Consider the following 60,948-nt stretch of genomic DNA (forward strand, 5'->3'; position numbering starts at 1 on the left):
AGATGTCTTTCCAACAACTACCAAAAACAAAAACTAAAACACCTCTGGACTCAGATAATTTCAGTGGCAAGTTCACTTAGGAACTGGAAGAGAACATTTCTCATTTTAAGAGACAATTAAGCTTGGTATGGTGGCTCACACCTGTAACCCTAGCTACTCAAGAGGCTGAGGTCTGAGGAACATGGTTCAAAGCCAGCCCAGGCACTAAAAAGTCTGTGAGACTCCTTATCTCCAATTAACCACCATAAAATCAGAAGTGGTGTTGTGGCTCCAGTGGTAGGGCAGTAGGCTTGAGCTCAAGAGCTCAGTGACAGTGCCCATACCCAGAGTTTAAGCCCTGGGACTGATGAGAGAGAGAGAGAGAGAGAGAGAGAGAGAGAGAGAGAGAGAGAGAGAGAGAGAGAGAGAGAGAGAGAGAGAGAGAGAGGGAGGGAGGCACAACAGAGACAGAGAGACACACAGAGTGAATTATTGCTGGATGCCAGTGACTCATGCCTGTAATCCTAGCTACTAAGGAGGCTGATATCTGAGGACTAGGGTTCGAAGCCAGCCTGGGCAGTAAAGTCCATGAGACTCTTCTTTCCAATTAAATACCAAAAAATTCAAAAGTGAAGCTGTGGCTCAAGAGCTAGAATGCTAGCCTTTTGGAAAATAAAGCTCAGGGACAGCACCCAAGCCCCAGGACCAACACACACACACACACACACACACACACACACAAAGATATACTTGTATTCTTCGTGAATATAGATTCAGAAGTGTTCAACAGAATAGCAGCTATCCTAACATAGCTAATAGAAAAAGGATGCTAAGTTACCTAAAAAGTGCTTATTGTTGGAAGGTAGGGGTGATTCAACATTTAAAAATCAGGGCTATAATCCAAGCTACTAAGGAGGATGAGATTTGGAGGATCAAGGTTGGAAGCCAGTAGGAACAAAAAATGTACAAAAGACTGCAAAAAGCTGGACTGGAGAAGTGGCTCAAGTGGTAGAGAGCCAACCATAAACAATTAGGCTGAGTGAGTGTGTGAACTGAGTTTGAACTCTTGAGTTCAATTCCTGATACACACACACATACCCCACACCTCACACATACATTAATTTTTGGGGGGTCAGTTGGGGGACTTGAACTCTGGGCCTGGGTGCTATCTCTAAGCTCTTCAGCCCAAGGCTACCACCCTACCCCTGGAGCCACAGCCCTACTTCTGTGTTTCTGGTGGTTAACTAGAGATAAGAGTCTCCCAGACTTTAGCGCCTGGGCTGACTTTGAACTGCGATCCTCAGATCTCAGCCTCCTGAGTAGCTAGGATTACAGGCGTGAGCCACCACACCATTTTTTTTTGCCAGTCCTGAGGTTTAAATTCAGGGCCTGGGTACTGCCCTTGGGCTTTCTCAAGTCTACCACTTGAGTCACAGCACCACTCTGGCTTTTTCTGTGTATGTGGTCCTGAAGAACGGAACCCAGGATTTTGTGCATGCTAGGCAAGCACTCTACTACCAGGCTACACTCCTGAGCAAAACACACAATCATCAAAATAAGTCATTATGCTAACAGAGAAGAAAATAAAAGCCACGCCCATTATAATTGATGCAGGAAGAGCATTTGATGAAAATAGTAAGAAAAATTCTCAACAAACCAAGGGTAGAAGTGAAACTGCTCAACCTGAAAAAGGTCCTTACAATAGAAAATCTGCAGCTTAGTGGTGAGGAATGAGTGCTTCAGCCCTAAAGACTGGGAACAGAACAAGTGTTTTTCCCACCCCTATTCAGAATCACCTTACAAAGTCTAACCAGGGCAGTCCAGTAAGCAGAGCAGGTTACACAGTGTACAGAGGGAAATCAGGGGCTTTTGCACTTCTTCTGGGCTTGAGCTCTGGGCCTGGGCACTCTCCCTGAGCTCTACAGCTCAAGGCTACTGCTCTACCCTTGAGCCACAGCACCACTTTCAGTTTTCTGGTGGATCACTGGAGATAAGAGTCTCACAGAATTTGGTGCCTGGGCTGGCTTTGAACCGTGAACCTCAGATCTCAGCCTCCTGAGTAGCTAGGATTACAGGTGTGAGCCACTGAGGCCCAGCTTGGTCTAGGGATTTTATTTTTTAGGTTAAAACTCATGAATTGTTCAAAGATGGTGAAATACTAAATTCACAGTTTTATTTTGTGTTGGGTGCTGGTGGCTCACACCTGTAGTCCTAGCTACTCAGGAGGCTCAGAGGATCACAGTTTGAAGCCAGCCTAGGGTGGAAAGCCTGTAAGACTCTGATCTCCAATTATGCACAGAAAAGCCAGAAATGGAGCTGTGGCTAAGTGGTAGAGCACTCGCTCTGATCAATACAGCTCAGGGACAGCACCGAGGCCTTGAGTTCAAGCCTCAGGACTCACATAAACAAATAAAAAAAGTGTGTGTGTGTGTGTGTGTGTGTGTGTGTGTGTGTGTGTGTGTGATACACATACCATATTGGGGATTGAATTTGGCTTGAGCTCCTTTAGTTTTTTGCTCAAAGCTTTTGCTCTATTACCTGAGCCACAGCTCCACTTCTGGCTTTTGGGTAGTTAAATGGAGATAAGACTCCCATGGACTTTCCTGTCCAAGCTGACTTCAAATCTCAATCCTCAGATATTAGTCTGGACCTGAGTAGTTACGATTACTGGCATGAGCCATCAGCGCTTGGCTTGGACGTAAAGGTCTCATATGCAATTGTCTGCACGTTCTTTTTAGAAGGTTATACTTAAGTAATTATATCAAATGCTATTTGACTGTCAAAATGCCATTTTTTTCTTTTAGATTATCTCAATAGTCTGCTAAAAATAAATTCATGACTTTTAGGCACTTCATTTTTATTTTTTGTCAGTCATGGAACTTGAACTCTGGGCCTGGGTGCTGTCCCCTCAGCTCTACAGATCAAGGGTACTGTTCTACCCCATCAGCCACAGCACCACTTCTGGTTTTCTAGTGGTTAACTGGAGATAAGAATCCCATGGACTTGGCTGGGAGTTTGCTCTTGTGGTAGAGTTCTTGGTTAGCATGCAGGAAGACCAGGTTCAATTCCTCTGTACCACATACATAGAAAAATGCCGGAAGTGGTGCTGAGGCTCAAGTGATAGAACTCTAGCCTTGAGAAAATCCAAGGACAGTGCGATCTTCAGATCTCAGCCTTCTGAGTAGTTAGATTACAGGTGTGAGCCACTGGTGCCCAGTTTAGGCACTTTATTATTTATTTAGTTGATGGGGGGCTTGAATTCAAGGGCTGGGCATTGTTCCTGAGCCCTTTTGCTCAAGGCTAGTGTTCTACCACTTTGAGCCACAGCACCACTTTCAATTTCCTGGTAGTTAACTGAAAATACCTCTCATGTATTTCCTGGGCTGGCTTTCAACTGTGAACCTCAGATCTCAGCTTCCTGAGGAGCTAGACTTGCAGGTGTGAGCCACTTAGTGCCTACCTAGGCACTTAATTAAACAGCTTGCTGCTTTTATGAAAGCCATCTTCTGTCTTCTTTCTAAACCATGTTGAAAATTCCCTTTCTCATTTACCAGATTCTGAAGCTTGTTGAGAGAGCCTAGAAAACCACATTTTAGCTGGTGTGCAAGGTCTGTGGCTGAACACTAGGTGGCTGCAGAGAGTTATGGTGTTAGAGTCAAGCAAATGAGTTGGGAGTTGAGCGTGTTCACACTGGACAATGGAAACTCTGTCCCCTAGGATGGTTCTGCTGTAAAAAGGTTGAATTTCTTATGGAAATAGCCCTGATGTCCCCAAATAGATGAGTGGATCCCCCAAAATATGTCATTTTCAGGGAATGAATGGACCTAGAACAAATCATGTTAAGCCAAGCTCAGAGACACAAATGACACTTTTTCTCTCCCATGGCGACACTAGATCTAAAGTACACCAGGACATGATAAATTATATACAATGAGATCAAAGAGTATACTCACAGGGGAGGAGCACAAAGGCACAATTAATTGTGTCTCTGATCACATCAAATAATACTAATGAAAATGAACTCTAGGAAATGGAAACAGGAAGTTTCTTTGTTGTTTTTCTTTTCTTTTTATTTTTTTTTCTGTCTTTGGGAGGATAAGGGGAGGCACAGAAATGGAGGGACAAAGGGCAAAGAAAAGCAGCAATGGTATCCCCCAGACACTAGGTAGAAAATGAACAATACAACTTGGGGATGGGAGGGAAAAACTGAGTGAGAGCAAGGGAAAGGGTGATATTATCCAAAAAGAAATGTACCCATTACCTAACTTATATAACTCCTCTGTATATCAACTTTATACTACTACTACTAATAATTTAAAAAAAGGTTGTTTGGTGCCAGTGGCTCACGCCTGTAATTCTAGCTACTCAGGAGGTTGAGATCCAAGGATCATGGTTCAAAGCCAGCCCAGGCATGGAAGTCTGAGACTCTGATCTCCAATTAACCACTAGAAAACAGGAAATGGTGCTGTGGCTCAAGGAATAGGGTGGTAGCTTTGAGCTGAAGACCTTAGGGACAACGCCCAAGCCCAGAGTTCAAGCCCTATGACTGACCCCCCTCCCCCCCCAAAAAAGTTGAATTTAGAGCATTGGAGCATTGACTTTCTTTAGCTTTCAGGAGGATTGAGAGCGGCTCTACATGAGATATGTGGCACAGTGGGGCTGGTACTGTGTTCTGTCCTTGTTCTGGGACTAGTGGCATGTATAGTGATGGATGAGAAAGACCATGGGTCTTACCAACAATTCCATGAGACTGAAAGATGGCTAGTTTGCTATTTGTGTCTAGAGTCTTCTAAGAGCTTCATAGTAGACTAGAAAAACCTTACACCATAAAATAACAGTGGTTCTGCTGCTTCCTAGCTTTAGCTCTTAACACTAGTGCTCTAGCACTGAAGCTACACTTCTGGTCTTTTGATGGTTGATGAGGGATGAGTCTCATAGATGTCGCTGCTCCATCTGGCTATGAACTGAAATGTTTAGATTTCAATCTTTTGAGGAGGTAAGATTACAGGCGTGAGCCACCAACAGGTGGATAGGAAAATCAAGAATTCAAGAGCAGCCCAGATTTCCCTTTTTTTTTTTTTTGCCAGTCCTGAGGCTTGAACTCAGGGCCTGGGCACTGTCCTTGGGCTTTCTCAAGGCTAGCACTCTACCACTTGACCCACAGCACCATTTCTGGCTTTTTCTGTGTATGGGATACTGAGGAATCAGACCCTGGGTTTCATGCATGCTAGGCAAGCACTGTGTCACTAGGCCATGCTCCCAGCCCTTGAAACCCTATCATAAACAAAAAAATAAACCCGCCAGGTGCAGGTAGCTCACTTTTGTGAAACTAGCTATTTAAAAGCCTGAGATCTGAGGATCAGAGGCTTGAAACTAGCCGGGGCAGTAAAGTCTGTGAGGCTCTTACCCCTAATAAATGACACAGGAAAAGCCAGAAGTGGTGTGATGTGGCTATGTGGTAGAGTACTACCTCTAAGCAAAAAAGTTCAAGGATAGCACCTAGGCCCTAAGTTCAAGCCAAGGGAATCTCCCCAACACAAAATCACAGTTTTTACCAGAATATGGAGATAGTTCTGTCTGATTTTCAGGTTGGTTAATTGCTCAAGTATCTTCTTTCTTAAACCTAATCTTCCTCATTTTCTGGCCAGTCTGAGGTTGTGCAAAATTAAAGTGAAAGCCTCTGTCATGGCAGCACAGATGACTGTTCTTCGTATGCTATACAAACTAATTAAGATAACAGCTTTGGCCGAGAGTTTGGCCTAGTGGTTAAAGTGCTTGCCTAGCATGCATGAAGACCCGGGTTCGATTCCTCGGTACCAGATACATAGAAAAAAGCCGGAAGTGGTGCTGAAGCTCAAGTGGTAGAGCTCTAGCCTTGAGAAAGTCCAAGGACAGTGCTGTACTAGAAAATATTTGTGTGTGTGTGTGTGTGTGTGTGTGTGTGTGTGTGTGTGTGTGTGTATGCGCGCGTGTGCCATTTCTGGGGCTTCTGAGTTTCATGAACTTTTCTGCTTGGGCCAGCCTCAAGCTCAGCCTCCTGAGTACAAAGCTAGATGTTAAGTTTTAAAAGTATTCTCATTATTTAATAGAAAATTTTCATGTGTTCCATATAAATCTGGAGGTTTTATAATCACAAATAAGACTTTATACACCAGGCACATGGCTCACACCTGTCATTCTAGCTACCTGGAAGGCTAAGATCTGCAGATCAAGGTTAGAAGCCAAGCAGGAAAGTCTGAGAAACTCTTATCTCTGATTAACCACCAAAAAGCCATACATGGAGCTGTGGCTCATGCGGTAAAGCACTAGCCTTGAGTGAAAAAGTTAAGGAACAGGGGCTGGGAGTTTGGCCTAATGGTAGAGTACCTGCCTAGCATTCACAAACACCCTGGTTCGATTCCTCAGTACCACATACACAGAAAAAAGCAGGAAGCAGTGCTGAGGCTCAAGTGGTAGAGCTCTAGCCTTGAGAAAGTCCAAGGACAGTGCTCAGGCCCTGAGCTCAAGCCCCAGGACTGACACACACACACACACACACACACACACACACACACACACACACACACACGAGTATATATGAACATGCTAAGTTATACAATTTTTTTGTTTTTGGCTGTTGAGCTTTAACTCAGGGCCTGATCACCATCCCTGAGTTCTTTTGCTCAAAGCTAACATTCTATCACTTGGAGCTCTGGCTGCAAGTGGAAATAAGAATCTCATACTTTGCTGTCTAGGCTGGCTTTGAACATCGATCCTCAGATCTCAGCCTTCTGAGTAGATTACAGATGTGAGCCATCAGTGCCTGGCTTATCCACTATTCTGAGTTAGGATGCAGGACAATTCTTAGTGGAACTGGTCCTGATAAGTTTACTTAGCTTTTTGGTACTTCATCTGTAGATGTTTAAGTAACTTGTCCACAGAGGGATAGGTTGACTTTAGCCTTATTAGTTTAAGAACAAGAACCATCGCTACAATTTGAGAGCTGACTGGATATAGAATCCTGTGCTGAGGGCCGGGAGTTTGGCCTAGTGGTAGAGTGCTTGCCTAGCATGCACAAAGAACTGGGTTTGATTAGTTGGTACCACATACTTAGATAAAGCCGGAAGTGGCGCTGAGGCTCAAGTGGTAGATTTCTAGCCTGGAGAAAAATTCAAGGAGAGTGCTCAGGCCCAGGACTGCCCCCCCCAAAAAAAAAGAATCCTGTGCTGGCTTATATAGGCTTCTCCCAAACTCCATGACTATGGATGAGGGGCGCTTTGATTCTTCACATTCTGGAAAGCTCTACAAAGCACTCCATTTCTGACCTGACAATTACTGGGTACACTGGTAGTTCTGGCAGGAACTTGGGCAACCTGAGTTAGCAAGGGGATGTCAAAATGAAAGCCACAAACCACACTTCCTCCGGGCAGATTTTCCAGAAATGTCCCTTCCTCCCCCCACTCCCATTACATTATGTGTCTTCTTACAAGTTTTCCTAACAAGCTGTAATATTTTTATGGCACTCAGTATTTTACAATTATTTATTGCATCATTACCAGTTGGGTCTGTTCCCACTCTGCAGTAAGCTCTATGAAGGCAAGATAGTGTATTTATTTGGCTGTGTGTGCATTTGTGTGTGTGCATGCATGTGTGTGTGTGCAAGTCCTGGGACTTGAACTCAGGGCCTGAGCTCTATTTTTTAATTTTCTTTCTTTCTTTTTCTTTTTTTTTTTTTTTTTTGCCAGTCCTGGGGTTTGAACTTAGGGCCTAGACACTGTCCTTAAGCTTTCTCAAGGTTAGTGCTCTACTACAGTACCACTCCTGGCCATTTTTTTCCCCCCAGTCTCAGGGCTTGAAACTCAGGCACTATCCTTGGGCTTTCTCAAGGCCTAGTGTGCTACCATTTGAGCCAGAGCACCACTTCCAGCTTTTTCTATGTATGTGGTACCAAGGAATCGAACCCAGGTCTTCATTCATGCTAGGCAAGCACTCTACCACTAGGCAAACTCTCAGCCTACTTCTGGCCTTTTCTGTGTATGTGGTATGGAGGAATCGAATCCAGGGCAGGCACTCTACCACTAGGCGATGCTCCCAGCCCCTATGAGCAATTTTAGACTATTACTTCTTCAGGCAGATAATGATGGCTGAGAGGGATAGCACTTTTACTGTCATCTACAGCTCCGATTCTTTCTGCCTATAAAATCTCTTTATATTAGCTTCACCTGAAAAGAGAACATGAAAAGAGTTTAGCTGGGAGCTGGTGGCTTATGCCTGTAACCCTAGCTACTCAAGAGGCTGAGACCAGGAGACTCAAAGCTAGCCCAATAAGAAATGTCTGTGAGACTCTTACCTCCAATTAATCACCAAAATCCAGAAGTGGAGCTGTGGCTCAAGTGGCAGAGCCTTAGCTTTGAGTGTGAAAGCTAAGGGGCAGTGCCTAGGCTCTGAGTTTAAAACCCAGTACTGCACCACACTCTCACAACAGCAAAATACAATGTCTTGGTTTAGGTTACTGTTCAATGGGACACACCCCACCAGTAACCATGTAATACATAATTACAAAATACTAAGAGATCTCAGGTTGTCCAGGCCCTGACTTCAAGCCCCCAGCATCCCCATTCACCCACACTCAAATGTTGCAGTTTATAAACTGTTAAAAAAAACTGTCCAGCCAGAATTTCTAGCCTAGGCACACAGAGAGAGCTGATACTCAGGTTAGTTACCTGAATCTAAGAAGCAAAGCTCAGCACAGTGTAATTTGTAAGTTGTGATCAAATTTCAAAACTACTTTAAAAAAGACCACTGGCTTGTTTGGCTTTTGTGTTAGGTATCTCTTGCACCATTATGGGTACCTGAGGTTTGTAAGGCCCCACATGCTAGCAGCTGGATGAAGGGGCAGTCCCAGAGTTGTTTGAGCTTCTGCTTGGTATATTTACACTTGCTCTTTTCCTTCCTCCTCATTTGTAACTCAGGAGGTTGAGGAGACAGCAAGGCTTCTTCATGGATAGAAGAATGGCATGCTGGGACCCCAGGCTCTATGACAAGGTTGGTTATGGAATTTGTAGGCAAATCATCTCATGATGTTGTGCTTTGGTTTCTTCCTGTGCTTGCTAAGTGTAAATAAGATGCATGCCAGTATTTTGCTATTCTTTTTTTGGCCATTCTTAGGCTTCAGCTCAGGGCATGAGCACTGTCCTTGGGCTTTCAAGGCTACCACCCTAGCCCTGGAGTCACAGCACTACTTCCTGTTAATTGGAGATAAGAGTCTCACATTCTTTCGTGCCTGGGCTGGCTTTGAACTGTGATCCTCAGATCTCAGCCTCCTGAGTAGCTAGAATTACAGGCGTGAACCACCACACCTGGGTTTTGATTTTTTTGTCTGTTATGGGACTTGAACTTCAGGCCGGGGCACTGTCCTTGAGACTCTGTGCTCAAGGCTAACACTCTACCACTTGAGCCACAGCGCCACTTCTGGTTTTGGAGTGTTTTATTGGAGGTTAAAGTCTCATTGGGGACTTTTCTGCTGGGGCTGGCTTTCAATTGCCATCCTCAAATCTCAGCCTCCTAAGTGGCTAGGATTACAGGTGTGAGTCGTGGTGCCTAGGTAGGCTGCACACATTTAAAGCAAAATACATTAGTTTCAAGCCAGGCACTGGTGGCTTACACCTGTAACCCTAGCTACTCGGGAGGCTGAGGTCTGAAGATCATGGTTTAAAGCCAGCCTGAGCAGAAAAGTTCCTGTGAGATTGCTATTTTCAGTTCCCTACTCAAAAACCTGAAGAGCTATGGCTTGAAGAGCACTTGCTTTGAGGAAAAAGAGCTCAGGGACAGCACCCATGCCCTTAGTTTATGTCCCAGGACAGACCAAAACCAAAAAACTGATCGCCTACCAGCCAGCCAATCCCAAGTCCTTGGGCTCAACAACAGCCATCAACTACGCTTCTTATTTGTATGACACCAGGAAGCCTTAGAGCTGCAGTTAGGGAGGCTTGCTGCATAGTTGGGGCACACCTTTTTTCTTTTCTTTTACACCTTTAAAAGCAACATTCAGATGATTTATTTTTATGGAAGATTTTATTAACACTGATTTTTACAACATATTTCAACTGTCATGCTTAACAAACAAGTATTCAAGAAGGGAATCTCTACATACAATCACTGGCACATAGATTTTAGAACATTATTAAAATTAAGCTGAGGGCTTGTATGTCATAGATATATATCAATCTATACAACATTATGTCTTTATAGTATATATCCCATCATAGATTTTTATGTCTATGTAGTTATGTTTATATCTCCAAGACCATGTCCATAACTTTGGGTACCTAAACAGGTTATTAATTATAAGTGGGTTATTATGTTGTATGCTTATTGTAAGTGCTATTATTTTAATTGAAGGCTATGAATATGACACATTTTTTTTGCCAGTCCTGGGTTTGAGCTCAGGGCCTGAGCACTGTCCTTGGACGTTCTCAAGGCTAGAGCTCTACCACTTGAGCCTCAGCATCACTTCTGTTTTTTTCTATGTATGTGGTACAGAGGACTCGAACCTGGGTCTTTATGCATGTTAGGCAAGCATTCTACCACTAGGCCAAACTCCCGGCCCCGAGTTTTTATTTTTTTTAAGAAAGATCTTATAAACACTGATTTTTACATATATTTCAAATGTCATGTTTAACAAGTATTCAAGAAGAGAATCTCTATGTGCAAGCACTAGCACATAAATTTTAGAACATAACTAAAACTGAGAGTTTGTATGTCATAGATACATATGGATCCATATAACATTGTCTATAGAGTATATATCCCATCATAGTGGGGCACACCTTTTGGTTAGAAATGGGATTAGTCATTTTTTGCACGTTACTGGCAACATTTGCCGGTACCTTAGACACATGAAAAGGGAATAGAGAAAATTTATCTGAGTCATGTATCAGAGCAGGAAGTGGTGACACTGTAGACAAACTGAGTTATTTGAATTTGCTACTAAACTTCCTTTAAATGTTTTGGGTTAGATTTAGTAAGGCATAAGCTTGGGCATAGGTAAGTAGTAATCTAAACACACTTGTAAAGAGAGAATAAGTGCCCTGCCTTTCTTCCTTTTTCTGCCACATCTGACCTGACATTAGGTATCAAAATACCCAGTAGAAGCCAGGCACTGGAGCTCACTCCTGTAATCCCAGCTGTTCAGGAAGCTGAGATCTGAGGACTATGGTTCAAAGTAAGTCTGTGCAGTAAAGTCTGAGACTTTTATCTCCACTAAACTACCAAAATCTCGGGAAGTAGAGCTATGGTTCAAATGGCAGAGTGCTAGCCTTGAGCAATAAAGGTCAGGGACAGTGCCCAGTTTGAGTTCAAGCCCCACAACTGGCACAAAAAATAGACCCCCCCTCCAAAAACAAACAAACAAACACCCATTAGAGCCAGCTCACACTTGGGATATCAGGGAGAGAAAAAAAAAAACCCAGAAATGGAGCTGTGGCTCAAGTGGTCTAGTGGTGATTTTGAGAAACAATGCTAAGGGTCAAGCTCCAGTACCAGCACACACTCAAAAATATCTATTAGGGCTGGGCGCCGTGGCTCACGCCCGTAATCCTAGCTACTCAGGACGCTGAGATTTGAGGATCATAGTTCAAAGCCAGCCACTGCACAAAAGGACCTGAGACTCTTATCTCCAACTAACTTCTAGAAAACGGGAAGTGGGGCTTGGCTCAAGGGTACGGTGGTGGCCTTGAGCTGAAGAGCTCAGGGACAGCGCCCAGGCAGAGTTCAAGCCCTATGACCCCCCCATCTTCCCCCCCCAAAAAAGTATCTATTAGGAAAAGGTGCTGAGAATCTTAGCATCTAATGAAAACACTGTTTCGGAAATGAAAATCTCTTAAAATACAACATGAAGTTAAAAGATTATTTTATTTGAACAGAACTACATAGTTTCTGGTGCAGTCAAATAGAGAGCCATTCTCCAAACAAACCTAGGTGGGTGTTATTAGGGGATCTAAGAAATATGCTCCTCTTTAGAGGTAGATCACCTGGTAGTCAACAGGAAGAAGTCCAGGCTCCAGGATACAATAGTAACCTTTCAGTAGTGAAATGTGGCTTAGGACTCCTCTTGCTATCTACGGCCAAAGAAACTTCCGGGTAAATCTCTCAGGACTGAGTTCACTGTAAGAGTGCTGCATTAGTGGCTCCCCCACCTTCTCGGCGGTGCAGCCTCTGCCCGGTCCGCCCCACCTACGATCCAGGTATCCGGCCCCCTCAGGACACTGGCTGCGCAGGCGCACCTCTCCCGGCGCCGGGGTCCGTCCTCATGACCCGGTCACAGTTCCGCCAAGGGAACGGGCGCGGGTACCACTTGGGGGGGAGGACGGCAGCGCATTCCGAAGTTACCTCTCGGTCTCGGACATCCCAATCTCCCTCCACACCCCCGAACCATAGCGTAGCGCGACGAGCCACTCCGGATTTGGGGACTCGCGTCGCAACGGACGGGCTCTCCCCTTGGCCCCGCCCCTTCCCGGGCCGGCTAGCCCGCTGATTGGGCAGAGGGAAAGGCGCCGGAAAAGCACGCGCCTCCGTCGTCCCTAGAACGGGCTCCGGGTGGAAAACAACTCCGGTGTTTCCACCGTTCCGCGGGCGGAAGCGAAGGGGACCGTAGAAGGCCGCGCGCCGGCCGCTCTCCCTTCCCCCACCCCCTCCCCGCCTCGGCCCCGAAGCAGCCGGATGGGCGAGTCGGGCACCATGGCTCGAGCCGCGACGGCGGCGGCGGCGGCGGCCGGAGGCGGCGGCGCCTCCTCCTCCTCCTCCTCGCCCCGGCGGTGATCGGAACGAGCGGCCCCGCGGTCCGCCCCCGATGAGACTGCTGGCGTCCTGGCTGTTCCTGAGCCTGGCGTCGTTGTGGCTGGCGCGGAGGATGTGGACGCTGCGGAGCCCGCTCAGCCGCTCCCTCTACGTGAACATGACGAGCGGCCCCGGCGGGCCGGCGGCGGCGGGCGGCCGGAAGGAGACGCACCAGGTACGGCGGGGCGCGCGGGGCCCGCGGGGCGGGGCGGCGGCGGCGGCCTTCCCGCGCGCTCGGCGCGGCCCGGCCATTGTGCGGCGCGGCCGGGTCCCTCCGGCCCCCTCCGGCCGGGCCCCGCTGAAAGTTTGCCCGGCGATCTGGAGCCCGGGGCCGCGGGCGCCACGGTGCCTTTTGTTTGGCGGTGCAGGCGAAGGACGGCTTTCCTCCCCGAGCCCGGGCGCCCCGGACACCCCCCTCCCCTCCTTCCACCACCCCGCATTGTTCCCCGCTCCCGGTCGCCCGACCGCCACCGCTCGGATCCCCTCGGCCGTCGGCTGGTCGGCCGGCGGGCTGGAACAAGTTGAGATTCGGAGCCCATCCATCTGCCACTCTGGAAAAGAGATCGAGCTTCACCACCCCCCCCAACCCCCCACTCCGGACTGCCTCCCCGAGAACCGCGGTGGAAAAGCCTGTCCCTCTTTTTGTCTAGCTGAGTGTCGGAGCGTACAAAGGGTCGTAAAGACATTTCCACGGCGCCCGGTGAAGCGTTCCCCGTTGACATTTACACCTCCTCCCCTCTCCACTTCCCCCAAGCCCTTGGGGGGAAAAAAAAAGTCTTTTTGACAGCTGAGTGCGGGGTGCAGCTCACGCTTGTAATCCCAGCTGCTGCGATCGGAGGACCGCGGTTCAAAGCCCGCTGGGGCAGAAAGTCTGTGAGACTTCTTTTATGTCTCACGAACCACCCAGAAGCCGGAAGCGGAGCTGTGGCTCCGGAGTGGTCGAGTTGCTAGCCTTGAGCAGAAAAGCTTAGGATCAGCCACCTGGCCTGCAGACCGTCCCCTCTCCTTGCCCGGGAGACGTGTCCTTTTTCCACTTGTGATGAGTTAGCTGACCTGTGGGATCGGAAGGAGGAAGACGATGCGAGCTGTTAAACGGGAAGAGATTTAAAATAATTGAGCAGGAGAGACTTCTTTCAGGACTCGTTGTCGTGTGTTCCCAGTCTTGTGAGGATCACCAGCTATGTGGTCTTTTTCTCTTTCTTTTTTTTGCCAGCCCTGCGGCTTGAACTGAGGGCCTGAGCACTGTCCCTTGAGCTGCTTGTTTTGCTCAAGGCTTACAGTCTACCACTCGGAGCCACAGGGCCACTTCTGGATTTTTTTTCTGTGGTACTGAGGAATCGAATCCCAGGGCTTCATGCATGCTAGGCAAGCACTGTACCCCAACCTACATTCCCAGCCCCTATTGTGGTCTTTTCATTAACTCGATGGGGTGGGCAAGAACATAGACTATGTGTAGCTCCACTGTAGAATTCTTTGACTGCAATGGTATGTTTTCCCCGGGGTCCTTGGCAAATACTAGGGCTTGAACTCTGGGCCTGGGCGCTGTACCTTAGCTTTCCTACATTTATTTCCAAGAGTGTTGGTTTGCGTGTGTGTGTATGTGTATACACATACATGTACGTGTACCAGGGGCTTGAACTCAAGGCCTCACACTCTGACCTCACTTTTTTTGCTTAAAGCTGGCACTCACCTGCTTAAGCTACAATTCCACTTCTGTCTTTGTGGTGGTTAATTAGTGATTACAGTCTCTTGTATTAGTCTGCTTTAGCTAGGATTACTGGCCTGAGCCTTTAATGGGGTACCTGACATCACTTTTGGTCTTTATCTGGTTAATTGTAGATAAGAGTCTTAGAGATTTGTCTGTCTGCTTGAGCTGACTTTGAATCTAGATCCTCAGATCTCAGCCTCGGAAGTAGCTAGGATTGCAAGCATGAGCTATAGTTGCCTGGCGGTTTGGCTTACAGTCAGCATTTGTTGTACATTTTGTCTTTCCAAAGAGCAGTAATAGATTACTCTCATATTATCTTGTGTCCCTTAATTCTCACTTGCCTGTATTTTCCTTACATGTGTGTTCAGAAAACTTGGATCCAGGTTGATTTCATGTTTTTTTTTTGGGAGGGGGGAGTCAGTTGTGGGGCTTGAACTCTGGGCCTGGGTGCTATCCCTGAGTTCTTCAGCTCAAGCCTACTGCTCTACCACTTTGAGTCACAGTACCACTTCCAGTTTTCTGGTGGTTAATTGGAGATAAGAGTCTCATGGACTTCAGTGCCCTGGCTGGCTTTGAACTTCGATCCTCAGATCGCAGCCTTCTGAGTAGCTAGGATTACAGGTGTAAGCCACCAGTACCCAGCATGATTCCATGTTTTAATGAAGATCAAGAATTCTCTGAGGAAGAGATAAAGCGAGCCACTTATAAAAGTAACATTTAGTTTTCTTTTTTCTTTCTTCTTTTTTTTTTTTTTTGCGGGATCTGAGATCAGAGCTTTTGCCCATTGGCTGATATTGTGTTAACTGAGCTATGCCTCTAACCCCTAACATTTAGTTTTTATGAAGTAACTACTGGTACTAGTTTGTTTATGAAAATATTTGTTTTTGTGTTACAAATGACAGAGCTTAGGTTCTTTATTCACCACTTAACTGTATTGCCATTTTTATTTTTAAGTTTTGCTGGTCCTAGGACTTGAACTCAGGGCCTCTGTGTTGTTCCTGATCTTTTGCTCAAGGCTGGCACTTGACTGAGCCACAGCTCTCACTCTGGCTTTTTTGGTAGTTTACTGGACATAAGAAGAGTATCATGGACTTTCCTCCATCCTCAGATCTCAGCCTCCTGAGTAGCTAGAATTACAGGTGTGAGCCATAGGCACATGGCCTCATTTTTATTTTTAATGGAATCCCAAAATTCTATGTATTGTTAGGAATGTATATAAACTTAGTATGCAGTCAGCCTTGCAAAGCTGCATGTATTGCCGTGGCTTATTATTTTTTGCCAGTCGTGGAGCTTGAACTCAGGGCCTGGGCACTGTCCTTGGACACTTTTTTTTTAAATCAAGGGTAGTGCTCTGTTGCCTGAGCTACAGTGCCACTTCCAGTTTTTTCTGTGTGTGTGATACCGAGGAACTGAACCCAGGGCTTCCTGTATGCTAGGCGAGCATTCTACCACTAGGCTATGCTCCTGGCCAATGGCTTAATTATTTAGCATTGTATTTGAAATGTTATTCGATATTTGATGTAGAAATAATCCTGAAGCACTGTCAGCACTGTCTCCTGTGAAACATGAGTAGTGTTGGGGGAAAATACATTGGAAATGTCATTTTTACCAAGCAGGTGATAGAAAGAAAGTCCTGGAATGGAAATAGAAAAAAAAAAAAAGGAAGCTTTTTTCCTTTGACATGGGATAGGAAGAGTACATTTCTTTTTGGACAGGGTCACCCATTCCCTTGCTCTCTTCCAGTTTTCTATTCCCATCCTCACCCACAAGTTGTATAGTTTATTTTCAATGTACTGTCCAGTGAGTACCACTGCTGCATTTCATTTATTCATTCTTTGTCCCTCCATTTCTTTGCATCCCCTCATACTATTAAAATATACTGAAATATGTATATATATATATGTATATATATATATATATTTTTTTTTTTTTTTTTTGCCAGTTCTGGGGCTTGAACTCAGGGCATGAGCACTGTCCTTGGGCTTTCTCAAGGCTAGCACTCTACCATTTGAGCTACAGTACCACTTCTGGCTTTCTGTGTATGTGGTACTGAGGAATTGAACCCATGATTTTTGTGCATGGTAGGCAAACACTCTTACCACTAGGCACACTCCCAGCCCCTGAATTTTTTTTTTTTTTTTTTTTTTTGCCAGTCCTGGGCTTGAGCTCAGGGCCTGAGCACTGTCCTTGGACTTTCTCAAGGCTAGAGCTCTACCACTTGAGCCTCAGCACCACTTCCGGCTTTTTTGTATGTATGTGGTACCAAGGAATCGAACCCAGGTCTTCCTGCATGCTAGTCAAGCACTTTTAACCACTAGGCCAAACTCCCAGCCGCCCCTCAATTTTTAAAGCTGAGTTAAAAGCTAGATATTTCAGGCTCTAATGAAAGCTAGCTAATACTGACTTCAGCGTCTCCATTTAGTATGTCATGCTTTTGGGTGTGTGTATGTATGTGTCTGTTAGTTAACTAGCTGTATTGGCAAGTTAGTAGATAATTACTCCAGGAAGAAGATTATTCTGGTGCTTTGTGAGTATTAAAGAGGATCATCTCTTAGAATCAGACCTGATTTATTGTTGTCTTTTTTTTTTTTTTGGTGGGTCATGGGGTTTGAACTCAGCCTGGGCACTTCAGCTCAAGACTAGGGCCCTACCCCTGGGCCTGGGCACTGTCCCTGAGCTCTTCAGCTCAAGGCTACCACCGTACCCCTGAGCCAAGCCCCACTTCCCATTTTCTAGAGGTTAATTGGAGATAGAGAGTCTCAGGTCCTTTTGTGCTCAGGCTGGCTTTGAACCTTGATCCTTAGAGGTCAGCCTCCTGGGTAGCTAGGATTACAGGTGTGAGCCACTGCCTCCCCTCCCCTTCTCCCCCCCCCCCCCCCCCCCCCCCCGTCCTGTTTTGAGATAGGGTTTCACTGTGTGGTCCAAGATGGGCCTCAAAACTCTGGGACCTTCCTGCCTCATCCTCAGAGTTAGGGTTACAGAAGGGCACCACCATACCCAGTCAGATGCTCTTTTGAGATGAGTACATTTACAGTATGGAAGTAATTGTTCAGAAATAATGATTACAGTGAATAAAGGCAGTGTGCACAGACCTGGCAGCTGAAAGAAAGCAGGCGTCTATCCTTTCTGCATTGTTGCTGAATTGATGATGTGTTATTTCTATTATATTTCAGGATCCCAGACCACAGAACTTGGTTACTTGTGAAGTAACTTTAATTTTTTTTTTCCTCCCCTTCAAATTAATCGTTTCATACAAAGCCTCTGGTGTTCATTTGGGCGTGTGGGTTCCCTAGCCAGCCACATCTGGTTCTTTTGGAGTTGCATGAAACTAGGGTTAGGGCTTTGATTGAACTGTACTTAGCACAAGTTTTCCTTCTGGTTGTGTTATTAAGGAATTGTAAGGAAGATTCTTGGGTAATTTTTATTCATTAGAAATCGCCATTTGTTAGAATAGCCTGGAGATACAAAGCACTCTCATTGAGCTTAGTCATAGCACCATTTTACTAACTTGGGGGAAGCAAGAAGCTTTCTGCTGGTGCCTGTGACCGATGCTTAAAATCCTAGCTGCAGCCAGGCTCTGGTGGCGCGTGCCTATAATTCTAGGTATTCATGAGGCTAAGATCTAAGGATTGCAGTTTGAAGCCAGCCTGGAAGAAAAGTCCATTCAACTTTTATTTTCCATAAAGTACCCCTCCCCCCCCAAAAAAATGCTGTAAGTGGAAGTATAGCTCAAGTGGTAGGGCACTATCTTTGAGCAAAAGCCAAGAGACAGCACCCAGGCCCTGAGTTTAGGCCCCAAGACTAACGCGCGCACCCCCCCCCCCCCCCCAGTAATAACAACACAATCCTACCAGCTTGGGTAGCTGAGATCTTAAGGTTCCCAGTCTTGGCAGACAAATCCAAGAGATTGTTTATCCATAATTAATCATCAAAAAGCCAGAAGTGGAGGTACGGCTCAAGTGATAGAGTGCCAACCTTGAGCAAACAAGCTAGGTGAGAGCTTGGGGCCTTGCATCCAAGCCCCAGTACCACACACACACACACACACACACACACACACACACGGAGTAAGAGAGTCTCTTCAGAAGGGATATAGCTCACACACTAGATTGGACTCATTGACATTTTGTTTCCCTTTTCTTATTTCTTGTATGGGGAAAGAGTTTGCAGTTTTATTTTTTAACATTTTTAAAAATGAGCATATAGTAGTCATGGCGTGAGAGGGAGGTTTATTGTGATATTATCATGCATGCAACATCCCCTGATCAAATCCACCTCCAGGTTTTATTGTTCTGTTTTCCTCCATTTACATAGAAAGTACTTAAACCATATTCACCCTCTCCCACCTTCTGTTTGCCCTCTCTGACCCTGTTGGTACCCGTGGAACAGAACTGTTTTGTGTTCTTGTCATTCTTCTTAGCACATACTAATTGTACACAGGACTACAGTGTGCTACTTCTCACCCACATACATTATATTTTAATCAAATGATTCTCCTGTCTACAGTGTGCTATTTCCCACCCACAGACATTATATTTTAATCAAATGATTCCCCTGTCATTCCCCCCTCTATTGTTTCATAGCTTTCAATGACTTCCCTCAGGCCTTCACAATTCTGTGTGTTCCACTTTGTTTGCCTCCCATCACTGCCCCTTCCCTCTTCACGCCCCTTGTGTTTATAGTAATCTTAGTGGCTTACATAGCCTGTGAAGTAAGGATCCATATACCTTAGTAAAGGATTAACAAGGAAAATATACTATTAATAAAAAAATGTTGTTTTGTAATGTGAAAATTCCATATCAAAATTAACTTTCAATGTATACAAATTAAGGGTGTGTGTGTGTGTGTGTGTGTGTGTGTGTGTGTGTGTGTGTGTGTGTATGTACATGTGTACATACCTCTTCTGGATCTTGAGCTTCAGCACTGTTCCTTAGGGTTTTTTGTTGTTGTTTGTTTTTGTTTTGTTTTGTTTTTGCCAGCTCCGGAGCTTGAACTCAGGGCCTGGGCACTGTCCTTGGGCTTTCCACCAACCCCCATGGCTAAAACTCTATCACTTGAGCCACAGAACCACTTCCTGCTTTTTCTGTGTGTGTGGTACTGAGGAATTGAACCTAGGGCTTCATGCATGCTTGGCAAGCACTGTACCCCTAGGCTATAATCCCTGCCTGCTCTTTAGCTTATTATTATTATTATTTTATTTTTAAAGTTCAAGGCTATATCATTGGAGCCACAGCTCCATGCTTCAGCTCCACATTTGGCCTTTTGCTGGTTAATTGTACTCTCATGAACTTCTTGCTTGGGCTGGCTTCCAGCTACACATAGAGTTTTGTTGAAACAGTCACTACATTCTTTCACTTGTACTCAGTGGGTGTTTCTGGCTAGAGCAGTAGAGTACCTGTCACACTGTGGTCCACAAACCTATAGGGTTCACTTTTACCAGTGTAAAGTTTCTTAAAGAAAAGTTTTTTTCTAGTAGTCCACAGTGCAGCAAGCAAATGCAGCTGCCAGTTCCCAGATGCAAGAGGCAGAGTGGTTAGATGAACTGGCCGGGGAGAAATAGAGCCCAGCAAGAGAAACTAGTAGCCTTCACATTATTTTTTTTGGCACACTCGGAACATAAAAGGAAAGCAGCAGACTTAAGTGTGGTCTTTTTGATCAGACCTAGCACTTGAGTTAAAGCAAGTGCTCTGGAGCTCTTGAAACCTGAAAGGACCCTTAATTCCTGCTAACTAGGTTCTTGACAATAACAGCCCCTGATAGCCTCTCAATTGCTGGAGTAGAGAAATCGTTATAAAATTTGTTGGAACCAAACCATGGCAGTTTCCTCAAATGACTGATTCCAAGGGTTTTAAACTTTTCTCTCTTTATTAAAAAAAAACAAAACAAAACGTTGCCACTGGAGCTTGAACTCAGGGCCCGGGCACTGTCCCTTAGCTTTTAAACTGTCATGGCTGGCACTCTATCACTTGAGCCACACCTCCACTTCTGGCTTTTTGGTAGTTAACTGGAGATTTCAAGCTATGATTTTCAGATCTCAGCCTGCTGAGTAGCTAGGATTATAGGTGTGAGCCACCAGTGCCTGACCTATTTTATCTTTTAAAGTGCCTATAATATCAACTTATTCATTCGATTGTTTCAATAGCTGTAATTTAAAATTACAAGCTATGTGTATTTATGGCGTAGATCTTTACCTTTTTCATTTTTTTATTATAAAGGTGATGTACAAAGGAGTTGGTTATGTAAGTCAGTGCACTTCTTTCCTTCTCCCAGTATTTCCATCTCATCTTGCCTACAAGTTGTATAATATAGTTTCTAGTGAGTGCCACTACTGCATTTGTTCATCCTTTGTTCCTCCCCCCCACCTTTTTTTTTGCCAGTCCTGGGGCTTGAACTCAGGGCCTGGGTGTTGTCCCTAACCTTCTTTTGCTACTTGAGCCACAGTAGCACATCTGGCCTTTTCTGTATAGGTGGTACAGAGGAGTGGAACCCAGGGCTTCATGCATGCTAGGCAGGCACTCTCCCATCAAGCCACATTCTCAGTCACCAAAGTTAAGAGTTTTTTTTTTTTCCTTTTTATATAATAAGTTCAGAACTGTGCTATGGCACACTAGAAAAGAGAGTCTCAAAATTGAAAGTTTTTTTTTTTTTTTTCCCCAAATGAGCAACTACTTGGCTGTCACAGGTGGAGTCAAATGGTGTGTAGCAGGACAGCTTGGATTCCTGTCCTTTACCTCTTGTTTGTGGAAGCTGCAGAGTCAGGCATGATTTATCCAGGCTCAAGGGCGTTGGCCAGCTGGCCAGACACCTGCTAGACTGTGTCCTGTTTGCTGCTGGGAAGCCTTTGCTGCTCAGTATTGAAGTCTTTTTTTTTTTTTTTTTTTTTTTTTTTTTTGCCAGTCCTGGGCCATGAACTCAGGGCCTGAGCACTGTCCTTGGACTTTCTCGAGGCTAGAGTTCTACCACTTGAGCCACAGCACCACTTCTGGCTTTTTTTCTATGTATGTGGTACCAAGGAATTGAACCTGAGTCCTCATGCATGCTAGGCAAGCACTCTACCACTAGGCTAAACTCCAGGCCAGTATTGAAGTCTTTGAAAGGGCTTCTTCCTTTCCTCTCTCATTCTCTTTCCAATTTCACAAAAACACAAGGCTGTCTTTCTACTGTAATATAACCAGGGATTTATGCTCCCTTTGAAGGTACCCTTGCAGACCCCAAGAACTCTGTTGTTTTGATCCCCTGATGCTTTGTTAAAGTCTTAGGACTGTAAAGCAGGATGCCAGTGGCTCATGCCTATAATCCTAGCTACCTCAGAAGGGTGAAGATTGTGGTTTGAAGCCAGCATAGGTTCGTGAGACTTCTATCTCAAATTAACCTACCAAAATGCTGGAAATGGAGCCATGGGTAAAATGGTAGAGTGGTAGCCTTAAGCAAAAAGCTAAGGGAGCCCTGATACCAACACACACACACACACACACACACACACACACACACACACACACACACACACACACACCCCCCTTTGGACTATGAAATACTGAGTATTTGAAATGAGTGTTTATAATTTATGAAATCAAAGCACTTGATCTAATCTGTGTAACTTGCTTTCCCCCCATGGGAAAGCCTCTCTATATACTGAAATATCCCAGAAAGAGGCTGTTGGGTTGAGTGCGTGAACCGTTTGAATCCCTACTGCTGTGGTGTGCTTCCATGCAAGAAGGTGTCAGTGGTGAGTCTTAGCTGCAGAATCTTAGGATCCTTGGCTGGGAAGATCAGAATCCATGGGCTTGTTCTGACTGCTCTTTTAGTGGACATCATTCTGTGTTTCTGGGTTCAAGCATTGAACCTTTGTGCTGTATTTTATTTTTATTTTTATTTTTTTTGCCAGTTGTGGGGTTTGAACTCAGGGCCCGGGCACTGTCCTTGGAACTTTTTTTCCTCAAAGCTAGAGCTCTACTACTTGAGCCTCAGCACCACTTCCTGCTTTCTTCTGTGTATGTGGTACTAAGGAATCGAACCCAAATCTTTGTGCATGCTAGGCAAGCACTCTACCACTAGGCCAAACTCCCGGCCCTGTGCTGTATTTTTGTTGGCACTCAGCGCTTTAAGTCTTTGGCAGTCTTGGGGCTTGAGCTCAAGGCCTGAGCACTGTCCTTGGGCTTTTTCCCCAAGGCTAGCACTCTTCTACTTGAGCCACAGCACCACTTCCAGCTTTTCTATGTATGTGGTACTTCTATGTATGTGGTACTGAGGAATTGAACTTGGTTCTTCATGCATGCTAGGCAAGCACTCTACCACTACGCCAAACTCCAGGCCCCACCTTAGGTCTTTTTTTGAGAATGACTAGGTGCCTAGGTCTTCTGCAGGATTTTCTGGCATTTCCTTCCCCTCCCTCCCCTCCGTTCCTCTCCCCTCTCCTCCCCCATTCCTTCCCCCTCCCCTGTGAGGCTTCAACTCAGAGCCTGTAAAAATTGTTGATTTAATTAATTTATTGTTATTATAGAGGGATTACAATGATATGAGTCAGGCAATAAGTGCCTTTTCTTTCGTGTCTTCTGTTTCCTCTGTCTCCCAGTCCCTCCCATCTCCACTCATGTCCAGTGAGCCCCACTGCTGCACCTTTTCACTTAAGTTCTGTACCCTCCATCCCCACCTTTCCAAAGATGGACACTTGAATATACCATACATAAGGTAAAGAAGTAGGGCTGGAAATGTGGCTTAGTGGTAGAGTGCTTGCCTAGAATGCATGAAACCCTGGGTTTGATTCCTTAGTACCATTTAGACAGAAAAAGCCAGAAGTGGTACTGTGGCTCTAGTAGTAGACTGCTAGCCTTGAACAAAAACCAGCTCAGGGACAGTGTCCAGGCTTTGAGTTCAGGCTCCAGGACTGGCAAAAAGGGGGGAGGGGAAGGTAAAGACAGAATTATTAAAAGCCAAAATAAAAATAAAAGCCTCTTGTTTTCTTATCTTGGAATTGGATTCAGTATAATTTTACATAATTAATGAGGAGGCACTTAGGCATTGTGTCTTTGTGTTTCTCTACTAAGAGCATCCTCTTTTGGTCTCACTGTGTATATATAGAATCCTGTGTAATTTGTCATATCCAGATCTAACTTCTGCATATCAGAGAGAACATGTGTCATTTGTCTCTCTGAGATAGGCTTTACCTCACTTAACACGATTTGTTGTAGTTCTATCCACTTCTCTGCAAATGACAATTTGATTCCTTCTAATGGGTGTGTAAAATAGATGCCACATTTTCTTGGATCCACTCATTTATTATGGGGCATCTGGACTGTGTTCCTGTCTTGGCTTTGTGAATAATGCAGCAGTGAATATGGCTGTGCAGGTGTCCTTATCATATCCGGGTTGGTGAAGGTCAGGATAGATGCCTAGGAGTGGTATGGCTGGGTTGTAGGGATGGTCTATGTTTAGTTTTTTGAGGAACCTCAAGAACGCTTTCCAGAGTGGTTGTACTAGCTTAAATTTCCACCAACAAGTGCAGTAGGGTTGTTTGAATTGGCCAGTTTAACTGGGGTGAGATGGAGTCATAGAGTTGTTTTGATCCTTTATGACCAGGAATAATGAGCATTTCCTCGTGTTTCTTTGCCATTCTTTCCTCTTCTGAGAAATCTCCTTAATTGTCTTGCCCATTTAGTGATCTTTTATTAGATTCAGGAGGGGTTAGTTTCTTGAGCTCCGTGTAGATATATCAGCCTTCGTCTGATACATTCCTATAAAAAGCTTTCCTCAGTTTGCTGTCTTTCTAGGTTAGTAACTGTGTCCTTAGCTGTGCAGAAACTTGTTCTTTTAATGTAGAACCACTTGTCAAGTATCTCTTCTATCTGTTGTGCCCCTGGGACTCTTCAAGAAGTTTCTGCCTATGCCTATAAGTTCTCCTACTCTCTCGCACAAGTTTCAGAGTTTTGGGTCTGATATTGAAAGTCTTGGATCCATTTTTTTTTTTTTGCCAGTCCTGGGACTTGAACTCAGGGCTTGGGCACTGTCCTTGAGTTTTCTCAAGGCTAGAGCTCTACCACTTGAACCACAGCGCCACTTCTGGCTTTTTCTGTGTACGTGGTACCGAGGAATTGAACCCATGGCTTCGTGTATGCTAGGCAAGCACTCTACCACTAGGCTAAACTCCCGGCCCCCTTGGACCACTTAGAATTGATATTACTGCATGATGACATACAGGGATCCAATTTTAATTTTCAGCATATGGATGCTCAGTTTTTCCAACACCAATTAATGAAGAGGCTCCCTTCCCCACCTCCCATCCATTATATATATATATATTTGGCTCCTTTATTAATATCAGATAACTGTTATTGCATGGTTTTATTTCTTGGTCTTTTAATCTATTCCAATTATCTTTGCTTTTTGTTTGTGTGTATGTGTTCTACCACATACCAGCTCCACTTCTGGTTTTCTGGTTTATTGGAGATAAGAGTCTCACAATTTTCCTGTCCTGGCTGGCTTTGAACCACAATCCTCAGATCTCAGCCTCCTGAGTAGCTAGGATTACAGGCATGAGCTACCCATGACAACTCTGATACTGAGTCTTTTGTCACATGAATGACTAGCTGAGACGCCTAAAAAATAATTTCTTAAAAACTTTTAGCGGGCCGGGAGTTTGGCCTAGTGGTTAAAGTGTTTGCCTAGCATGCATGAAGACCTGGGATTTGATTCCTTGGTACCACATACATAGAAAAAAGCCGGAAGTGGTGCTGAGGCTCAAGTGGTAGAGCTCTAGCCTTGAGAAAGTCCAAGGACAGTGCTCAGGCCCTGAGCTCAAGCCCAGGACTGGCAAAAAAACAAAAAAAACTTCTAGCTATAGCCTACAGTCTGATAAGCAACAATAGTTTTTTTGTTTGTTTGTTTTTTGGTTGTGGGACTTGAACTCTGGGTCTGGGCATTATCCCTGAGCTCTTCAGCTCAAGGCTGCCGCCCTACTTCTTGAGTTACAGGGCCACTTCCGGTTTTCTGGTGCTTAATTGGAGATGAGTCTCACAGACTTTATAGTTCCTTGGCTGGCTTTGAACCACGATCCTCAGATCTCAGCTAGGATTACAGGCATGAGCCACCTAGCCTGGAAGTATTTTATTTATTTATTCTTTTGCCAGTCTTGGGACTTGAACTCAGGGCTTAAGCACTGTCCTTAGGGTTTCTCAAGACTGGAGCTCTACCACTTTGAGGCACAGCACCACTTCCTGCATTTTCTGTGTATGTGGTTCCTAGGAATCAGACGCTGGTCTTGGTGCATGCTAGGCAGGCACTCTACCAGTAGGCCAAAATCCTGGTCAATAGAGTCCAGTATTAATATTAAAAATCACCTTCCTTGGAAGGAGTAATTAAAAAAAAAAGCTGTATACCAGTTAATTTGTAGTTACAGCTGGGGCATTTTGGCTGACCTGTGGTTTTCAGGATTTAGGAGGCTGAGTCAGAACGATCAAGTTTCCAACCAGCTTGAGCTACATTGTGTCAACTCTGCCCCTCCAGGCAGGCCTCCAGGCAGCCCTCAAGTCAGTGTTAGGAGCTCAGGTTTGTATTTCTTCTGAGCTTGACTATCAGTGAGAGGGAACTACAGAGGGACGATCAGCTGAGCTCCAAGGTTCTGTCCTGCTTTTCTTGCTGGCCCAGCTTAGGCTTGTTTTGGGTTGGTAGTCAGTGACTCACACCTGTTGATCCTAGGTATTCACTAGGCAGAGATCTGAGGATTGCAGTTCCAAGCCAGCCCAGAGAGAACAGTCTTGAGTCTCTCATTTCCATTTAACCAGCAAAAAGCCTGGAGTGGAGCCATGGTTCAAGTGGTGGAGTAGCAACCAGCCTTCTTAGTTTAAGAACCAGTACATAGAGAGAAGGGGTGGGGAGAAGGAGGGAGAGAGAACTTGGTTGAACTTTCTGTCTGGTACTCTAGAGGAATACTTGCAGTAAATGGTGCTGGTTCTTGCTTAATTCTTGAAGCCAGGCTTGGTTGTCCTTGTAGCTGGGTTTCAGTCGGATGACTTCCAGTGCACAGGATTAGAATGGACCAGACTACCATCCAGGCGATGGTTTTTGTCTTGAGTAGGCAAGGAGAACTGAGCTAACTAGCTGATTGGGAGGGAGTAGGGAGTAGGGGGTAGAGAAATAGGGACAAAAACATGAGAGGGGAGGGTATCAGTGTGTGAGAAGTAATGCATCTACTACCTGAGGAATGTAACTAACCCCTCTATATATTATCCCGACAATAAAAAAAGAAAAAAAGAGTTAATGAGGCTGGGTGCTTAGCTACTGAAGAGGCTGAGATCTGAGGAGCATAGTTTGAAGCCAGCCCTCAGGAAAATTCTGTGAGACTCTTCTGCAATAAAATGACTCAGAAAAAGCTTGAAGCAGTGCAGTGGCTCAAGTGGTGGAGCGCTAGCCTTGAGAAAAAGAATCTCAGGGACAACATTCAAGCCCTGAGTTCAAACCCCAGCACTAGCAAAAAAAAAAAAAAAGTGAATGAAAGCCAGAGGGTCCTCCACCACAAAGAATTCTGAGTTGCCCCGGGAGGTTCTAAGTATAATAAACGGATGGGTTTGTGCCCTGTACTGGAGTAGCACTACCACACAAGATGTCTTAAGACTTACGAAATGACTGAGTCTTTGCATGAGGAAAAGAATGTAGTAGCACTGGATATAAGAAGCTTCGTAGCTTGTCCTGTCTGGGAAAATGAAGAGATGTATGCAAAGGCCAAGAAGTTTTAGTAGTAACAGTTGTTAAAGAAGTCAACTCCCGGAAAGGTTTGCCTTACCTAGTTTAGCAGTGTCGTACAGCGTTTGTACATGATAAACCTTTGAGATTTATATTTGGCCCTTGTTGTTGTTTTATAACTGGTCTCTCTCTCCCTTTGTTTTGATGCCAGTCCTGGGGATTGAACTCGAGGCCTGGATGCTGTCACTTAACCTTTTTATGCTCAGGGCTTGCACTTTCCCATTTGAGCCACAGCCCCACTTCAGGCTTTTGCTGGCTACTTGCAGATCGGTGTCTCTTGGATTTATCTGCCCGGGCTGCCTGTGAACCACGATCCTCAGATCTCAGCCTGTTGGATAGCTAGATTCCAGGTGTAAACAACAACCAGTTCCTTTTAATGTGTCAGAAATGTTACCCAAGATTTTGTTTAGTATTTAGCAAGCCAGGGTGGCTGTTAAATTGGTTCACTGGTTGTGTAAGAAGTTATGGGACTCCTGCTGCTGACACATGGCCTTATTTGTCAGAGGGAGGCTCATTATGTTGTGGGAACAATTGGGTGATTGCTCGCAGCTCTTACTGTGAGCTGTGCTGTGGTCTGTCAGCGACGTTAGAGCAACTTCATTGTCACAGAATCCTCACTGCATGTTCTGTGCGGTTTTGTTTAATCCTTCCATTACCCCCGGCACGATAGACAGATGCCTCTCTCATCTGCACATGAGTGGAGAGGCTCAGATTAGAGGACTTGGTGAGCTCAGGATTCTTACAGAGCTGATGTTACTACATACAGTGTGTGGTTGGCTTTCCCAATTCACTGTTGTGCTTCACCAACTTAGGGAAACTGAAAACATTTATCATGGAAGGTAAACCTTTTGCCAGTCCTGGGGCTTGAACTCAGGGCCTGAGCACTTCCCTTGGGCTTTTTCCTCAAGGTTAGCACTCTGCCACGTGAGCCACAGCACCATTTCTGGCCTTTTCTATGTATGTGGTACCTGGGAATCGAACCTGGGTCTTTGTGCATGCTAGGCAAGCACTCTACCACTAGGCCAAACTCTCAGCCCAGAGGGTAAACTTTCGTTTGCAGTTTAAGCTTTCCAATTTTGTTCTAAAAAGTCTGTTTCTGGCCAGGTGCTGGGACTCTTGCCTCTGTTCCTACCTACTCAAGAGGCTGAGGTCAAGAGGATCCTAGTTTGAAGCTAGCTAGCCCAGAAAAGTTTGTGAGACTCTTCCTCCAACTAAGCAACTAACTTCTGGCAAAAACCAGAAGTGGCGCTGTGGCACAAGTAGTAGAGTGCCCACTGTGAGTAAAAAAACAAAACAAAACAAAAAGAAAGTGGGCTGTGAGTAGCCTAGTGGTAGAATGTTTGCCTAGCATGCAAGAAACCCTGAGTTTGATTCCTTGGCACCCCATATTCAGAAAAAGCTGGAAGTGGTGCTGTGGCTCAGGGAGGCAGAGCACTAGCCTTGAGTAAAAAGTGTCCAAGGCCCTGAGTTCAAGCCCCAAGACTGGCAATAAATAAATAAATGAAACAATCTCCCTAAAAACAAAAACAAGGTCTCTTCCCCCTCTTTTTCTCCTGCCACTTGCCTGGAGGGTTGTCACTGGAATCAAGTGATAAGTCATACCTGAAGAAATGTTTGCCCCTTTCTTTTTTTTTTTTTTTTTTTTGCCAGTCCTGGGCTTGGGCTCAGGGCTTGAGCACTGTCCTTGGACTTTTCTCAAGGCTAGAGCTCTACCACTTGAGCCTCAGCACCACTTCCAGCTTTTTGCTATGTATGTGGGGTACCGAGGAATTGAACCCGGGTCTTCGTGCATGCTAGGCAAGCACTCTACCACTAGGCCAAACTCCCGGCCCATGTTTGCCCCTTTCAAGGACAATGAAGGGGCGGCTTAAAGGATAACAGTTGCCAGGCACTGGTGTCTCATGCCTGTAATCCTAGGTACTCGGGAGGCTGATGCGATCTGAGGATCACCGTTCAACGCCAGCCTGGGCACAAAAGTCCGTGAGACAGAAAATCAGAAGTGGCGCTGTGTCTCAAAGTAGTAGAGCATTAGCCTTGAGCTTATATGCTCAGGGACAGCACCCAGGCCCAGAGTTCAAGCCCCACAACTTAGAAAAATAAATAAAATAGGTGACAGATAACATCTATGGTATGATCTCCAAGTCCATGATATTGTATTATTTGAAAAATCACAGGTTTGATTTAAGGCATCTTGTTTTGTTTTGAATTTCTTGGGTGACATTTCAGTTGTGTGTTTTAATTTTTTTTTTTTTATAGTGGTATGTGTGCAACAGAGAGAAGTTATGTGAATCACTTCAGGCCGTCTTTGTTCAGAGTTACCTCGATCAAGGGACACAAATCTTCCTAAACAACAGCATTGAGAAGTCGGGCTGGCTGTTCATCCAGTTATATCACTCTTTTGTGTCGTCTGTTTTTAGCCTGTTTATGTCTAGAACGTCTATCAATGGGTAAGTGAATGCTGGACCTTGTCTTTTTCTTTAGACTAAGATTCAAAAAAGGAAAGTTAGCCTGAACATTAGGTATTGACCACTTCAGCTAAAATACTTTTATTATTATTATTATTATTTTTTTTTTTTGCTAGTCGTGGGGCTTGAATTCAAGGCCTGAGCACTGTCCTTGGGCTTTCTCAAGGCTAGCACTACCACTTGAGCCATAGTACCACTTTCTGCTTTTTCTGTGTATGTCAAACTGAGGAATCGAACCCAGGGCTTTGTGCATGCTAGGTGAGCACTTTACCACTAGGCCACATTTCTACCCCCTAAAATGCTTTTTGTTTTACTTGTCAAAATCTTTGACTGTCTACTGTTGTAGCTTTCTCTTCTTAGGTTTAAATGCATTCTAACTTGTCAGGGATTCTTGTTAGTCTACATTTCCAGAGTGGAGAGTGAGTTAGGTTAATTCTTTCTTAACTTGAAAAATTTTTTTTACAATACCAGTGCAGGGGCTTGAACTTAAGAATGGGTGCTGTCCCTTAGCTTTTTCATTCAAGGTTAGCGCTCTTTCACTTTGAGCCACAGCACCACTGGTTTTATGAATGGTTAATTGGAGATAAGAATCTTGCTTGGATTGACTTCAAGCTGCCATCTTCAGATCTGAACCTCCTGAGTAGCTAGGATTGCAGGTGTGAGCCACCAGTACTCTGTTGCTGGTTCCCTTTTTCCTCTTCTCTTCTCCCTCCTTTCTCCTTCCTCTTTCCTCCTCCTTCTTCCTTCTTCCCCCCTCCCTTCTCCTCTTCCTCTTCCTGCTACCAGTCCTGGATCTTGAACTTAGGGCCTAGATACTGTCCCTGACCTTTTGCTCAAGGCTAGCATTCTACCACATGAGCCACAGTGCTGCTGCCAGTCTTTTTTTATGTGGTACTGAGGAATCGAACTGAGGGCTTCATGCATACTAGGTAAGCACTCTACCACTAAGTCACATTCCCAGTCCCCCCCCCCCACTATCCTCTTCCTCCTCCTTCATATGGAGGCAAATTAGAAAGTACTTGTAATTTCATCAAACTTGATCATAGTGAGAAGGAAAAGAGGAAGTCAGGAGAGACTTGATAGCTGTTTTCAGACTTTATTGTATAAGAAGAGGTATACTTTTACTATGGGATCTAAATCTAGAGAAAGCTTGAGTTTGCCAGAGAACCTGTTGTGCTATAAGGATCCAAGCTAAAAGATCAGTTAGACACAACTCTCCACGGTGTGTACTTACCAGAAACCTTGCCCCAGTCACTGTTGCTATTAAAGTAGAGTGGGTTTTGATTGTGTTAGACTTTCTCACACAGCCCCAGAAGTTTGACTTTCCTGATCTTGCCCACTGGGTTCAACCTACACACTGCCCCCTAGAGGACAAAGTCTGTCTGGTTGAGCCACACACACACTAAGGTCATGCATTTGAATTATTACTATTTTAAGATATTCTGGCACTTGAACTCAGGGGTTCCACTTGAGCTATGCCCCAGTAGTCTTTTTGGTCTTTTGTGGTTTTGCCTGGGATTGGCCTTGGACTGTGACTCATCTATGGCTGGGATTATAGTTGTACATCCACACACCTAGTTTTAATTGTTGCCATGGGGCTTTCTACTCTCTTGCCCGGGCTGGCCCAGGCCTGTGATCCTCTCCATGTCTTATCTCCCAAGTAGCTGTGCCCCTTAAAGGAAGTTTCAGAATCCTGCCCCACACAAAGCAGGGTTTGAGACTAGCCTGGTGCTAGATAGAAAGCGCGTTACTTCCGGTCAGGTTTCCCAGACACTTGAGCTGTAGCTGCTTCTCTGAGGGGGTCTCTTCCATCTCCATTTAGCCTTTCTCAATCTCTTCTCAAAGGTGTGACAGTGGTTTGGGAAGTTGCTTAGGGCTGGGTACCAGTGGTTCACACCTGGAATCCTAGCTACTCAGGAGGCTGAGGTCTGAGGATCAACGTTTGAAGCCAGTCTGAGCAAGAAAGTCCATGAGACTTTTTATCTCCAGTTAACCAGCAAAAAGTAAAAGTAGAGTGGTGGCACAAGTGGTAGAACACCAGCCTTGAGTGAAAAAGTTAAGGGACAGAGCCCAGGCCCTGAGGACCTAGTCCCTGGGATGGCACTCAAAAAAAAAAAAAAGTTGCTTAGGATCTTTTAGAAATAATAAAACACAGCTAAATGTGAAACATAAACAGATAAGTTTGAGTCTACTGGCACCCTAAGGACCACTTATTTCTTTGCTTTTTCTTCATAGTGAAGTTTAAACTTAGAGCTTTCTGCTTTCTATGCAGGGGCTACATCTAGCCCCTTTTTTCTTTTTTCTTTTTTGTCAGTCGTGGGGCTTAAGCTCAGGGCCTGGGCAATGTCCTTGGACTTTTCTCAAGGCTAGAGCTCTACCGCTTGAGCCACAGCACCACTTCTAGCTTTTTGCTATGTATGTGGTATCCAGATGTGGTACTGGGTCTTCATGCATGCTAGGCAAGCACTCTACCAGTAGCCCAAACTCCTGGCCCTTTTCTCTTTCTTTCTTTCTTTCTTTCTTTCTTTCTTTCTTTCTTTCTTTCTTTTTTTTGCCAGTCCTGGGCTTGAGCTCAGGGCCTGAGCACTGTCCTTGGATTTTCTCAAGGCTAGAGCTCTACCACTTGAGCCTCAGCACCACTTCTGGCCTTTTTCTATATATGTGGTACTGAGGAATCGAACCCGGGCCTTCGTGCATACTAGGCAAGCACTTTAACCACTAGGCCAAACTCCCAGCCCTTTTTTTATTTTTTTATTTTTCCAGTTATTTTTCAAATAGAGTCTCAATAGTCACACCTTCCTGGAACCACCATCCTCCTGTTTATGCCTCTCCCTTTGCATGTGAAGACCCCACACCTAGCTTCATTGAGATGTGAGTGCTTGCTTACTTTTTGCCAGGACTTGCCTGAACTGGCCTGAGCCATAAACCTCCTGACGTTCACTTTCTCTTGTAACCTGGATTGCAGGAGAAGCCAACTCACATAGTCTTTTCCTTTCCTTTCCTTTTTTTTTTTTTCCCCTAGTTGATCATGGGGCTTGAACTTGGGGCCTGGGTGCTGTCTCTGAGCTCTTCCAACTCAAGGCTAGCAGTCTACCACATTGAACCATAGCACAGCTTCTGGTTTTCTGGTGGTTAATTAGAGATAAGAGTCTCACGGACTTTCATGCCCTGGCTGGCTTTGAACCCCAGTCCTCAGATTTCAGCCTCCTGAGTAGCTAGGATTGCAGGCTACGAGCCACCAGTGCCCAGCCTTTTCTTTTTTTTTTTCCTTTAACCGTCTTTAAAGGCCTAGTATATGGGATAGGAATGTGGCTTAGTGGTAAAGTACTTGCCTACCATACATGAAGACCTGAGTTCAATCCCTCAGTACCAGACATAGAAAAAGCCAGAAGTAGTGCTGTGGCTCAAGTGGTAGAGCGCTAGCCTTGAGCAAAAGAAGCCCAGGGATTGTGCCCAGGCCTTGAATTCAAGCCCCAGGACTGATAAAAACAAACCAAAATTAGTCAACTAGTCTGTTATACAGAACCTTTTTTTTGTTCTCATCTGTTGTGTAATTCTATCTTCCAAATGCTATGATTGATCTATCTAGGGAGGTACCTGATTCATTTAGCCTGACATCTTATTAACTGGCCCACGTATTTGCTGTCAAGCTCTTACTGAAGTTGCCTACATTTTTCTTTTCTTCTTGACCTACTTCTTCATCTTCTCATCTCCCCCAACTCCTGGGGCTTTCAACTTTGCAACCCCCAAGACAAATCATATGGAGATAATTTTCTTTCTTTTTTTTTTTTTTTTTTCTTTTTGGCTCTGTCCTAGTGCTTGAACTCTAGGCCTGGACACTGCTCCTGAGCTCAAGGTTAGCACTCTACTACTTTGAGCCACAGCACTGATTCTGGCTTTTTGTCAATTCATTGGAGTTGAGTCTCCTGACTTTCCTTCCCAGGCTGGCTTTGAGCCATGATCCTCAGATCTCAGCCTCCTGAGTAGCTAGGATTACAGGCATGAGCCACAGATGTCCAGCCTTTCTTTCTTTCTTTCTTTTCTTTCTTTCTTTTTTTTTTTGCCACTCTACCACTAGGCCAAACTCCTGTTCCCTAACTTTCCTTGTTAAAAATCATAGTAGTCGGGCTGGGAGTTTGGCTTAGTGGTAGAGTGCTTGCCTAGCATGCACAAAGACCTGGGTTCGATTCCTTGGTACCGTATACTTAGAAAAAGCCAGAAGTGGTGCTGAGGCTCAAGTGGTAGAGTTCTATCCTTGAGAAAGTCCAAGGACAGTCCTCAGGCCCTGAGCTTAAGCCCAGGACTGGCAAAAAAAAAAAAAAAAAAAAAAAAAAAAAAAATCATAGTAGTCAAGTAAAAGATTTCAGTTGAAAAGGTTGTTGGTGCTAATTCATTGCCTTTCCCTGTATGCGGGCCTACATTTGCATAGATTTCCATTTTTGTCCCCCCTCTTATTTTTCCAGGTTGCTAGGAAGAGGTTCAATGTTTGTGTTTTCACCAGATCAGTTCCAGAGACTACTTAAAATTAATCCAGATTGGAAAACCCACAGACTGCTTGACTTAGGTGCTGGCGATGGAGAAGTCACAAAAATCATGAGTCCTCATTTTGAAGAAATCTATGCCACTGAGCTTTCAGAAACCATGATCTGGCAGCTGCAGAAGAAGAAATACAGGTACTCCCTCGAGGTGGGGCGTGGGTGCTTTGCTTGGTTTTGATAGATTTCTTCTTGAAAGTCTATTTTTCAAAAGCTTAGAGCCAGAAACAGTTTTCTGTGGTTAGGAATTAAAACACAAGTATGTGGAAATTTAGGAATAATCCTTCCATGGGGCAGGTGTGTGTGTGTGTGTGTGTAGTGAAAATTGCTGGAAAAGGCCAGTCATTTCTTGGAATTTGTTCCCCAGATAGAATTGGGCATTCTCAAATATTTTCTCACGTGACTTTTTCTGCTCAAGTCTGATGCCACTTGAGCCACACCGCACCTTCCTCAGATGTTTCCTCTTTGCCTTTTTTTTTTTTGGGGGGGGGGGGTTGGTTGTGGGGCTTGAATTTAGTCCTCTGCCACTTGAGCCACAATGCCACTTCCAGTTTTATGGTGGTTAATTGGAGATAAGAGTCTCATGGACTTTAGTGTCTGGGCTGGCTTTGATCCTCAGACCTCAGCCTCCTGAATAGCTAGGATTACAGGGGTGAGTCACCAGCGCCTGGCCGAAATGGGGACTTAGGGCCTACCATTTGAGTTTCTCTTCCACACTGGCATTTTTGCTGGTTAATTGGAGATTGAGTCTTGTGGGTGTATCTGCTGAAGCCCGCCTCAAACTGATCTTCTAGATCTTAGCCTCCTCAGTAGCCAGATTACAGGCATGAGACTGGCATTTCTGAGAATTTTTGCTCCAGGCTAGCACTCTACCACTTTGAGCCACAGTGCCACTTCCAGTTTTCTGGTTGTTCATTGGAGGAGATAAGACTCTCACAGGGACTTTCCTGCCTGGATTGGCTTCAAATCGTGATCTTCAGATCTCAGCCTCTTGAGTAGCTAAAGGTGTGAGCCACCAGCACCTGGCTTTTTTTTTTTTTTAAACCAGTGCTGGGGCTTGAACTCAGGGCCTAGATGCAGTTCCTGAGCTTCTTTTGCTCAAGGCTAGTGTTCAACCACGTGAGCTATTTGGAGGTAAGAATCTCACATACTTTCCTGCCCAGGCTGACTTTGAACCATGATCCTCAGACCTCAGCCTCCTGAGATCGCTAGGATTATAGGCATGAGCCACGGGTTCCCAGCAGTCCTTTCTTTTTATTTTTTGCTTCAGTATTTGAAATGGGAGCTATTGAAAGTTCTGTCCTTGAAAGTAGGGACTCCCTGGTAGTTGTTATGGAATGTCTTCATGAGCTAGTTCCCATTCTAAAATCACTTGCAGTTAGTTGGTCTCTAACAACATAGTGATTTTGAAGTCTTATTGCCCCATTTGTTTTGGAGTGCAGTTTATGCACTTGTACAACTGAAGGATCTGACTTGGAGGAGAATCTGCTTGGGGGAGACCTGAGTTTTCTGAGTATAGGTGGAGAAGGTGGCACACCTGAGTGGTTTGGGTTCCTTTTATTCTTCTTCTTAGAAGGGCCATCAAATAGTGTTCTGCTAATGTGTTCTTCAAAACAGTTCTCATTCTAAAAGTATGATTTTAAGTTGGGTGAGGTGGCTCACGCCTGTAATACTAGCTATTCAGTAAGCTGAGATCTGAGAATCGAGGTTCAAAGCCAGCCCTGGCACTAAAGTCTTATCTCCAATTAACCACCAGAAAAATGGAAATGGTGCTGTGGGTGAAGGGGTAGGGTGGTAGCCTTGAGCTGAAGAGCTCAGGGACAGTGCTCAGGCCCAGAGTTCAAGCCTCATGACCAACTCGAAAAGAGAAAAAAGGAAAAAAAAAAAAAAAGAAATATATATTACTTCAACATTTTGGGAAGCTGCCTCTTTTTTTTAATATATGTATTACATTTTTCTACATTGAGTTATAGTAACATAGCTTAATTTTAAATAATGCGGCCTTATGTCTATAATTGTCTTTATTACCTTGTATTTTCATATTTATCAAGCACATGAGTAGCTCTCTTGAAGAAGGCTTTGTAATTTTATTATTTGTAAGTAGGTGGAATGATCAATTTAAAGAAATGTCATTTTTCTCTTGTCTAGCCTTTGTTTTGCTGCAAATATAAATGATCTATAAATGCATAGTTTGTGTTTATTCAATTTAGAAGACAAGTTAGGGCCTTTATTGGCATCCCGTTATTTTTTAAAGGTGCTTTTAAGGAGAGAAATCTTAACTATTAAGTTCTTGTTCATTTTCCAGAGTGCTTGGTATAAATGAATGGCAGAATACAGGCTTCCAGTATGACGTCATCAGCTGCTTGAATTTGCTGGACCGCTGCGATCAGCCTCTGACTCTGTTAAAAGATATCCGAAGTGTCTTGGAGCCAACTAGAGGCAGGGTCATCTTGGCCCTAGTTCTGCCCTTCCATCCTTACGTGGAGAACGGTAAGTGGGCAGACCAGCTCGTCCCCAAGACATTGCTAATTGCCATCTGTGATTATGCTGTGCACAATTACACGGCATCTACTCTTTCTTAGCAGTAATCCAGAATTTCAAATAACATCAACCTATGTAAAAATAGTCCCTTGGCTAAGGGTCAACTTAAATCTACCGCTCCTCTGTGGTACTGGCAGTAATTCATTCTCAGCTGCGTCTGCCTGCGTCAGATAGGAGGCCTACAGTCTGTTTGTGTTCTCTGCTTTATTTACGGGCTTCACAGCTGGCTGAGCAGTAATGTCTTCCACGCTGCTCAAGTGTGCCTGTTAAGTGTCATCATTCTTTTGTTCTGCAGTTCGCCTCTCTTGGCACAGACCCTGAGAAGGATAAATGGTCCCTCCCTGTCTCCCTCCCTCTGTCTCTCCCTTTCTCCTGGATTTCTCCTCTCTCCTCTCTCCCTCATTCCCCCCCTTCCCCATCCTGGGGCTTGAATTCTGGGCCTGAGCCCTGGCCATGAGCTTTTGCATTCAAGGCTAGCACTCTACTCCTTGAGCCACAGCTTCACTTCCAGCTTTTTGTGGTAAATTGGAGAAAAGACTCATGGATTTTCTTGCCCTGGCTTTGAACCTCAGTCCTCAGTTCTCAGCTCTTGTGTAGCTAGGACAACAGGCGTGAGCCACTGGAACCCAGCTCCATTGAAGACAGTTCCTGTTCTGGCATCTAGCATTTGTTTAGGTAGTATGACTTTTTTATTCCATGCTGCTCTTCTTTAGCAATAGTAAATCAAAAATGCACTCAGAGAAATGGATTGATTTCTAATCACTTCAGATTTACTATGGCTTCTGGTGCTTGATGTGGCCTGGTGTCATATTAATTCATCATTTTAGCTTATATGGTTTGCATTTTGGCTCATCTTGAAAGTCTCCATTTTCATAAATTAATATACATTAATTTAAAATTCACTGTTATACGAGTTACATATGTTCATACTTTAAAATGGTTAGGTTTTCTATTCCATTGCCTAGTTTGGCCATGCCTTCAAAAACTTTAGATGATAGTTTTTTTTTTTTTTTTGTGTCAGTCCTGGGGCTTGAACTCAGGGTCTGAGCACTGTTCAGGGCTAGAGCTCTACCACTTGAGTCATAGCACCACTTCCAGCCTTTTCTGTGTAGATGGTACTGAGGAATCGAACCTGGACTTTGTGCATGCTAGGCAAGCACTCTACCACTAGGCCAAACTCCTGGCCAGAATTTTTTTTTTTTTTTTAAGATCCATTACATATGTGCCATGGTTATTAAATGTCATGAAAGCTGCCTCTCAAGCAACCTATATCTGTATCATGTTTTTTACATCATGGAGTGCTTGGTAGGTTTATATTACTGTTTGTTTTGACTCCCCCTCTTTCCTTCCCCTTCTTCCCCTGTCCACTTCTCCTTTTTTCCTCCTCTCCTCCTCCCCTCCCCTTCCATTTCTGTATATTTGAACTCATAGCTTCATGCTTGTTAGGCAGGCACTCTACCACCTGAGCCATGCCCCAGCCCTTTTTACTTGCAATATCTTTCAAATAGAGTCGTACTTTTTGCTCAGTTCACACTGGCCTCTTATCATTCTATTTAGACTTCGAATAGCTGAGATGGCAAGCACATGCCACTGTACCTAGCATTTTATTGCTTGAGATAGGGTCTTTAGAACTCTTTCCCTGGGTTGACCTTGAATTGAAAGCCTCCCTGTCAGGTAGGATCTTAGGCATGAGCCACTGTGCCCAAATGTTTTTTATTTTATTTATTTATTTTTATTTTGCTGGTCATGGGGCTTGAACTCAGGGCCTGGGTGCTAATTCCTGTGCTCTTGTGCTCAAGGCTAATACTCTACCACATTGAACCATAGCTCTACTTCCAGCTGTTTTGGTGGTTAACTGGAGAAAAGAGTCTCACAGATTTTCCTGCCTGAGCTGGCCTTGAACCATTGTCCGCAGATCTCAGTCAGCTGGGTAGCTAAGATTATAGGTGTGAGCCTCCAGCACCTGACTGCCTCGCTCTTTTCATTTCTTCTTGTTCTCATTTCCTCTAATTCCCCTAGCTTCCTTCTTTCCTCCAGGTCACAATCTAACTGCCTTAAGCCGGAATGCTTATATGTTGCGTATATGTGACAACATGAAAAGACCGTAGTAAATGTGTCTGGTCTCCATGCTTCCCCTGTGTGGTTGAGCCATGACTCCTGAAGGCTCTGGCTTCCTGCCTTCCATTAGGCAGCCCCAAGATGTAATTTAATTCTCTTTCCTGGCTCAGCAGGAGATAGAAAAGGAGGAGGAAGAAACATAGATTGCCCTGTGAATTTTATGTCCTTGTTGTTTTAAAACACTAAAAATTGAGAGGCTGAGATCTGGGGATTGTGGTTCAAAGCCAGCCCCAGCACTAAAAACTCCATGGAATTCTTTACTTCCAATTAATAACCAGAAAACGGGAAGTGGTGCTGTGGCTCAAGGGGTAGAACGGTAACCTTGAGCTAACGGGCTCAGGGATAGCACCCAGGCCCAGAGGATTGGGACACACACACACACACACACACACACACACACACACACACACACACACACACACAATTGGCACATTGTACATTGCAGGTTGGACAAAACATGCTGGGTTGCAGTAGGTGACCTTTAGTGACCTGTAAGTTCTGCAGACTGCTGGCTGCAATCCTTTACTGCTTCCTTTCTCTAATGAGACCCTGATGGTTTCCATATGAGGCTGAGGAGGACGATGGGTGGTGACGGGCCGCCTCGCTGTGTGTGCATGAATGCCAGCCTCTTGTAAGGTTATCTGAGTGTGCCTTGCCTCCTTGGCTTGCTTTATTTTTTCTTTAAACAAAAAGCAATTGTGGGTGAAGTGACTTCTTATGTACTTTTTGAGTTAATGTCTCCAATTTAAATCAGTTTTGTGGTTAGATTAAGTTGGAGAAAAATGCAAAAATGTGCTTCTAATTGTACTTAATTTTTTTTGGGGGGGTGGGGGGAGGTAGGGGTACTGGTACTAGGCTTTGGATTCAAGGCCTGCTCACTGTCCTCAGCTTCTTTTGCTCAAACCTAGCATTCTACCACTTGAGCCACAGTGTCACTTCCTGTTTTTCCTGTGTATGTGATACTGAGGAATTGAACCCAGGGCTTCATGCATCCTAGGCAAGCACTCTACCACTAGGCTAAATTCCCAGCCCATGTTACTTTCTTTTTATTTGTGGTTTTCTTCATCGTACTTCCCCATAGTTCTTGAGATTAAATATTTGTTGAGATCTTCTATTCTGCCTAAAACTCATAATCATAGACATGGCTTTGAAGCACCTTGGCTCCTTAGAGACAAAGCTCTGTGCCTATTATCCTGGGCTTTCAGAAGTTCTTACGTCTCAGGTGGCGGAGCTTTTGCTTTGTGGCTTCAGGGATTTTGTGGCAGCTGGGATATGGATACACAGATGCTGGCTCCAGCTCACCATTGTGGTGGAATTAGAAGGCAATTAGGATTAGGCTGGTCATGGGGGATTATCACTCTCATTAAGAGTCCCAGAGCCCTTTCTTCTGCCTTCTCTCTGCCATGCTGAGGGTTCCCATCATGCTCAAACCTGCACTTCACAGGAGGATCTGTTATATGGGAATTCAAAAGCAAGCAGCAGAGAAGCCATGTTTTGAGAAGTTGAATTGGGAGTCTTTATTAGAAAGCTGACAACTGTAGGTGGATTGCTGTTGCTATCTCAAAGACCTGTATTCCAGAACACAGCTAGCACAAAGCTTTGTTGTTTCTTTTTAGGTCAGTTCTGGGGCTTAAACTCTGGGCCTGGGCACTGTCCCTGAGCTCTTCAGCTCCAGGTTAGCGCTGAACCACTTGAGCTACAGCACGACTTCCAGTTTTCTGGTAGTTAATAGGAGGTAAGGGTCTCATGGACTTCCATGCCTGGATTGACTTTGAACTGTGATCCTCAGATCTCAGCCTCCTGAATAGCTAGGATTACAGGCGTGAGCAACCAGCCCCTCACTAGCACAAAGCTTTTAAAGACAAAAACCACATGCTTGGGATGGAGACCAAGCCTTACCAAAAATGTTAAGCAAACCATATAGGGCAATAGGCAGAGGTGAGTAAATTAAACTATTTAGGGAAAGAAACGGGGAAGCATCCTCTGTAGCAAGGTTTTTCTGCGGCGAAACCCCTGACATATCTGTAATTCAAACAATGGTCTTTCTCATCTCTATGCTTTTCGGAGCTGTGTGAAAAGCCCCACCACCCAGCAAGGTACCAGGGTGCCAGTATCTTTTTTTTGCCAGTCCTGGGGCTTGAACTCAGGGCTTGGGCACTGTCCTCGAGCTTTCTCAAGGCTAGTGCTCTACCACTTGAGCCACAACACCATTTCTGGCTTTTTCTGTGCATGTGTTACCAAAGAATTGAACCCAAGGCTTCGTGTATGCTAGGCAAGCACTCTACCACTAGGCCATGCTCCTGGCCTGCTAGTATCCCAGCCCTAGGTCATCCAGATGTCAGACCTTTAGCCTCCAGAACCAGGACAAATAGAGGTTCTCTTGCTCATAAGCTACCCAGTCTGAGACAATTTGTTCTGTCAGCAAATCTCTTGACAGAGATAAGTTGTCCCTGTGTTCTCATGGTCCTGGGAAAGTTAAACTTTCACCTGGAATCCTTTCCAATGAATGTTCTTTGGGATGCTTAGGTAGTAAGGATGCGGATGTTATTAGCCATAGAATGGAGATTATTCTGGAGGGATCAGGTTTCTGGCCAGGGAGGGAAGTTTATGTTCTAAAGTGTGGTCTAATGGAAGCATTGTGCTTTTGCATTCAGATAAAGGTGTTTGGATTTGAGCCTGCTGTAATGCATAGTACCTGGCAGGGAAAATGAGCAGTGCTCTGGTAAATCACAGAGTAGTCCAAAGACAGATGTAACAGCAGTGGCAGGATAGTGTGGCAAGAAAGATGACAAGAAACTGCAGGGGAAGAGGAGAAGGGTTCATTCACTTGGAATTAGGGAAGGTTTTGTGCTGGGGTGACAGTGACTGCATCTGCCCATGTTTTGTTACTGTGTGCTGAGGATCAAAACTAGGACCTCCCATAGGCCATAGAGCTGAATTTGAGTCTTCAAAGTATTCACCAGAAGGGAAGGGTATATACAGAAGTGCGAATGCACGAGTTCAACAAGTGTGGGGTGACCCCAGGATAGTGTGTAGAGAACCTTGTCCGACAGTGAATATCCCAGGTGCAGTGACTCACACCTGTAATCCTAGTTACTTAGGAGCCTGAGATCTGAGGATCACAGTTCAAAGCCAACTCAGGCAGGAAAATCTGTGACACTCTTGTCTCCAATTAACCACCAGAAAACTGGAAGTGGTGTTGTGGCTGGAAGTGGTAGCTAACTTTGGGCAAAAGAGCTCAGAGATGGTGTCCAGACCTTGAGTTCAAGCCCCATGACTCCCCCCCCCCAACAAAAAAGAATGAATAGTATATAGATACCAGCCACTCTTACATGTGACCTAAGGAAATACACCTCTTTCCCTTGGGAAATCCACTTCTAAATTTTAGGTTGAAAAGTAATCTTTGGGGACCAGGAGTTTGGCCTAGTGGTATAGAGTGCTTGCCTAGCATGCACGAAGGCCCGGGTTCGATTCCTCAGTACCACATACATCGACAAAGCTAGAACTGGTGCTGAGGCTCAAGTGGTAGAGCTCTAGCCTTGAGAAAGTCCAAGGACAGTGCTCAGACCCTGAACTCAAGTCCAGGACTGGCAAAAAAAAAAAAAAAAATAATCTTTGGAAAAAAATTTAAATGGAAAAAAAAAAAGAATCAATCTTTGAAGCCTAGTCCTTGCTTCCTTGCTTCCACTGGAAATAGCTTGTTCAGAACAAACTCTATAGAGCTTGTCTCCCGCTTACTTACTCCAAGAACTGAGTCTTTTTGGCTTTGGGGTTACCAAGAGGTAATGGTTGCCCGGAATGAAAAAAGCATGTAAACATAACACTTCTGTTCACCTGCTTGAATTAGTACTTGTGGGAAGAGAAGAAGCAGATATATTTCTGCTGTGTATGCCATCATTTCATTTCTGTTTTTGTGTTTAACATACAAATAGACACATGAGCATTTACCCATGTGTGCTGTCCCCAGCACACACAAACACAAACACAGATACATGGGTATGCAGAAAGAATGAGGTGTCACTTACCCTCCCCTCCCTTGTCCTGCCCTCCCCTCCCCTCCCTTGTTCTGCCTCCCCTCCCTCCCTTCCTCTCTCCTGTGTGCACTGTCTCACAATCCTCTCCCATTTCCTCTCCCCTTTCTCTGACTTGAGCTCGGTGTAAAACCTTTCCAAGGGGATGTAAAACCTTTCCAAGGGGATATTAAAATATTTTAAAATGGTATCTGGGTTGAAACAAAATGCCTCTTTGAATAGTAGTTTAGGGAAACACTAATGAACTAAGAATACATAGTAACAAACAAAGAATACATTGTAATTCATACTCAGTAGATGCTCAATAGGTGCAGTGGTTGAGATGGTTTATACTAAGGAGGGTTTTGTCCTAGTGAGATGGGAAAGAAATTCATCTCCTGAATTGGCAGGATGTCCAGATGGGGATAACAGAGGTTTCCCCCCCACCCATGAGTGGACGTCCGTGGGTGGCCTTCCCTGGACTGTTCTGTGGTACACCACTGACATCTAGAGTCAGTGGTAGCTTACTCATTCAGAGCTTTTCTCTGCTTAACCTGCTGAGTATTGACTGTCTCTTCTTCCTCTTCTCCCAGCCTATTGATGGCACAGTGCCCAATTATTTTGCATAGCTGGAAGGAAAGTGCACACTAGACTTTTATCCCAGTACAGCATCAGAGGAAAAACTCCGACTCTAAGGTCCTTTTCAAATTGATTTTCTCTTTGAGTACTATTTTGTCAAAATATGGACAGTGATTCTGTTGTGCGATTTCCACGAGATTTTCCCTCGAGACTTGTTCCAGTAAAGCTCGGCCCTTCAGTTTGAATTCAGGTCTTCCCCAGGACAACTGCTACCACATACACCCTTTGCATTAAACGCCACAAATGTAGGGTACATCTCTACATCTAGATTCTGGTGGCTCATGCACAGCTGTAATCCTAGCTACTCTAGAGGCTGAGATGTGAAGATCACAGTTCAAATCCAGCTGGGGCAAGAATGTCCTTAAGACATTTAATCAGCAAAAATCTGGGAATGAAGCTGTGGCTCAAGTGGTAGAACACCAACCTCTGTTACTTGAAAAAGCTAAGGAACAGATCCTAGATCCGGAGTTCAAGCTTCACCCACACAGAAGTCTTAATATATTAGTTTGAAGTTTTGGAAGACAATGGCTGCTTAGAATTTTTTTTTTCCAGATTAGGTCATGATTTACTCTTGCTGCTTTTTAATATTATTATTATTTTGGACCTGTCTTGGGGCTTGAAACTCAGGGCCTAGGTCTGACCCTGAGCTTCTCAGTGCTCAAGGCCAGCGCTCTACCACTTGAGCCACACAGCCAGTTTCAGCTTTTTTCTGTGTGGTGTGTGTATGGTACTGAGGAACTGAACCCAGAGTTTCCTGCATGCTAGGCAAGCACTTTACTGTTAGGTCACATTCTCAGCTCTTCTTGTTTTTTAAAGACCTGATTCGTGTATGTGCTTTTATGTTGCCACGGCTCTTTTGACTTTGGGGTTTCAGTGTCCGAACTGAAAATTTCACGTGTCTATGGTCTCTCGTAGTTGGCAAGTGCTCTTCTGTTCTCATACATGTCATCTTTCCCCTGCAATGGGAAGCAAATAATAGGCCTTGTGTTATACATTACCCATGACGTGTAGCCATTCTGCTGTTTTGCTGTGCCCCACATTCCTGCAACTCACCAGAGGCCAGGCTATCAGTTTCCTTTTCTATAGAGTTCAGATCAGGAACTGAAAAGTAACATCCCAGTCCAGGAGCTGGGAATGTCACCCTTCCCACTTGCAGTCTTTCCTTCCAGTTCCTCCATTTGGCCTCTTTGACCCCTGTCTGTGTGTGCACATGGACTTATTGCCTGCTGTGGCATTCACAATACACAAAGTGGCTTTTATACTTGATCCCAGCCAGAAGGCAGACAAGCACTTGTGAAATAGCTTTTAATTCACAAAAGCATGCTTGTTGGATTGAAAACTGCCTGTGTGCAATGTGTTTCTAAAAGTGCTTGTCCCTAAGACGGCAGCCTGAGGCGATTTCATATTGTATCAGTTGGCATTCGTGATGGGCTTATTAAAACACTCAGTATAAAAAGGCATTTTATGTGTAAGTCTTTCTGGCGATTCTTCTAAAGGAAACCCCAGTTATTGATGGCTCATTGGCAGCTGTTTTTTTAGTGCAGTATACTCTTGTGTTGCTATTTTATACTTACAGGTTGATGGCTTGCTTCCATATTTCTTTTATGGTAGAGTTCTTGAGCAATTTCTTGAAAAATACGCCGAGCACTCTTCTGTAAGTACAAATGAGGAAAACCAGTTTTAGGGGGAAGCAGCTGTTCATCATCAGAGTCTTTTAATTTACTGTTTCAGAAAGCATGCCCTGTCCCACCCACAGGTACCGAGGGAGCTCTGGTCATTGGAGTAGAGGTAGTATGCAGAAGTTACAGCTTAAGTAGTGGTTTACCACAGGAAATTAGGCTGAGGTTTCCAGAATAAGGAACACGAGTTTTTTTTTTTTTTTTTTTTTTTTTAATTGTGTGTGTGTGTAAATTACCATGATGTTTCTCTATGTCTTCCCCATTTAAAATCGTTCCTACCAGCCCCAATGGCAAAAATCTTCTATAAGTGTCAGTCATACCTTCTGGGAATCTTCTTTTATTTCCTTTCTTCGTAGAACTTTAAACTTTAACTGCCAAGAAGAAGAGAAAAAAGCCTGAATATTTTATGAATTTATGTACTCACAATAGTTGTTGAAAGTATCTCCTGCCATAAGATTAAATTTCAGAACGACAGGCTATAATAGTTCCTTATTTTTTGTGTGTGTTGTTGGCAGTATTGAGGTTTGAATTCATGTCCTTGTGGTTTGCTAGGCAGGCGCTCTACCATTTGAACCACTCTTGTGGCTCCTTTCCATGTTTCTTCTGAGATGCTATCATTTCGTTCAGGGACTTCAATACTCACATTTATTGTAGGAGATCTAGTTATATATCTTCTTTTATTAGTTTGTATACAGAACCTACAGTTCGACCTACTCAGGAGACTGAGACCAGCCTTGGGCAGACAGTTTTATGAGAGTCTTATCCCAATTAACCAGCAAAATCCAGAAGTGGAGGTGTGGCTCCAGTGTTAGAGACTGGCTTTGAACAAAAATGTTAAGCAAGAGTGAAAGGCACCAAGTTCAAGCTCTAGTACTAATGTGCATGCACACACAATATACACACACACATACGCAAATACCTCACATATTCTTTTTTCATAACTTCTTTTAGATTAGAGCATACTGTAAGGTAGCTCTTCATGAACCTCTTTCAGGGTGTTCCAGAAAATAGTAATTGCACTGCCACTGGCTAGCATACAATATGGGTTCTTATTTGTTTATGTGCTTGCTTATTTACTTATTTATTTGTTTGTTTGTTTTTTGTCAGACATGGGACTTGAACTTGGGCCTGAGCATTTGTTGTCTCTGAGCTCTTCAGCTCAAGGCTACCACCCTACCCCGTTAGCCACAGCGCCACTTCTGGTTTTCTGGTGATTAATTGGAGATAAGAGTCTCTTGTGCTCTTTAGTGCCTGGACTGGCTTTGAACTGCCTGGGCTGGCTTTGAACCGTGAGCCTCTGATCTCGGCCTTGTGAGTAGCTAGGATTACAGGTGTGAGCCACCACACCCGGTTACAAGATGGTTTCTTAATCCTGGATTTCTGGGCTTCAGGGCAAACCATGGAACTGCCTACTAAGTTCTGTGATGAAAAGCCAAGCCCTCGGCAGCTTCCCCATCCCTGCAGATGGAGACTTGGTGTCGTCTCAGGCTCCCACTATGGGTGAGATTTGGGATGATTCCCCTGTGCGGGTGGAGGAGGCCATATGGGGCATTCTGTGCCTGCTCTCCTGTGTGGGACTTACCCGGCAGAGAACCAGGAAGACCACGCCCATCCCGATGACGTAGGCGGACAGCAGGGCTAAGAGCGCCGTCAGGACGTGCTGCAGTTCCTTGCTGAGAAGTCGGCTTCCTTAATTACAGAAACAGAGTGGTCACTGGCGCACACTCCTCGTGTCGATGTATCAGGTACCCCGGAAGTAAGGCTGGGGGAGTGGGGGGCTGTGCTCACCCTGCCCATTACATTCTCACTTTTGTTTTTTTCCCCTATGGTGATGCTGGGGCTTGAACTCAGGGCCCTGTGATCTCACTTTGGTCAGATCTGTCACTCTCTACCATCACTACCAGGAGACAGGAGTCTCACAGACTTTACTGCCCAAGGTATCTTTGAACTTCAGTCCTTAGATCTTTGTTTCCCAAGTAGCTAGGATTACAAGCCTGAGCCACTGGTGCCCAGTCACTCACCGGTTCTTTAAATGTACTACATAAAAAATAAAGTTCAATTACCATTTGTCATAGTGCTATGAAAAAAAAAATCTCCTCCTTACTGAGGATTGAACCCAGGGCCTTGTACTTGCTTCACAAGCATTCTTAGCACTGGAACTGCACCCCAGACTAAGCATTCCTTTGTTGTTGTTGGTTCTGGGGCTTGAACTTTGGGTGTGGATACTGTCTTTGAGCTTTTTAGTTCAGGGCTAACCCTTTACCACTTTGAGCTCCAGCTCGACTTCTAGTTTGAGTGGTTAATTGGAGGTGCGTCTCCAGCTGGGCTCAGATGGTTCATGCCTGTATTCCTAGCTACTCAGAAGGCCGAGATCTGAGCTTCGTGATTTAAAGCCAGCCTGGGCAGGAAAGTCCATTGAGACTCATTTCCAAAAAGCCAGAAGTGGAGCTGTGGCTCACGTTTTTACTCTTGTGCAAACCCCGCCCCCCCCAAAAGTTAAGAGATGGTGCTGAGGCTGAGATTCAAGCCCCAGCATTGGGACACACAAACACACACACACACACACACACACACACACACTCGCACCATGTTCTGTAGATCCTGTTTGCTGCTTAAAAACAGGTGTGTTGTATGACATTGTGTGTGTGCATGCACAACCTTCTGGGCTGCATAGTGAGACCCTGTCTGAATGTAATCCTAGATACTCAGGAGACTGAGATCTGAGGATCGTGGTTCAAAGCCAACCTGAGCACTAAAGTTCGTGAGACTCTTATCTCCAATTAACCAGCAGAAAACCGGAAGTGATACTATGGCTCAAGGGATAGGGTGGTAGCCTTGAGCTGAAGAGCTCAGGGACAGCGCCCAGGCCCAGAGTTCAAGTCCCATGACCAACCAGAGAGAGAGAGAGAGAGAGAAAATATCATTTTGTGACCATTATGTTTCTATATGCCATTTTCCTATTTAACTTTTTTTTTGATGGAGTGGGCCAGGAGTCTAAAGTCATCACGTGTTTTATTATCAGTAGTTGACATTTATTAAACATCTGCTATTTTGTTAGGTCTTCTTGAAAGAGGTTTGTGTGTGTGTGTGTGTGTGTGTGTGTGTGTGAACTCCTTTCTAATTTATCTTACAGATGAGAATGAATCAGGGTTAAATGCCATTCAAGTGTTAAAAGCCCATGGAGAAACCCTTACTAGCTAAATGCAGGAATCCTAGCAGTTCACAATCGGTCTCAGATCCTCATTTTAAAATACAGCATGGGTTAGTCCTGATATCACATTTAGCTGACACCATGCTCATCATTTTGGAGTGCTTTTAAGGAAAAGATTAAAAGGGGGGAGACAAGGGATTATTGCCCTTTTCTTCCTTTCCCTACAATCATGTGCAAGCTTTTCTTTTAAATCCCTTGTTCTTTTTTTTTGCCAGTCCTGGGCTTAAGCTCAGGGTCTGAGCACTGTCCTTGGATTTTTCTCAAGGCTAGAACTCTACCACTTGAGCTTCAGCACCACTTCCAGCTTTTTCTAAGTATGTGGTACCAAGGAATCAAACCCGGGTCTTCGTGCATGCTAGACAAGCACTCTACCACTAGGCCAAACTCCCGGCCCCAAAACCCTTGTTCTTTTTAAGAGATGGGGTCTCGAAGGTTTAGACTCAGGCAGACCTCCTGCTTTGGCCTCCAGAGTAGCTGGGACTGTGGGGCATATGGCACAGTGCCTAGCTTCAAACTTTTTTGGGGGGTGGGGTGGGGATGCTGGTCCTGGGGCTTTAACTCAGGGCCTGGGCGCTGTCCCCTGAGTTTTTCCTCTCAAGGCTAGTGCTCTATCACTTGGAAGTACTACTTCTGGTTTTCTGGTAGTTCATTGGAGATAAGCGTCTCACAGGCTTTCCTGCCTAGACTGGCATTGAACCATGATCCTCAGATCTCAGCCTCCCGAGTAGCTTGAATTATAGATGTGAGCCACTGATTCCTCACGGGTGGATCTGGTGAAGTTACTGGAAGATGTTAAAGGGCTCACGCAAAGTGTTCCCTGAAGCCTTTACCAACTGACCTCTCACCACCAGCGTGGTCCCGTCACCAGTGTGCTTAGCAGTGGGCATTGCTACTCCACAGATGTAAATGCCGCTGTCTTTTGAACTCAGTTCGTGTACAGTGAGGAAAGCTTGCCTCTGGGCAGGGATGTCGTGCATGGTAAATTTCTCTGTCTCGCTTTTGCATCCAGTTAAGCACAGGGTCTCGGGCTGCTGGGTGCCATAGCGAAACCATAGGGTCCTTGGTGGCTCGGAAGGGCATCCGGTTATGGAGAAGTTGCATTCGATGGTGACAGCCGTGTGGGTAAAGTCCACTTCTAGGTAGTCTGGCTGCAGCACTGAGATGGTGCAGGCCCCCACGGCCCCTGTGTGGGAGAGTAGAGCTGAGGGGCAGACCATGCCACAATCACTGTCTTCTTACCTCTCCCAGCACAAGTGGATCTGCAAGCAGACTCCACTGGGCCTCCTGTGTTAACTCCCAGCCATCTGGTTACCTGAGGATAACCCAGACATGATTTGGGGGCACTTATTGTGGTGGTGAACTCTGGTGCACAAGACCAGAATTGGGGGGGTCCCATTCATGTTGCTTACCAGCTTTCCTTGGATCGAGGGGGGGAGGTGGGGGGGATGCAGTCTCGAGGCCCTGCTCCCTCCTCTGGAGCCTTGCACATAAGAAGCTGTGTTCCTTGGGGGACGGGAAGTTTCTGAGTACCCTACACAATCTCTCTTGTTGGGGAGCAGAAGCAGGTGTGGCTTTTGCCTTGTGGGGATCAGGACTGCTAGGAATTTACAGCAGTTCACAAAGGCTCCTTTGTGGAGGCCGAGTCCCATGTGCCCATCTTGGAAACCTGATAACACACAAGTACCCATGAAGGCACAGCCCTACTCTCTGGTACAGGCCAGCCCAGCGCTGCTGGTGGCAAGGCAGGGTTTCTTTCTTTCCACCACTCAGAACCTCACTCTGCAATCCATTGTAGCATTTTCCTCTTTCTTTGTTTTCTGCCAGTCCTGGGGCTTGCACCGAACTCCGGGCCTTAGTGTGTTCATTCAAAGTGAGTGCTCTACCATTTAAGACACAGCTCCCCACTTCCAACATTTGGCTGGTTAGCTAGAGAATAAGAATCTCATAGGCTTTGCCCCAGGGTCCTCCTGGGAGGACCTCAGATCCTCCTGAGGATTGTAGGTATGAGTCACTAACACCTGGTTGTTTCTCTCATCTGACTAAAGATGTTGTGGTAATGAGAAGCACATAGACTTGAGTTCAAATCCCATCTCTGCTGGTTCTCGCTCTGTGCTCTCTGGGTGGATGGATAGTCCCATCACAGTAGGGACAGTGTCCTAGACCTTGTTGGCTCATGTGACATTTCATGTGACAGATCACAGGAAGTGTTTAACCAGAAGCTCCTGCGAATCACATGCCCATCCTAAAGAGAACTGCGGGCAGGTGTCCAAGTGTTCTCGGAGCTGGGCTAGAGGTCCTGTCCAGTGCCTCCCCTCCATGTACGGCTTGGAGCTTTGGGTTCCCACTTTAGCCCTCTAAACCTGGCCTGTGAAGCTGGAATGCTTAGTGTTGACAAAGGCGAAACCTCACTTGGGATGCCACCTGACAGAGTATTGTCAAGGCAGGACGTAAGCAGGCTTTTCACCTAACATGCCTCCACGGTTTTATTTGTCTGAGCATGTCCTTAGACCCCTGTGAATGAATTGAGAAATATTCCAAGCCACAGGGCTTGAACTCAGGGTGTGGACGCTGTCCTTGAGCTTCCATATGCCCAAGGCCAGCTTTGAACAGTGATCCTCATAGCTCAGCCTTGTGAGTGGGTAAGATTACAGGTGTGAGCCACCAGCACCATGCCTCATCTGTTTGGATTTTAGAATTTGTACAGTTGGACTTGATCTGGGAGGTTGGTAGTATAAACCAGATTGGAGGTAGAGGTTGCTGGTGGTTGCTGGAGACTGAGCTGGGGCGAGGGCTGTGTGTGTCTGGATTGTCCCAGTCTGTTGAGTGTAGCCTGTGTCGGCTGCCCAGGCTCTGACGTTAGGAGTCTAGAGGAACATGTCCCAGTAGAGCAGTCTGCAGAGAGGTGGCCAATGTCAGGTCCTGACAAAGTAAAACTCTCAATCTCAGGTGGCCGATCAGATAAAGCTCCTGAAAGCAAAGCTAACTTCCAGCACTTCTCTTTAAGACGGGATGGCCCAGGGTAAAGTAGGTATTTGAAATTCTGTAGTTCCTGTCTCTGTCCTGGAGGAGGTGAGAGAAAAATTTTGAATTTCCTGTGAGAGCTAAGGCGGGGATTGGGGGGGGGGGGGAGTGGATGGATGGTTCTGCTTCTTCCCCTCTGTGAATAAGCAAAAATGAGAAGTTTGGCTCAGCCAGCCCAGCTGGGAAATACTCTTAGGTTCTTTGTAGAAATTTTTCTTATCAGAGTAGCCACTAAGAATTTATCTCCAAAGAGAGAGTTAAGTTAGAGACCAAGTTAGAAAAGAGAACTAAGTTTCAATACTTTCAAAGGCTCTGTATTACAGAAAGTTGCCCATGTATAGAAGTAGCAGCTTAGCACAATGGACCCTGCCATGAGGGGCTTCTTGTTCTGCCCCCGAAACCAAGACCCAGCCTGGCACTTTATCTGCACCTTTGCCCAGAACACAGCTCTAAAGAATCCGTACTAAGCTGGGCACAGGTGGCTCACGCCTGTCATCCTAGCTACTCAGGAGGCTGAGATCTGAGGATCAAGGTTCAAAGCCAGCCTGGGCAGAAAAGTCCCCATAAGACTCTTATCTCTAATACACTTATTTAAAAAAAAAAAAGCCAGAAGTGGCACTGTGGCTCAAGTGGTAGGGCACTAGGCTTGAGCACAAAGAGTCAGAGACAGCACGCAGGCCCTGAGATGAAGCCTAGAAAAGAACCCTGACTACCTGAACACATAAACAGTAGTGAAAGGAGCCATTACAGGACTAGAGTAAATACCTGCTTACTATTTTAGTGTATGTCTTTACAAATGAGACTAAAACAAACAAAACAAAAAAAAACCCTGAAGTTTAAGAGCTTTTGCTTCCTTCCTTGCCCAGTAACTTAAACGTTATGGGCTGACCCGAGCTGATGGAATAGTGATGTAGCAAGCATTTTCATAGACAAAGACAAATACTGGCAGAATTGTACCAGCAGCTATGTTACAGGCCGGCTGATCTCTCTAGAAGGGGCTGTGATAACCACTTCGGCTCTACAGAGACCCTCCTTTTAAGAAACATTGTTCTTGAGTCAAGCACTAGTGGGTCACATCTGTAGTCCCAGCCACTAAGGAGGCTGAGATCTGAGGATCGAGGTTCAAAGCCAATTTGGGCAGGACAGTTCACGGAGATTCTTAATCTTTAATTAACCACCAAAGTGCCGAAGTGGAGCTGTGGCCCAAGTAGTAGAGTACTAGCCTTGAGTGGTAAAGCTAAGGGACAATAGCTGGGCCTTTAGTTCAAACCCCAAGACCAACCATCACAAACAAACAAGAAAATAGTAAACATTGTTCCTGGAAGCACTCAGCAAACAGTGTGTGCAGAGATCGCCTGGGTGGAGGCTAATTAAAGACTCATCATCTTGAGACTACTTTCAGTTAGATCTCTGTGTTCCTAAAATAGCAGAATGGGCAGTTTTCAAGGTTCTTCATAACTGCTTTCTCTAGGAAAAAAGGAAACTGAAGATCTTAAATAATTTCCATGGTGTTAGTTCACTTAAAAATTATCCTTTAGGTTGGGAGTTTGGCCTAGGGATAGAGTGCTTGCCTAGCATGTATGAAGACCCAGGTTCGATTTCTCAATACCACAACATAGAAAAGCCAGAAGTGGTGCTGTGGCTCAAGTGGTAGAGCACTAATCTTGAGGAAAGCCTAAGGACAGTATTTAGGCCCTGAGTTCAGTCCCCAGAACTGGCCAAAAATAAATAAAATTATCTTCTAGGAGTTTCAACTATATAAATGCATTAGATAAGAAATAGCAATTACTTTAAATGAAATAGAGGCAGAAAACCAAACAACCTTACCGACATAAAATAGAAGCAGGCTGATTTCTAGCCGGATTGGTAGCCGCCCAGTGTGCCGGACCCGGAGCCTGCCTTGAGTCTTAGTCTCCATTTCGCTGTGTGCGTGTGTGTGATTGTGTGTGACTGTATGTGACTGTTGGGCTGTATTTGAAAAGAGAGGTGGCTTTTTTTAGAAAGGAAGAAACAAAGAGGAAGTCTTCTTAAGGAACCATAATCAGGAACTTTTTGAAATTGTGTAAAAATGTAACTCAGTTTCGCCATTTAGTTGAGATTTCAGTCTGGAGGACACACAAACACATGCGCACACACAGTCACCTACCAGTGTTATGCCCAAGTCTCCAGACGACCACCAAGACACCACCGAGAGTCAGACGTTCCGAAATGCAAGAGCAAGGCTTTATTCAGGCAGGCTGCAGCTCAGGCTTCCCCTAGCCTAGGAGAAAGCCCTGAACAGCTTTTCTTCAGGGCTTTTAAAGACAAAGGCCATAGATTTACATTAACACAGCAATTCAGCAATTAGTTGGAGTGAGATAAGGTAGGGGTTAGGGACAGTTCAAGGCAGTGGGTGCTGGTAGAGTCCTAATTAGCTGTCTGAGGGTAGTTTTATTGTATGGTTCTAGAAAACAAATGCCATCCCCTGAATTTACACTGAGTTCTGGTTAATTTTAACACAGACAGGTCAGTTCCTGGGACTTAATGGCACCACAACTCTGTTTATTTTAATTTATGTGCACTTTTGGGTCACTCACAGTTTACATAAACAACAAGACGGTTGCTGCTTCAGAATGGGGGCACTTTTTTTTAGCTCTTCGCCAGTACTGGGGCTTCTTAGCTCTTTCTCTCAAGGCCACAGCTTCACTTCTGGCTTTTTCCTGGGTCATTGGAACGGAGTCTAAACTTCCCTTCCCTAGGCTGGCCTTGAACTGTGATCCTGAGGAGCTAGGATTATAGAGCATGAGCACTTTCCTCAATGTAATTTTTTTTTTTTTTTTGCCAGTCCTGGGCTTGAGCTCAGGGCCTGAGCACTGTCCTTGGCTTTTCTCAAGGCTAGAGCTCTACCACTTGAGCCTCAGCACCACTTCCAGCTTTTTTCTATGTATGTGGTACCGAGGAATCGAACCCGGGTCTTCATGCATGCTAGGCAAGCACTTTAACCACTAGGCCAAACTCCCGGCCCCTGTAATTTTTTTTTTAATCCCCACCGTGTGTTGGGTATCAGGTGATGTACAGGAGACATGGGTCCCTAGGGGACAGAGGGACAGTGGTCAGTCTCCATTTCCCCAACAGTCCAGTGGCTGCCTCTCCCAGGGCTAGGACGGCAGAGACACCTTCCCTCGTGGCCCACAGAATTAGGAAATTGGCTGTGGTCAATGAGGTTCTTTATAAGCAGCAAGGGAGGCCCCAGCGAAAGGAGGCTTCGTGTCAGGGTTTGGGGGAGGCCTGGGGAATTGTGTGGGGCCCTTAATTAAGAAGAAGGCCCCGGGCGTGCCACAAAACCCACCCGAAGCATGGACCACCGCTACCAGGTGTGGACCCTTCACTCCCGGCCGCCTCCCTCAGCTCACACCGGGAGCCTCGAATCCCCACATGGGATTCGCCAGGTCTCAGGTGTGTTCTGGTACCTCCAGCTGCAGGGCGTGCAGCTGCAATGGCTGCTTCCACCCATGTGTCTAGAGGGAACGACTGACAGGTGTGCACCCAGCAGGCTCAGTACTGGCCCATGTTTAGTAACACACCAAATACACGAGCTAATATGTGTGCTTTTTACATTCCCACAGACTCCAAAAGCACCTCAAAATGAAACTGTGTGGGGGGGGGGTGGGACTTGTATGTGAGTTTGAACATTTTGTCTGGTTCCCTCACTCTCCAGGCATCTGGAACCTGCAGGACAGATTTCAGTCCCCGTTCTGAGGCACACAGAGGGATCTTCCATGTCTGCCCTTCTGTCTCTGCTGTTGGACTTTTTATGTTATGAATTTGTTGTGAAAAGTTAGAGAACTGACTCAGCTTCTCCCTGCCCCTCCCTTCTTCCCTGCCTTCCTTCCTCTCTCCCCTCTCTTCCCCCCCACTCCTGCTTTTTCTGAGTAGTTTATTGGAGCTATCTAAGAGTCTCATGTACTTTTCTGCCCAGGCTGGCTTTGAACTGCCACCCTCAGATCTCAGCCTCTTGAGTAGCTAGGATTACAGAGAGGAGCCACTGATGTCCTTCTTTAGCTTCTTTTGAAAGGCACAACGATGATCTGTTTTTGTGGTTGTTTTGTTCTGGTACTGGGCCTTGAACTCAGGTTCTTGTACTCTCACTTGTCTCGAAACTGGCACTCTATAACTTGACACGTCAGCTTACATGTTTTGTTTTGTTTTTGCCAGTTCTGGGACTTGAACTCAGGGCTAGGCACTGTCCTTCTGCCACTTGAGCCACAGCACCATTTCTGGCTTTTTCTGTGTATGTGGCACTGAGGAATCAAACCCAGGGCTTTGTAGGTTGTTTTTTTTTTCCCCCTATGTAACTGGAGATACAGGTCTCATCTATTTTCCTGCCCGGGCTGGCTTGGAACTGTGATCTTCAGATCTCAGCCTCCTGAATAGCTAGGATTACAGGTGTGAGCCAGTAGCACGTGGCTATCTTTATAAGTTAAACTTCTTGGTGAACTTTTCATTTTCAACTCAGTGACTCTAGGTGATAAGTTGTGTCATTTACGTATATTACACGGGCTGTTTTCTTGTTTTTGTTCCAAATCCCCTTTCAAATACTATGGGTTACTCTGTTTTAATATTCTAGTGTTTACTGACCATTCTCGAGCCCATGAACCATTGCAAACCCCTCAGCACCCATCAGGAGGTGCTGTCTCAGAGGAGGTGGCTTGAAGGCTCTGTGTATTAACAAACTTGGGATTGTTTGTGAGACTTGACCTTCTGACCTTGACCTGATCTCTTGTGACCTTCAGCCCTTCTGAGTGTGGAGACCCACTGTGCATGGGGTTGGAGAACTGTGGAGGTGACAACTCACCAGAGAACCCTGGAACCTTCCAGACCCTTCCGTCTTCCCGAATTTAACTCAGTGTCCTTATTTGTTTTAGTAGGTGGCAAGTGGGAGAAGCCATCAGAAATTTTGGAAATCAAGGGACAGAATTGGGAGGAACAAGTGAACAGCCTGCCGGAAGTGTTCAGAAAAGCGGGCTTTGTCATCGAAGCTTTCACCAGACTCCCCTACCTGTGTGAGGGCGACATGTACAATGACTACTATGTCCTGGACGATGCCGTCTTTGTCCTCAAGCCCGTGTGAGCATGTGGGACCCGTCGAGCTCTGCAGCGTGTGCCCCAGAATCTGCCCTCCGGAAGAGGGGCTCCCCGGAAGCCACCGGAGGACCGCCGGGTGCTGCCGTTCTCAATACCATGTAGGAATTTGAAAAGCCAAAATACTAATTATTTCTTTGTAGTGTGTAAAAGGAAAAAAAAATTTTTTTTTTTTAAAGAAAAACAACAAAAGCCCAGCTCTTGGTGGATCTTTATCTGTTCTTTACTCACTGAGGGCCACAATCCAGGCAGGCCCACACTCCAATGATGATTGAAGATATTTTTTTATATGGAATTGCTGCAGGGACTCATTCCCAGCAGAAGCAATAGTCCTTCTTTCATGGAGCCAATAGATGGATCGTTTTTAATAAAAAGGAAGACTGGCAATAAAACTGTCCATTCAGTTCCAAATACTGGTTATAAGGTATAGCCACCGATAATAACTCTTTCATGTTTAGAAACTCTTTTCTGTTATTATTCAAGAAAATGTTTTTAATCATGCTAATAAACTTTTTTGGAGATGACGTTGGCATTGGGTTTGAGTGGCTGCTGTCTGGTTTTCTTGTCGTGCATTCTCTTCTTTTTCTTTTCTTTCTGTACTGGGGATTGAACTCTCAGGGCCTAGGTGCTGCTCTTAGCTATTTTGCTCAAGGCTGGCACTCTACTACTTGAGTCATACCTCACTTTGGGCTTTTGGTGGTTAATTAGGAGAAGAGTCTCATGGATTTTCCTGTCTGGGCTGGTTTCGAACTTTGATCTTCAAATCTCAGCCTCCTGAGTAGCTAGTATTTCAGATGTGAGCCATTGGTGCCCAGTTTAAGATTCATGTCTTCAACTGGGAGAGAGTGAAGGAAGGTGTGACATTATCTAAAAAGAAATATACTCATTACCTGACTTATGAAATGAAGTTCCCTCTGCACATCAACTTTATAATAATAAATAATTAAAAGCTTTGCTTCTTTAGAACTGTTATAATCAGGGATTGCCCTCTGTAGGTGTTCAAAGATGGCATGTTGCCCCAATTTTTTTTTGAGGGGGGGGTTGGTTGTGGGGCTTGAACTCTGGGCCTGGGCATTGTCCTTGAGCTCTTCATCTTTAACTCAAGGCTACTGCCCTGCCCCTTGAGCCACAGTACCACTTCTGGTTTTCTGATGATTAATTGGAAATAAGAGTCTCTTGAACTTTTTCTTTTTTTTGCCAGTCCAGGGGCTTAACCTCAGGGCCTGAGCACTGTCCTTGGGCTTTCTCAAGGCTAGAGCTCTACCACTTGAGCCACAGCACCACTTTCAGCTTTTTTCTATGTATGTGGTACCAAGGAATCGTACCTGGGTCTTGGTGCATTCTAGGCGAGCACTCTACCACTAGGCCAAACTTCCTGTGCACACCTCATCTTTTTAAGAATAACAGAAAAAAAATCCATGAACTTTTTTTTTTTTTTGTGGGTCATGAGGCTTTAACTTGGCCTGGGCACTGCCCCTGAGCTCTTCAGCTCAAGGCTACTACCCTACCCTTGAGCCAAGCCCCACTTCCCGTTTTCTAGAGGTTAATTGGAGATAAGAGTTTCAGGTCCTTTTGTGCCTGGGCTGGCTTTGAACCTTGATCCTCAGATCTTAGCCTCCTGAGTAGCTAGGATTACAGGCATGAGCCACTGCCCCCAGCAGAAAGCACATATTTTAAAGCAAAACATTTCTCTTAGATATCATCTGTGGCACACACAGATGTGCTCACATTTGCTGTCTAGTCTTGGCAGTCCACTAGGTGGCAGTGTTGCTTACCAAGTTCCTTTTCTCCTAAATAACATCTGGTGGTTTTTTTTTTCCCCCCTCTCAAGTACAATAAAGCTTGCCTTCTTATTTGTGTCATTCCTGGCCTAAGTGGTGCATATCAGGTGAAGCTTGAGCTAGAGAAATTAAGAAGAGCTCTGCCTGTGGTTCAAACTCACCCTTGAACCTTCAAGGTCTGGGGGAAAGGAAACCCTGGCTGCACCTGGCATTCCTGGCTGCTTGCACTGTATTGCAAATCCCTGGAGTACTGAGGCTGCTGGCTGTGGGAAGAGAAGTAAGATGCCCATCATCTCTAGCTTCAACAGGCACGTGCAACCACTGCTGGATTCTCTCCCATCCTCTTGGAGCCGTTCTGTTCTTACATAGTTGATTTGTAACAGGAAACTAGCTGGCTTCAATCTTTCCAAAGAAGGCTTGACTTTCACTTAGTTCTAAATAGAATACAAATAGCTTTGGAAAGCGAACTGGTACCTGATAGAAGTGTCCATGGTTTTGGTTTTGTCTTTTTACTCCAGCAGCAGTCGTGAATCCATCTTGGGGCTCCAGAGGTTAAAGCAACCTACCATGTTTGTGTAGCTGCCTATGTGTGTGAAGGTTCGTACATCCGTATCATCTGGATCCCCAGAATGAATTGGGCCTCTTCATTAGCTTGACACAGTCTAGAATGGTCACCAACACAGTTTATCTGAGGTACAAAAAAAAATTAGGGATGATGGTTTGTGTCCATAATTCAAGGAGGCTGAGATCTAAGGATCACAGTTTGAAGCCTGTCTGAGCAGGAAAAGACTATTCCAGCTCCAGTACTGTCACAGAAAACAACAAAAAAGTACCCCCTCTTTCCTCTCTCCAAAGAAAAAAAAGTCGGGCACCAATGGCTTATGCCTAGAATCCTAACTACTGAGGAGGTTGAGACCTGACGATTGAGGTTTGAAGCCAGTTTGGGCAGGAAAGTCCATGAGACTCTTAATCTCCCACGAACCACCAGAAAATCGGAAGTGGTGCTGGGGCTCAAAGTGGTAGCTAGCTTTGAGTGAAAAAGCTCAGGGACAGCACCCAGGCCCTGAGTTCAAACCCTACAACTGACAAAAAAAAAAATACAAGGGCTGGGAGTTTGGCCTAGTAGTAGAGTGCTTGCCTCGCATGCACAAAGACCTGGGTTCAATTCCTTGGTAGCACATACATATTAAAAAAAAAAAAAAAGCTGGAAGCGGTGCTGAGGCTCAAGTGGTAGAGCTCTAGCCTTGAGAAAGTCCAAGGACAGTGCTCAGGCCCTGAGCTCAAGCCCAGGACTGGCAAAAAAAAAAAAAAAATGTCTCCAGAAGTGAAGGAAAATAGCCTAGTGTGTGACTACTGGCTTTCCTTCTGTAACCAGTGCTTGAGGCACCAAGTCCACCTCACCCAGATCTACGGTTCCATTTGTTCTCACAGGGACACATGTCACCATTTTCCTCCAGTCACCCACCTGCCTTTCTATCTTTCTTTTTGTGCCAATCCTGGGGCGTGAACTCAGGGCCTGGGTTCTGTCCCTAGGCTTTTTTTTTTGTTCAAGACTACTACTACTACTTGAGCCACAGCTCCACAGCTGGCTTTTTTTTTTTCCTTCTGATTAGTTAGACATACAGAGTCACACAGACTTTCCTTCCCGAGTTGGCTTGGAACCGCCATCCTCAGATCCTAGCCTCCGCAGCGGCTGGGATTAAAAGCGTGAGTCACAGGCCCGCGCTTGGATCTCAGGTCCTCCAGCCTCCTCCTCTGCGGCGCGACAGAAATTTCCAGGGGACCCCCGCCCCCCCTTCCCCCGCTCCGCCCCAAACAAGCAGCCCTAAGAAAGGCAAAGATTGCGGGTGAGACCTGGGTCTGGCTTCAGTGAGGCCGTCCTCTCCTCCCCAGGCCCCACCCCGCGCTCCGCCCCGCCTGCAGGCACAGCCCAGATCCGCGGCCACGCCCCGGCTGTGCCCGAGGCCCCGCCCCGCGCTCCCGCCCCGCCTGCAGGCACAGCCCAGATCCGCGGCCACGCCCCGGCTGTGCCTGCGGCCCCGCCCCGCGCTCCCGCCCCGCCTCCGCACAGCCCAGATCCGAGGCCCCGCCCCGCGCTCCCGCCCCGCCTGCAGGCACAGCCCAGATCCGCGGCCACGCCCCGGCTGTGCCCGAGGCCCCGCCCCGCGCTCCCACCCTGCCTGCAGGCCAGCCCAGATCCGCGGCCACGCCCCGGCTGTGCCCGAGGCCCCGCCCCAGACTCCCGCCCCGCCTCCAGGCACACCCCGGTTCCGCAGCCACGGCCTGGCTATGCCCGAGGCCACGCCCCACGCTCCTGCCCCGCCTCCAGGCACACCCCAGATCCGCGGCCACGCCCCGGCTGTGCCCGAGGCCCCGCCCCGCGCTCTAGCCCCGTCTCCAGACACACCCCCTTCCTCGGCCACGCCCCTCCTGCTCCGAGGCTCCGCCCCACCTCCAGGTGCACCCAAGACCCGCGGCCACGCCCCGGCTCCGCCTAGGCCCCGCCCCGCTCTCCGGGGGCTTCTAGGCCCCGTGTCTCTTCTCTGATGCTCCAGTGTGGGCTCCAGGGTCTGCAGCGTGGTCAACTGC

General features: G+C 45.6%; 2 protein-coding genes across 3 annotated transcripts; one reads left to right on the forward strand and one right to left on the reverse strand.

The window, feature by feature from the left end:
• Positions 1-12,623: 12,623 nt before the first annotated feature.
• On the forward strand, positions 12,624-57,102 carry Mettl9 (methyltransferase 9, His-X-His N1(pi)-histidine). 2 transcript variants are annotated; one of them, XM_090357832.1, is made up of 5 exons: positions 12,624-12,970; positions 29,495-29,685; positions 34,167-34,376; positions 36,544-36,728; positions 56,365-57,102. In XM_090357832.1, the coding sequence occupies exons 1-5, from the start codon at positions 12,809-12,811 to the stop codon at positions 56,565-56,567; spliced, it is 951 nt and encodes a 316-aa protein (XP_090213958.1). In that variant the 5' UTR covers positions 12,624-12,808; the 3' UTR covers positions 56,568-57,102. The 2 variants fall into 2 exon arrangements, with proteins under 2 accessions (XP_090213958.1, XP_090213959.1); XM_090357833.1 differs by having other exon boundaries at positions 12,642-12,970; positions 56,362-57,102.
• On the reverse strand, positions 44,131-53,375 carry Igsf6 (immunoglobulin superfamily member 6). Its single transcript, XM_090357831.1, has 6 exons — positions 53,285-53,375; positions 49,275-49,619; positions 46,808-46,914; positions 45,546-45,596; positions 45,121-45,198; positions 44,131-44,502 (listed from the first exon to the last, which is right to left on the reverse strand). The coding sequence occupies exons 1-6, from the start codon at positions 53,373-53,375 to the stop codon at positions 44,446-44,448; spliced, it is 729 nt and encodes a 242-aa protein (XP_090213957.1). The 3' UTR covers positions 44,131-44,445.
• Positions 57,103-60,948: the final 3,846 nt, after the last annotated feature.

The sequence above is a fragment of the Megascapheus bottae genome, chromosome 25 (assembly GCF_031878675.1).
Source record: "Megascapheus bottae isolate mThoBot1 chromosome 25, mThoBot2.hap1, whole genome shotgun sequence".
NCBI lineage: Eukaryota > Metazoa > Chordata > Mammalia > Rodentia > Geomyidae > Megascapheus > Megascapheus bottae.

What these genes read in the sequence shown, in the direction of transcription:
- Mettl9 (XM_090357833.1), top strand. Translation starts at nt 12,809, where the DNA reads ATGAGACTGCTGGCGTCCTGGCTGTTCCTGAGCCTGGCGTCGTTGTGG. An exon ending in CTGCAGAAGAAGAAATACAG is followed by an intron (nt 34,377 to 36,543) that starts GTACTCCCTCGA and finishes TTCATTTTCCAG; the next exon opens with AGTGCTTGGTATAAATGAAT. An exon ending in CCATCCTTACGTGGAGAACG is followed by an intron (nt 36,729 to 56,361) that starts GTAAGTGGGCAG and finishes TATTTGTTTTAG; the next exon opens with TAGGTGGCAAGTGGGAGAAG.
- Igsf6 (XM_090357831.1), bottom strand. Translation starts at nt 53,375, where the DNA reads ATGGAGACTAAGACTCAAGGCAGGCTCCGGGTCCGGCACACTGGGCGG. An exon ending in TCTTCCTGGTTCTCTGCCGG is followed by an intron (nt 45,597 to 46,807) that starts GTAAGTCCCACA and finishes TCTTCTTGGCAG; the next exon opens with TTAAAGTTTAAAGTTCTACG. An exon ending in TGGAAGCAAGCCATCAACCT is followed by an intron (nt 44,503 to 45,120) that starts GTAAGTATAAAA and finishes TTCCCATTGCAG; the next exon opens with GGGAAAGATGACATGTATGA.